Source organism: Mus musculus, chromosome 17 (genome assembly GCF_000001635.26).
Source record: "Mus musculus strain C57BL/6J chromosome 17, GRCm38.p6 C57BL/6J".
Classification (NCBI taxonomy): Eukaryota; Metazoa; Chordata; class Mammalia; order Rodentia; family Muridae; genus Mus; species Mus musculus.
In genome coordinates this window covers 17288566-17342937 of record NC_000083.6, presented here as the reverse complement: position 1 = coordinate 17342937, position 54372 = coordinate 17288566, and the positions used below count along the sequence as shown (strand labels likewise).

Here is a 54372-nt window from a genome sequence, read left to right as displayed (position 1 = left end):
CCTCAGTCAAAGAAAATGTTAAATCTGAAAACATTGTAGCACAATACATTCAGGAAAGCTGGGCCACTATGAAACCACCAAATATAAAAATAATAGGAAATGGAGAAGGAGAGAAAAAAGAAAAAGCCCAGGTCAAAGTCACAGATATTTTTTTAAATTAATTATTTTATTAATTTACATATCAAATGTTGTCCCCCTTCCCAGTTTCTGCTTTACGAAGCCTCCACCCCATCAGTCTCCTCTTTGTCTCTAAGTGGATGCACCTTCATCTATCCAGCCACTTCAGCATCACCCCTCTAGCATCCACCTTCTCTGGGGCATCAAGTCGCCAAAGGACCAAATGGCTCCCCTCCTACCGATGCCAGGTAAGGCAGTCCTCTGCTACATATGTAGTGGGAGCCATTAACCTGCCTATATATACTATACTCTTTGGTGGTTTAGTTGGGAGCTCAGAGGGGTCTGATTAGTTGACACTGTTCTTCCTACTGTATTGCAATCCCCTTCAGTTCCTTCAGTCATTCCCTTAACTCTTCCACTGTGGGCTCCAGACTCAGTCTAATGGTTGGTTGTGAATATCTGCATGTTTTAGTCAGGTGCTGACTCTCAGAGGACAGCAGAACCAAGCTTCTGTCTATAAGCACATTTTGGCGTCAGCAATAGTGTTGGGGTTTGGGATCTGCAGATAGGATGGATTTCATGGTGGGGTGGTTTCTGGATATTTTTGTTCCTGCATTTTCTTGAGACAGAAAAATTCTGGGCTAAATTTTTTGAGATGGTTGGGTGGCTCCATACCTCAACTGGAGGCCATGCCTATCTACTGGAGATGGCCTCTTTATGTTCTATCTTTCTATTATTGGGCATTTTGTTAATTGTTATCCCCACTGGGTCCTGGGAGCATCTCCCAACCCTGGTGTCCAGGACTTTCTAGTGGTTCTTCAAGTTCCCCCTGCCCCCTGCTACTTATTTCTACTTATTCTCCTGATCCTCTGGACTTCTCTTCTGTCTCTTTCCATACCTGATCCTGACCCCTTCCCGCACCACCCCCCTCATGTCCAGATATTGGTGACTCCAGCTTGATTCTTGGGACCTTTTGCTTGGAAAACTTTTTTTTTTTTTTTTTTTACTCTGAGGTAGTGTCTGTCTTTGTTGCTATGTTTCTTGTATGCAGCAAAATAATGGATCCTGTTTGGATATCCAGTCTGTTAGCCTGTGTCTTTTTTTTTTTTTTTTTTTTTAAATCGGGGAATGAGTCCATTGATGTTGAGAGATATTAAAGACCAATGATTGCTAGTTCTTGCTATTTTTGTTGTTGGAGGTGGTTATTATGTGCGTGTAGTTCTCTTCTTTTGGGTTTGTTGTAAGGTGGTGAATTTCTTGTATTTGCTGGGGTGTAGTTACCCTCCTTCTGTTGGTGTTTTGCTTCTACTATCCTCTGTAGGGCTGGATTAATAGAAAGATATTGTTTAACTTTGGATTTGTCATGGAATATCTTGATTTCTCCATCTATGGTGATTGAGAGTTTTGTTGGATAGTAACCTGAGCTGGCATCTGTGGTCTTAGGGTCTTTATGACATCTGGCCAAGATCTTCTGGCTTTTAGCATCTCTTGAGAAGTCTGGTATAATCTGATAGGTCTGCCATTATATGCTACCTGGCCTTTTCCCATTATAGCTTTTAATATTTTTTCTTTGTTCTGTGCAGTTAGTGTTTTATTTGTGACGAGAGGATTTTCTTTTCTGGTTTATTCTATTTGGTGTTCTATTTGTATTATTCTTAGGTTTGGTCTTTTTATTGTCTCCCAAATTTCCTGGTTGTTTTTGGTTAGAAACTTTCTACCCTTTGTACTTTCTTTGACTGATGTATTGACATCTTCTATGGTATCATCTATGCCTTAGATTTTCTTTCTTTTCTTTTCTTTTCTTTTCTTTTCTTTTCTTTTTTTCTTTTCTTTTCTTTCTCCCTTTCTTTCTCCCTTTCTTTCTTTCTTTCTTTCTTTCTTTCTTTCTTTCTTTCTTTCTTTCTTTCTCTCTTTCTTTCTCTCTCTCTCTCTCTCTTTCTCTCTCTCTCTCTCTCTTTCTTTCTTTCTTTCTTTCTTTCTTTTTTGTATTCTGTTGGTGATGCTTTTATCTGTAGTTCCAGATCTCTTCCCTAGGTTTTTCATCTCTAAGGTTTTTTCCACTTGTGATTTCTCTATTGTCTCTATTTCCATTTTTGGGTCTTGGACCATTTTGTTCAATTCTTTCACCTGTTTGATTGTATTTTCCTGTATTTCTTTAAAGGATTTATGTGATTTCTCTCTAAGGGGTTCTACTTGTTTGCCTGTGTTTTTCAGTAGTTCTTTAAGGGAGTTGTTTATATCTTCCTTAAAAGTCTCTATCATCTTCATGACATGGGATCTGTGATGGTTTGTATATCCTTGGACCAGGGAGTGGCACCATCTGGAGGTGTGGCCTTGTTGGAATAGATGTGACCTGGTTGGAATGGGTGTGTCACTGTGGTGTGGGCATAAGATCCTCACCCTAGTTGCCTGGAAGTCAGTCTTCCAGTGGCAGCCTTTGGATGAAGACTTCGGACTCTCAGCTCTGCCTGCGCCATGCCTGACTGGATCCTGCCATGCTCCCACCTTGATGGTAATGGACTGAACCTCTGAATCTGTAAGTCAGCCCCAACTAAATGTTTTTTTTTTTTTGTTTTTTTTTTTTTTTTTTGCATAGTGTGCTCCTAGCCACCATATTTTTTCTTTTTTTTATTATTAGGTATTTTCCTCGTTTACATTTTCAATGCTATCCCAAAGGTCCCCCATACCCACCCCCCCAATCCCCTACCTGGTCATGGTGTCTGTTCACAGCAATAAAACCCTAAGACAGGATCTTAGGTCAGAATCTTGCTCTTTGGGTGAGTTATGGGTATCTAAGGCTTGATTTGGTAGGAGAACTGGGTTCTGATGGTGCCAAATTATATTGGCTTCTGTTGCTTATGCTCTTGTTCTTGCCTTTCAACATCTAGTTACATCTGGTGTTAACTGGCCTGGGTGTCTCAGATTGGAGCACAACTGGAGGTAGGGAGAACTTTGTGACCTGGTTTAGAGCAGGCCTTCTGGGAGGCAGGCAGTTCTGTCTATGGTTAGGGCAGGCCTCCTGTGTCCCTGGCTGGAGCGTGCCCACTGTGTCCCTGTGACCCTTGTTATGGCAGATCTCCTGGGAGACAGGCTGGATTTGGAGTCCGGGGGCAGGCACATCAGTCTGTGTTGCTGGTTATGGCAGACCTCCTGGGAGACAAGTAGGCTGTGGGTCTGGGGGAGAGAGGCAGAGAGGCAGGCTTGCCAATAAGCCAAGGGTTCAGGCGAAGGTGCAGAATGGAAGGTGGCTGATTTCACATTTTAATGATCAAGTAACATTGTAAAAATGTACCACATTTTCTTTATTCATTTATCTGTTGAGGGACATCTAGGTTTTTTCAAATTTTTGGCTATTATAAATAGAGCAGCAATGAACATGCTGAACAGTTATCTCTGTGGTAGAATGAAGCATCCTTTGGGGGTATGCTCGATAATGGTATAGCTAGATATTGAGGTAGATCAAGTCTCATCTTCCTGAGCAACTGCCATACTGGTTTCCATAGTGATTGTACAAGGGTACAATCCTACTAGCAATGGATAAATTTTCCCATTACTCCACAGTCTCGTAAACATGAACTGTCGCTTGTTGATCTTGGTCATTCTGACTAGTGTAAGGTGCAATCTCAAAGAAGATTTGATTAGCATTTCTGTGATGACTAAGGATGTTGAACATTTTTAATGTTAATTTTATCTCAAGAATTTGTGTTTCCTCTTTCAAGAAATATCTCTTTAGACTCGTATTCTATTTTAAAAATTGTGTCAATGTGTTTTCTTTCTTTTTTAAAATTAAATTAATTTTTTTTTACATATTTACTTTATATTCTGCTCAATGCCCTTCTCCGGGTTACCCCTTCCAATAGTCCTACCCTCCTCCTTCTCTCTCCTTCTTCTCCTCCTCTTCCTCTTCCTCCCCATATCCTCTGAGTGGGTAGGAGCCACCCTGGGTATTCCCCCTACCCTGGCACTTCAAGTCTGTGCAAGGATAGGCACTTCTTCTATGACTGAGGCCAGACAAGGCAGCCCAGCTAGTAGAACATATCCTAAGTATAGGCAACAGCTTTTGAGATAGCTCCCCTTCAGTTGCTCAGGATCCACATGAAGGTCAAGCTTCATATCTGCTACATATGAGCAGGGAGGCCTGGGTCTAGCCCATGTATATTTTTTGGTTGGTGATTCAGACTCTGAGAGTCCCAAGGGTCCAGGTTAGTTGACTCTCTTGGTTTTCCTGTGGCATTCCCATCCCCTTCAGGATCCACAATCCTTCCTCCTATTCTTTCATAAGAATCCCCAAGCTCTGTCCATTGTTTGGCTGTAGGTGTCTATATCTGTGTCAGTTTCTGTGTAGAGCCTCTCAGAGGACAACATGCTCCTGTCTGCAAGCATAACAGAGTATGATTAATAGTGTTAGGGACTGGTGCTTGCCCATGGCATGGGTCTCAGTTTGGGCTGGTTATTGTTGCCTATTCCCTCAGTCTTGAGTTCTTTGTAAGTTTTGGATATTCACCTTCTGTCAGATATAAGGTTGGTAAAGGAACTTTCACAATCCTTGGGCTGCTGGTTTGTCCTATTGATAGTGTCCCTTGCCTTAACCAAAGCTTTGTGGTTTTATGAGGTCCTACTTATCAATTGTTGATCTCAGAGACTGGGCCATTGGTGTTCTGTTCAGGAAATCATTCCTTGTACCAATGTAGTCAAGGATATTTCCCACCTTTGCTTCTGTGAGGTTTAGGATATCCAGTTTTATGTTGAGATCTTTGATTCATTTGGACTTGAGTTTTGTTTAGGGTGATAAGTATGGATCTATTTTCATTCTTTCTACATGCAGACATACAATTAGCCCAGCATCACTTGTTGAAGATACTTTAATTTTTCCATTGTATGGTTTTGGCTTCATTATCAATTATCATTATTCATAGGTATGTGTGTTTATTTCTGGGTTTTTTGATTCAATTCCATTGATCAGCTTGTCAGTTTCTGTACCAATACCATGAATTTTTTTTTTTAATCACTATTGTTCTGTAGTACATCTTGAAGTCAGGCAAGATGATTCTTCCCGAAGTTCTTTTATTGTTCAGGATTGCTTTGGCTAAGAAGCATATAAAACCCCAACTAGACTGGACCAAAAAAAAAAAAAATCCTCCTAGCACATAATAATCAAAACAAAAAATCTACATAACAAAGAAAGAATTTAAAAGTGGTAAGAGAAAAAGTTCAAATAACATTCCTATCAGAATCACACTCGACTTCTCAAAAGAGACTCTAAAAGCTATAAGGGCCTGAACAGATATCCCGAAACCTCTAAACAAAACCACAGCTGCCAACCTAGACTATTCCATCCAGCAAACTCTCAACCACCATAGAAGGAGAAATAAGATATTTCAAGACAAATCCAAATTCAAACAATATCTATCTACAAATCCAGGCCTACACAAAATACTAGAAGGAAAACTCTACCCAAGGAGGATAACTATATCCAAGAGAACACAAGAAATAAGTAAATCCACACCAGCAAAAACAAGTAAACCACACACACACACACACACAAACACACACACACACACACACTCATACTCACACATACACATTAACAACACCAACATCATAATATCAGGAAACAACAATCATTGTTCCTTAATATCTCTCAACATCAATGGACTCTATTCCTCAACAAAAAGACACACGGTAACAGAATGGATGTGTCAGCAGGATCCATCATTCTGCTACATACAAGAAACACACCTCAGCCATAAAGATAGACATTACCTTAAATTAAAGGGCTGGAAAATTTTTCTAAGCAAATGTGTTTTCTTGATATCTAGCTTTTTAATTCTCTCTATATATTTTGGATATCAGCACTCTATCACACATGTAGTTACTAAAAACTTTCCCATTCTGTAGGCTGCTACTTTGTCTGAATGACGGCATCCTTTGCCATACAGAGGCTTTTCAGTTTCATGAGGTTTCATTTATTTCTTGTTGATTTTAGTATCTGTGTTAAGGATGCCCTGTTCAGAAAGTCTTTTCCTGTGACAATGAGTTCAAGACTATTCTAGTAGTGGAGAAATTCTTAACATGAATTGCAAATTCGAGTCCTGAGGTTTAAAATAGTCTTGTTCAGGACCTAGCACACCAATTGGTTATTAAATACCAAATGGTAAGCTATGAAAACCTACTAACCAGTAACATTAGACAGACTGAGAAGGTTGTACTTACATAAACAGGGATATGTATGTGTATTTAATACTAATTAATGAAAAAAAGGAGGCATGAACTTTGAAAAGAGCAAGGAATGATTTATGGGAAGGTTTGGAGGGTAGTAAAGGGGGAAATGATGTAATTATGTTATAATCTCAACAGCAAATAATCCGGATTTTAAAAATTCACAGTTAAGTCAGTATCTGCCCCAAGATGTAGGCAGCTTCCATTTTCTGCCTCCCTGAGTCAAAGCAGCCATCTTTATTTTTTTCCACAGCAGGGGACCTCAGAGCCTGGGAGAGGTTTTTTGTTTCAAGGTTCCTGAGCTTGAGTCCACATGACTTGTCTGAGTGTCACCTTTCTCTCACCTAGAAAATAAAACTTGGATGAATTTGAGAATTGCTCTTTTCATGTCTTTGAAGAATTGTGTTGGGATTTTGATGAGGATTGCATTGAATCTATACATTGCCTTTGGTAGGATGGCCATTTTTACTACATTAATTCTGCCAATGCATGAGCATGGGAGATCTCTCCATTTTCTGAGATCTTCTATTTCTTTCTTGAAAGATTTGAAGTCATTGTTATTACAGGTCTTTCACTTGTTTGGTTAGAGTTACACCAAGATATTTTATATTATTTGTGGCTATTGTGAAGGGAGTTGTTTCCCTATTTTTTTCTCAGACTATTTATCATTTGTATAAAGGAAGGCAACTGATTTGAGTTAATTTTATATCCAGCCACTTTGCTGAAGTTGTGTATTAGCTGGAGAAGTTCTCTGGTAGATTTTTTGGGGGCACTTATGTATACTATCATATCATCTGCAAGTAGTGATACCTTTATTTCTTCTTTACCAATTTGTATCCCCTTGATCTTTTTTAGTTGTCATATTGTTCTAGCTAATACTTCGAGTACTATATTGAGTAGATATGGGGAGAGTGGGCATTCCTGCCTTGTCCCTGATTTCAGTGAAGAATCAGTATACTCTTGGGAATATACCTAAAGATGCTGCACCATGCCATAGGGGCACATATTCCACTATGTTCATAGCGGCCTTATCTGTGATAGCCAGAATCATCTAGGTGAAACACCCTAGATGTCTCATGACAGAAGAATGGATACAGAAAATGTGGTTCATTTATACAATGGAATACTACTAAGCTATTAAGAACGAGGACATCCTGAGTTATGTAGGCAAATGGAAGTAGAAAATATCATCCTGAGTGAGGTAATTCAGACCCAAAAGAACATGCATGGTATGTACTCGTTAATAAATGGACATCAGCCGAAAACAACAAAAAAGTACAGAATACCCAAGATACAGTCCACTGAACTCAAAAAGGTTAACAAGCTGAAGTGACCAAGTGAGAACTCCACAGTCCCACTTGGGAGAGAGAAGAAAGAAATCACAAGTGGGGAGGGAGAGAGAGACCTGGGAGGGAAAGTGGATGGAGGTGGAGAAGTGAGAGGGGAGGGGAAACTGATCTGGTATTGGGTGAGGGAAAAGGACTGAAGCCTAGAGGATCAGCAGAAAGAATGGAAAGAGGCAACTTCAGGAGGTAAGAGGGTGGAGGTGGAGCTCCAGAATGCACCAGAGACCTAGGAGGTGTGATACTCTCAGGACTCAAAGGTATGGACCTTAGATGAAATGCCCAAGAGTAGGGAGAGGGACATGATAGAGCCCACCTCAAGCAGGAAGACAGAGCATCAAATGAGGGAAGGGGGGCATCCCATAATCACAACTCTGACCCACAATTGTTACTGTCTGAAAGAATTACAGGGATGGAAATGGAGAGAAGCCTGAAGAAAAGAAGGTCCAGCAACAGGCCCAAAGAGGGATCCAGTTCAAGGGGAGGTGCCAAGGCCTGACACTATTATATGAGGCCATGGAGCACACATCAAAGGGACCTAGCAAGACTGCACTCTGGAAGACCCAACAAGCAGCTGAAAGAGTCAGAGGCAGATATTTGCACCCAACTAATGGGCAAAAGCAGCTGACTCCTGTTGTTGAATTAGGGAAAGACTGAAAGAAGCTGAGGAGGAGGGAGACCCTGTAAGAGGACCAGCAGTCTCAATTAATCTGGACTGCTGACATTTCTCAAACACTGGATCACCATACAGGCAGCATACACCAGCTGATATGAGGCCAACAACACACATACAGCAGAGAACTTCCGGGTCTGTGTTCATTCAGAGATGAAGAACCTAACCCCTCAAGATACTGGAGGCCCCAGGGAGTTTAGAGGTCACATGGTGTGGGGAGGTGGGGACATCCAGGTGGAGACGGGGTTGGTGTAGGGAGGTGGGGAGGAGGTATGGGATATGGAGTAGTAGGAGGGTGAACAACATGGGGGGGGAATAAAACATGGAGTGTAAAATAAATACATAAATAAAAAATAAATTTAAAAGAAAAAAGAAAAGGAAACTCAGGGGCTGGAGAGATGGCTCAACAAAAGGAGCACTGACTGCTCTTCCAGAGGTCCTGAGTTCAAATCTCAGCAAGTACGTGGTGGCTCACAATCATAAGTAATGAGATATGATGCCCTCTTAGGGTGTGTCTGAAGACAACTACAGTGTAGTTTTATATCTATATCTATATATTTCTAGTGGATTTTTGCCTAACACATTGGTGTTGCTTTGCCACCCGTTTCAGAAAATATTAAAAAAGCTAGTGTGGTGCATTCTTGCAGTCTGATGTTAAGTAGGCTTCTTAAGGGAAAATAGACTCTTGTAAACTAAGTCTAAAGGACAGGGAAAGAAACAGGTGAGACCTTTGAAGTCAGCAAAAAAACTATCATAAAATGGAAGAAATTTAGGAGGAGTCTAATAAAAAGATGCTGCCCAAGGGGAATACAAGAAGCTCTAGAATATTACTGACCAAATCTCCAGTAAACTTGGGACTAAGAACCACAGTTTCATGTGGTAGGAAGAGTTGCAATTTCAGGATCTTAAGCAAGACCTCCCCTAAAACCTTGGGAAAAGGTCATTCTTAGCTTTCCATAGCATATTCCTTGTTTTAGAAGATAAACTGTTTTTATTTTCCCTTTACCTCATGGCCTTAGGGAAGTTCCCAGGGCCTAGGCTCCAGATAGTTCTGTGCTCTGCTAAGCACTTTCCTGGATTTGAGAAATAACTTTATCATTGCCCATTCATAAGGGCCTTGGTGAAAGCTGTGATTGACCAGCCCAGACCACAATAGAATGGTGTTTTTCCATTTCAAACCATGTCACCTAGTGTCATCTTGTCCATGTTGTAGAACAGTGCTTTTTTCAAGAACAGAACTGAGCTTCTATGGCACAACAGATATTACTATTTACTATGATCATGTAATGCACCATTCAGCAGTTATTTAGATGCCTGTTCTTTGATAGAAGATGTTCACAGTGGCTGGCTGTAAATCAGAGTTGTCACATTTTATGATTTGGAGTTATATTTCTGTTCAATCTTGGAGAAAAAAACTAGTATATCCTAGGGTTGTAATTGCTAATAAGCCTGGTTGGAATAATATTTATTTGTGAATGTTATACAGGCAGTCTTCAGTCAAATAAATTCTATTTAGTGAGACTTATAATCTCCTGAGAACTGGTAAATACTTAATACATTTTAGTCATTTAAATCACAGCTTAACATTGTAGTGCTATACAACTCATGAGATGCCATTTAAGACCTCCAAAAATTTACCTTCCAATGGGTTTTACACCTAAATGTTTATTCTAAAGGCAGAACTTGTAGAAGATACTAAAGAAAGAAGGCCTCTTCAATGTATCCAGCCAAGGATAGTTCTGTACATGAGCTCCTGCTCCAGATGATTTCTTCAGGTGCAACCTCACAGCTAAGTAATTCAGCTAGGAACACTGGGTCTTGGGAATGCCTGATACCACAAGGGACATCAATGCTGTGTACATCTAGCTGCTGGTTCCCATCCAGGCCTTGAAAGGACCCACCATTTCAGTCCTCTCCAGCTCCACCTAATTGAGGGCATTGAGCTCCCCTGACACAACCCAGCAGTAGCACACAGAGCAAAGCATTTTGAAGTATTTTAGCCTGCTTAGCTACAGGGAAACTTCAGCAAACCAACAGGAAGAACCCTCCTTGTCTTCCGACTGGCAGGTCTGCCTGGAGGCCCTGAATGGCCAGTGAGTCTTGAATGACATGAGCACTTCCTTCAGGGTTAGAGTGTGCTGAAGTGACACAGTATAGTGGTTACTGGCCTAGGCTTTCAATCAAGAGCAGGACCTTTTCCAGATCTGTAGAGATTTGTATTTCAGTAGCACTTGTGCATGCCTTCCCCTTAGCCTACTTTCTACCCAGCTAACCTTTGGGAGGACCCACCACAATTGCTCACCCAGGATTATCTTCTTCCTTCCCTTTGTGGGCAGAGACCCTGTGCTCAGAAGATCACAACTTGCAAGAGTGCCTGTGCTTTCACCTTAGAATTCATTAGGCAATTTCCCCTTACTCCTCCTGTAATCAAGGTTGAAAAGGTTCACAGCATAGTACAAACTTGCAATAGGGCAAAAAATCTGTCCCACTCATGCAGGAGTTTCCAGAATATTGCCAACTAAGGGGAGATTTCAGGAAACAACATTTAATTTTGTAATTTCATGCTGGGTTAATGTAAACTGTGGCTCCTTTCCCCCTGGTAGGTATTAGACAATCCTGGGAGACAGATGATAATCACTGTGGAGGAAGCAATATTGCTAACCAGCAAATCTTCCAGTGGGAAGGTTAAGAAAAACAATCAAACATACATACATATAAAACAAAACAACTCCCCCAGCTCTGCTAGTAAGATGGATAGAACTGATAAAATTAATGAATGAATGAAGAAAGAGGAAGTATTGTAATGGCTTAGAATATGTGGTCTAATTAGTCCAAGAAATCAGTCTACCAATGGAAAGTTGAAGAAGACAGTATTATTTCAGTTCCTGTTGCTCACTGTCTCAGGTGATAGTTAGTAAAAAACATAATTACAAAGAAATAGGCTCTAATGATAGGGGGAAAGTGAACGTGATAGCCAGAGGTAGGGAAAGCAGACAAAGAGCTACCATCTCTCATAACCTTTATATATGTAGGCTATCACCAGAAGCTGTGGCCTAGATTAAAGTTAGATGTTATCACCTAAAAATACTAAAAGTGAAGAAGGGCTTTCATACTTGAAAAGCTATAATTAAACAACCCCCCCCCCACAATACTCAACTCTCTTTATTTAGTTAATTTGGTATGTGGTCAACTAGAGTATCAAGATTAGAAATCAAAACAGTCAGGATTATAGAGCTGAGGAAGATTTCATTTTTGTCCAGGCACCCCAAGTGTGCTTTGGAGTCACTTCTGAAGCAATAATTTTCTTAAGCAGAGGAAAACATTGAGGTTTTACATAGAGATTCTGGAAATGAACACACATAAGTTTGCTTGCTCATAGCATGCTTAGTTAAAAGGTGGTGTGAACAATGTTACTGTGTAAGAGTAGGGCTATTTAAGGGCATTTTAACCTCAAAGCCATAAGAAACATATGTAAATTATAAAAAAAATTGATGGATGGGCAGAAATGACTCTGGAATGTTCATCCTGGGCCATAAGGTATTAGCTGAAAAGTGAAGTAATGACAACTTGAAAGTAGATTGCTTGGGAGCCAATGCTACCTGTTCATGATGGATGATCTAACAGACACATGTATTATTGACAAAATTCTCATCTAAAGGGCAGAGAACAGATTCAGAAATATTCGAGGAAATGTTGCCTATCAGGTCTTTGAACACTGTTGTCAGAGAAGCAGTTTACCTCAGAATCAGGAGCTTTTTGCCTCTGAGCAGGCTGACTCAAAGGAAGGTCACAGGTATTTACATGCATGCAGGGCCAGAAATATTTCAATTTAAATAGATCTGACTGCTATTGAAATCACTGTGTACAAATCAAATTAAGGTTTTCCTTTAGTTTATATATAGGGAAGTTTGCCTGCATGTGTCTGTGTGAATTACCAAAGGTGTCTAAAGAAGGCAGGAGATTGTGGGAATCCAGCTACAGCAAATATTTAGATAACATGTGGTTCATGGGGATAGAACCTGTGTCCTTTGTAAGAAGGCTCATTGCTCTTAAATCACAAAGTATATCTATAGTCACTTTTTAAATAACATTGACTATTAAACATTTTCATTAAAATATATTAAGTCAGTTTTGCCTTATTCTTCTCTAAATGCCTTCCAAAAATATCCCAGCTCATTTGTTCACTGTTAAGTATGTGCGATTAAGTATGCTCAAGTATAGGAATAAAATTTTCTGAGTACATTCCCTTGTGTGTGTGTGTGTATAATGGCTTCAGGAATGGCCACGTTGCACTGAGTACTCAAATTGGGGAGATCATCTTCCATGAGGCTAATTCTTTCAATTGCTGGAAAGTTTCACTCTGTAATGAGCAACAAAATATCGGCAGCATATTTCCTTGTACCCACAGTTCACTAGGGAATCCAAGAATATTAAAAAACACATGGAACTCTTTTCAATGAAGGAGACAAATTACTCCATTCAATCCAAAAGGCTCAGAGTGTATGTTGATAATGACCTGGTGACTTTTTTGCTACTTTAAGACAGACCTTGCCTACCTTTGGCTATCAAGGCAGATCTTATCCAAGTTCTGCTGAACAATTCTGCCAGACTTTCTTCCCTAGACTTTTAACCACCGTTAGGTGAAATGTCAGATGTATTTTTATGCCTTTAATGAATAAAACCCATTATTTTGGTCACATGTACTTTGTAAAATGGTTTCTTTGTTGTCAAAACTTAGCCTATATTATGTACTTAGAATTGGACTGATTAGACTGATAGTTGTCTGGAAATCTTTCCACAAATTGTACTGTATTTTAAATATGCTGGTAATGGGCTGGAGAGATGGCTCAGTGGTTAACAGCACTGTCTGCTCTTCCAGAGGTCCTGAGTTCAATTTGAAGCAATCACTTGGTGGCTCACAACCATCTGTAATGAGATCTGATACCCTCTTCTGGTGTGCTTGAAGACTCAGTGTACTCACATACAAAAATAAATAAATCTTTTAAAAAATATATTCTGGTAATGATTTGGCTGGAATTAGACTCCCCTCGTCTATACCAGGTAGATAAATTCGACCTGCACCAGGTTTTCATTCTCCTCTCTTAACATGGTTCACTTCACTATCTGATACCTAAAGGGTCCCCCTGCATAGAAGCTGGATCCCCAAGTGACCTAGAATGCCTTCAATAGAAAACATTATTGGTTTAGAAAAATAATGGGATGCAAAATACCTCAGAACCTAAGAACATAGCATTCCTTTAAGAGCATCCAGGTTTTATTCCCAGTACATAAAGAAGCTCACTATTATCTGTAACTCAGGTTCCAGGGGTTTTAACATAATCTCTATACCCTACAGGCACGAATGGTGAACAAAATCATACATACAGGCAAAATATTCCTAGAAATGGAGGGAGGGAAGAAGGAAGGGAGAGAGAGGGGAGAGAGGGGAGAGAGGGGAGAGAGGGAAGAGAGAGAGAGAGAGAGAGAGAGAGAGAGAGAGAGAGAGAGAGAGAACACGAATTAGCACCATAAGCAATCTGGAACAATAAAATAACTATATGTGGTACAAATACACAAGTTGATCAGTGGAATGGAGTTGAAGACCCTGAGATAATTCCAATCACATATAGTTATCTGGTGTTTTCTAAGGCATCTACCTGGGCATGCAGAGAAAAAGAGCATCATCATCAACAAGTGGTGCCAGGACCAGCCTAGGGCCGACAAGGGGTTCTGAGTGAAGGAGTAACTGGGAGCAGCAAAAGGGACTTGAAGTCAAATTGTGAATTCAAGTTGACCAACTGGGTTCTGCTGGATATGGCTTTTCTAGTCTGCTTTCTCTATGTTCTGCTTTCTCCCTGAAGATCTGTCTATATTCTGCTTGCTTACTACTCTAAAAAATCTTTCTGTCTTTGTGTGTGTGTGTGTGTGTGTGTGTGTGTGAGAGAGAGAGAGAGAGAGAGAGAGAGAGAGAGAGAGAGAGAGAGAGTTCTCCAAGGATTTCTCTTTTTATCCAAAAACATTTTCTGGAAACCTCATCTGTTGCAGAACACTGGTCCAGTTTTTAATGCTAATAAAAATCCAATCTTTTACTCCAGGTTTCCTTTTGAGTATCTTATGAATCTGCCGCAGACCCTCTGGGTCCCTGGTCTTCGAGGAACAGGATTTCTTAGGCAGATGGGCAAAAGAGTCGGATGTAGTGACAGACAGCCAAACACACAAGAGAGGTGTTTAATCTGAATGTAATTTTCCAGTCGAGCCTCAGACTTTTATAATACAGAATAAATTGCAAATCATAACAGAATAAGGCACATTGAATTTTTCCAGGTGCAAAAGGAGTGACTTCAAAAGGAACCAGATAAATGTTTAACACTAGAGATTAGCACAGATGCAAGGGGAGTGACTACAAAGGGAATTTGTAGGGACCAGATAAATGTTTACATTAGAGATTAGCATTTTCTGCCAGTTTTACACTTAGAGTTAATAGTCCCAGGGTAGTTAACTCTTGACACGCCTCAAGAATAATGTAGTGTCACTGACCCCAAAATTCTCTAGGCCTCGTTAATTCTTATCTATATCTGGAGACTATCCATTTTCAGTATAGTATACTAATTTGCTCTTGGCATGGAATGTAGTCTGTAATAAGAATTTCTATCTCAGTGAGAATTTTAGTCTCTTTCAGACAGCTGAGTTAATGGCAAGTGCTTTATTGTTTTATGGTAGAGCTTAATTAGTTACTGAATAGGTTAAACTCTTTGCTGCTATCTGGAATCTAAGAACACTGGGAAAAGGCTTTAGCTATGTTAGAATACAATCTTAAAAGGCATTTACTATAAGGTAATGCTTAATAGAGTGCACGTGAATCTATACACTAGACTAATGTGGTGGAAATTTGAATATTATGGGTTAGGGAAAGAAATGCCATAACTCTGGGAGGAAAATTTCCATGGAACTCTTATCCTCGTGAAACAGCTTCCAGGCTTTTCGCCTGACAAACCGATCCAAACTGGAGAGTTGGCTTTCGCCAGACATCCAGGAGGAGAGTCCTAGAAATTCATTTCTCATGAGCAGATTTTTGGCATTTCTGCCTCACAAGCTGACTCCACCAGAGTGCCCTGACATGAATCAACATCCCTTAAGGTGTCAAAAGAACTCACAGATCTGTCTGCATTTGATAAGCTAATAGTGTAGATGCTGCCCTGAAAGTACCATTTCTTCCATGCCTGCTCCTGTGCCTGCTGTGTCCCAGGCTGACCTTGAACTGGGGAATCAGCCTGCCTTTGTTTCTTCCTGCCTTGAATCTTTCTGACAAGGTGGGTCAAAGTGTATCTGCCTTTATTCCTTTAGATTCTTGAAGGAGCCTCTCATTTAATTCATTTTTTCCATAGTTGAGAAATTATATATTTTCAAACTCATATATGTACAGCTCTTCCCCTCAGCATCAAATGCTGTTCTGAAATTCCGAGTGTTTACCATTTTGATGAGAAATAGACACACCCTCATCTTATGTACTCCTGCTGTTTCTAATTATCTAGTCAATAACAATAACAGGGAGGATATTCCTTAGAAGGAAAGAGTACTCCACTGATAGTGGATCCACAAAATATGTACATTATTACACAAACAAGCTGTAAGCACACAGCAGCCATCAACACTAGTAGAAGCTCACACCTGGGGCCTGTCCCAGGGGTAAATAAAACGTCACTCTGTCTCCATCAAGGACATTCCATGCACAGCTGCTCTAACCAGGGCCCTATCCTAGGTGCAAGACTCATGGGCCACACCCACCATGTGCACAGATAACTTCATAAAGTGGCGCTTATTAAACTGTAGCTCTACATGCAGAGCCTGCAAAAAACTAAAATCCAAGTGGAGTAAAGACTTAAAACCAGACGCATGAACCTGATGGTAGAGTAAGGGCAGAACATCCCCGGCAGCACTGTCACAGCAGACAGCCTTCTGAAAAACACTAAGATTGCAGGCATTAAGATTAGCAATTAATAAATTGGAACTCAAGGAGTAGTAATGTTTCTCTAAGGCAAAAGCCAAGTTAATGAGACAATGTAAGAGGCAATGTAAGGAATCGGGATAGTTTTTTTTTTTTTACCCTGATAGTCATAACTTACAAAAATATATAAAGACCTCAAGTAACTACATGTTCTAAAAATACAACAAACAAACAAACAAATAAACAAAGAACAGGTAAAAAAAAATTTGGGAACAGCTTTAAACAGAGAATTCAATTCCCAACAGATAATTTCAAACAGCTGAGAAACACTTGAAGAAATGTTCACCATCCTTAATCATTATGTGTATCCTCCCTCAGCCCTGAATCACGCTGATCCAGACTTTGACCTTGCTGCCACTGAGAAGGAAATTACCAAAGGTGGAGCCTTCCAACCTGGATGGCTGTCACCTGCCACTGCTCTCTCCAAGACACTGCTACCTGCTGAGAAGCCCCTGAGACATTCCAGAGGTTCATCCTATTCTGCACACCACCTACAGGCTGGCTCCAGACACCAAGAATGGACTGGCAGGGGATGGGCCTTCCCCTTTTATAAGTAAACTCTCTTAGTAAAATGGAGGGCCTTGAACAGAATCATGTCTTGGCTCCATTATTCTCTCACCACCTAAGTCTCTTTTAGCCCCAGCCTGCATCCCTGGTGTACCCGGTTCAAGTAGGCCACAGGCCTGCATACAACAATTATGGAAATGCAAATAAAAACTACTTTGTACTTCCATAGTACATGTCAGAATGGTTACACTCAATCACACTAGTGATTGTTTATATTTGTGAGAATATAGAGTAATTTTACTTCGACTATTCTGCTTGTAGGTATGCAAATTAATACAAATGTTATGGCAATCAATATCATGATGTCTTAGGAAAGTGGGAGTTTATATAACAGATCCATCTATATCAGTCTTGGGCAAAAACACAAAGGGAACTCCATCCACAAAATGAAAAGACACATGGTCAACTATGTACATAGCAGCTTTATTTGTACTAGCCAGAAGCTAAAGACAACTTAGATGTCTTAAAGCTGAAGAATGAATAAAGAAAATGTGCTATGATTATATAATGGAAGTATCACTAACCTGCTAAAATAAAACAACATAAAATGAATGCATGAAAAGAGGCTAATGAATGCAACTAGAAGAAATATCACACTAAATAAGATAACCCAAAATCTAGAATGATAGAAATGGTATATATTCACTGATAAATGGATACTAGGCTTTTGGTAAACTATAATCAAGCTATCCTCCAGAGATTCAGAGAGGTTATGTAAAGAGAAGAGATACATAGGGGATGCATGGATCTTGTTGGAAAGGGGAGCTAGAGTAGACAATCCAGGTAGACTGAGGTGAATGGGAAATGGATGGGGAGGGAACATTTGGAGGGTGGTATATAAGGAAAGAGTTTGATACAGGGAGAAAGAGCTGGAAGTAGAGGCCATTTGGAGGTCGGTATTGGAAATTAGCGCACTAGAAACTTTTAGGGAAATATGAGGGTGATCCTAGTGACCACTCCTACTAATGAAGGGCAACAGGCTGAACTTGCCAGCCTTTATAGCCAGTAAGGCTTCAGTATTGTGAACAGACCACATTTCCTTGATGAGGTAGCTAGCCAAGAGGCCACTAAACAATGCATGCTGATTTCAGGAAAAACATTTTGCTCTATGGATACTGACCAAATGATTCCATTGCTTTGGACAAATTCCACACAGCTCACTAAATGTGAAAATCAAGTGGATGGATGCAGCCTTGGAGCCTTCACCCCTATCTTCTAGTCTCTCTGTGGAGAGAAGCTGTTCCACAAGCCATAGAAAGAAAAACCCAAAAAGCAAGCAAGCTACAAAATCAACCTACAATCTCCTGCCTTGTGCTGAGCCTAGGTAGTAACAAATCTTGTTCAGTGCCAACAAATATTTGGTTTAAATTGAGGTGCTGCACTTGAGAGAGAACACTATCCTTACACTGCCTGGATTCTAGGAATCTCACAGAGATGTAAATACCAAAAATGGGGCTTCAATTTGTCTCAGTCAGGTCTGTTGCTTGCATGTTATGGCTATTATCTTTCGATCTGAATAATGCCTTACTCTGGAAACAGATGTTGCTCTGATTCTTTTCCTTGATCTTACTGCTCTTTTCTTCCTATTGTCTTGCTATGTACAGCCTCAAAATGAGAGCTTTCTACCTGTCTTTACTATTTTGTCTTGTTTTGTTTGAATCTCCTCTCTTTGAAAGCACCTTTTTCAAATAGACAAAACAGAAGGTGGGGTGGTATGTCAAGGGAAGGCGAATAGAAGAGGTGGGGGTTATGTAACTGGAACAAGCAAAGGGAGGAGAACTGTGGTCGTGCTATATTGTACCAAAGGAGCAGCTATTTTCACACAGTAATTCAGTGTTTCTTAAACGAAAATTCAAGGAAGAAGGGAAAGTAAAATGAACAAAGAAAAGCAAAATAGTGAAGACAAGGAAAGCATGATTTGACAGAGAGTTCTCATTCTTTTGTGAAGAGGATCAGCATCACACAGGACTTTATGACTAGATCACTTCTAGGCCCTGTGTAGGTCTCTGAAATCACAAGTTTTTAGTCTGCAATGTCACACACACACACACACACACACACACACACACACACACACACGATGTTCTCATTTTGTGGAGAGAAGGAAATCCATAGGTCACAGAAAGACAATTTAACTGCTCATTTAATTATAAAAATATCTATCCTTCCCTCTAAGAAAAAACTAATATTTGAATAAGGGTTCCAAAAATAAAAATACATGTGTAAGGTTACCCAGCATTGATGCATTACTTATATATCAAACATTAAATGCTATGTAAAAGACGTTCAGTGTTTAAAAACATTCTCCAAATCAAAAATGAATGGGTTACCATCTAAGACTGGCTATGTACTCAGAAGAAAAGAAAGAGGTGAGTCACTTGTCTAAAGCTATTGCATTGTTGTTCATCTATCATTTATAGTCATTATTTAAGTTCAAACAAAAATAATTCTATCTACTTATTTTTAAAAAATTTTTTAAAGATTTATTTATTATATGTAAGTGCAGTGTAGCTGTCTTCAGACACTCCAAAAGACGGCGCCAGATCTCGTTCCAGATAGTTGTGAGCCACAATGTGGTTGCTGGGAATTGAACTCAGGACCTTTAGAAGAGCAGTCAGTGCTCTTAACTGCTGAGACATCTCTCCAGCCCCTTCTGTCTACTTCTTAATGTCATTTCCAGTTTTTCATTCACTCCGACTTATTCTCAGAAAAGTTTTCATTACACTCAAATAAAACAAATTTCTGGGTTTTTATACTATAGTATAAAAGCTATTTGCTTCTCATCTATCTGAAAACTGTGACTGTAAAAAGCTTAATACCTACATTTTCTTCCTCACATACAAAATAAAAGAATATTATAAGAAACCTATGACTGTAAATGCTTCAGCTAGATTCTGTGCTTCCTGCCCTTCATTTTCTATTTCAACCTGTAATGCAGACAAGTCGGATGAAGACTCACTTTCATCTGAGAGTGCAATGAGAGTGCCATTAGAGATATCAGATGAGAGAGTCAGCTTGACAGTGCTTAAGCTGTTATTGTGTTATGAAGTTTCATGACCAATAGGGCATAGAATGTAGGGAGCCTTTTTAAGTGTATATTTCTTGAAATATGAACTTGATAAAATTTAAATATGTTTATGTGCATAGAAATCAAACAAACACAAACGAAACAACTCCCGGAAAAATAACTCAAAGTGACCTTGAAAATTGTTACACTTCTTTATATTACTTTATATTACTTATCTCTTGTCCCAGTACAGAGGTCCCAGTGTACACAAATCACTGCGATAGCAGAAATTGTAAAAGGTTTCTAATAAAACATTGTGGACGTTAGATCCCTATCATCTTTTTTCTAACAGTTTCTAAACTCTTACTAAAATTTATCATACAAAACTGATTTTGGCCTGGTAGTGGTAGTGCATGCCCTTAATCACAGCACTTAGGAGGCAGGGGCAGGAGGATTTCTGAGTTTGAGACCACCTGGTGTATGGTGTACAGAGGGAGTTCCAGAACAGCCAGGGCTATACAGAGAATCCCAGTCATGACAAACAACCAAAAGATTGTGGAACGCAATATTAAAGAACTTCTAGAAAACACACATTCAATTTTTAAATCTTTCTTTCCAGGGTGTTTTGTTCCCAATGCTAAGAAGGGGCGAACTGTCCACAATTTGGTCTTCGTTCTTCTTGAGTTTCATGTGTTGTGCAAATTATATCTTGGGTATTCTAAGTATCTGGGCTAATATCACTTATCAGTGAGTACATATCATGTGAGTTCTTTTGTGATTGGGTTACTTCACTCAGGATGATACGCTCCAGATCCATCCATCTGCCTAGGAATTCATAAATTCATTGTTTTTAATAGCTGAGTAGTAGTCCATTGTGTCCATGTACCACATTTTCTGTATTCATTCCTCTCTTGAGGGACATCTCAGTTCTTTCCAGCTTCTGGCTATTATAAATAAGGCTGGTATGAACATAGTGGAGCATGGGTTATTACCCGTTGGAGCTGAGATGAAAGGATGGACCATCTATAGACTTCTGCGCCCGGGGAACAATCCCACAATCAGCCTCCAAATGCAGACACCATTGCATATGCCAGCAAGATTTTGCTGAAAGGACCCTGATATAGCTGTCCCTTGTGAGGCTATGCCGGTGCCTGGCAAACACAGAAGTGGATGCTCACAGTCAGCTATTGGATGGAACACAGGGCCCCCAATAGAGGAGCTAAAGAGAGTACCCAATGAGCTAAAGGGGTCTGCAACCTTATAGTTGGAAAAACAATATGACCTTACCAGTACCCCCAGAGCTCGTGTCTCTAGCTGCCTATGTAGCAGAAGATGGCCTAGTCAGCCATCAATGGGAAGGGTGGCCCCTTGATCTTGCAAACTTTATATGCCCCAGCACAGGGGAACACCAGGGCCAAGAAGGGGAAGTGGGTGGGTACGGGAGCGGGGGTGGGGGGAGGATATGGGGGACTTTCAGGATAGCATTTGAAATGTAAATGAAGAAAATACCTAATAAAAAATTGAAAAAAAATCTTTCTTCCCAATGCATGGCAAAAGTTACACCTGTTATGTATACTGGGCAGTGATATTATAAACAACACAGCTTTTTATGATCAGAGCTGTAGAGTCTCTTGTTCTCCAGGGGAACTCCACATTAAATGACCCTCAATGGCTAAGGCCACGTTTGTACATCTACCAAAAGAACCACAGTGATGGTCAAGCTAAGTCCTATCAGAAGGAACTCGGAGAGTTTAGCCATCCTGTGTTTCCTGGTGCCTCTCCCGCACACACGGCACAGCTTATCTAACACCTCCCTCCAAGTGGATCTGATAAGAATCCTGGAAAAAACCTGTGAGCTACATGCCCTGGTGCTCCTAATTTCTATCTTTCCAGAACCTTCTCTTCCTGTGACCATCCAGCTTGGAAACAGCACAATATCCCCTCAACTACTGGAGGATTAGAACCCAAATGAGTCAGACAGAACAGGCCTCCACAGATCTGCCCTTCCACATTATGGGCAGATACAGCCCTTTTCTTGTAAAGTTTTAGTTTCATAGAACATCCAAGTATTCATCATCCAATGAGCAGGAGTCCTCTGCATTCACAAAATTGAGCAAGTGTCCTAGTGCAAAGATGTAGTATCTGTTGGATTTGTGCCTAAGAATGGATTAGTTGGGTCTTGAGGCAGATAGACTCACAGACTTCTGAGAAAGCAATAAATAGTACCTCATATATAAAATTTATCTGCCCCCCATTTTAAAAGTACTTGTGTCTAAGATGTTGCTTTTTAATATTTTTAAAATATTTACCTCTAAAATGCCTGTAGTTTCAACAAATATGTCTTCCGAGTATGCTGAAAATTATGTTCACATTGGTAAGTTTATTACATATGGTGAAAATCTGTCAAAAATTAGGCTAAAACTTATAACCCAATATTTATACTTAAATGTAGGAAAACTCTGCTTATTAAGGTTACAGTCCACCAATGTCTAACTAGCCTTTTCTGTCAACACATAATGGAAAATGGCCTTCATTTTCAGAGCTTCTACTTTTCTGACCTTGTCTGGGGAATTTAAAGCCCTTGCACAGAACTCACCCTGAGGAATGTCACAGTGACTTAACTGGAATATAGGATGAACTAACTTCATCTTGATTAAGAAACCCATACTCCTAGATTCTCAGATTCCTGAAAGGCTTGCCCCTGCCAATGAGGCATTTTGGTATTCTCAGCATTCAGCTTTACCCATTCTGGAAGTTCCTATGCCCAGTCCTGCAAATTATATAAGCCTCCAATCACCAAAAAGTTGTTCAGACTCCCTGCCGCTGATACTGCATTGATCATTCATTGTCCATTTGCACTGGGCTTGTGAACCTCAAGTTTGCTGTGTGCTCCCATTGACCCGATGAACCAATATCGCCTTATGATCCTTGAGGGCATGGAGACATACACTGAAAATTCTATACCTAGATTATTTTAGTTTGCTACAACTTATTATATACTTAATTCATACCTTATTGAAAAGGTTGTGAGTGTGCGTGTAAATATGTACAGTTACATTTTTTTCATTTTTTTTTTTACCTTGTTCTCATCTCCCAGTTTATATCTGGACCACAGTACACATCCCTCCACTTCTCTATAGCCCTCCCAAACTAACATCACACCCATATATTCTACCATTTCCCCTGAAAAAAGAGCAGCATACTTGGGGATATCAAATGAACAAGGCATACGATATTTTAATAAAAATAGGCACAAACCCTCATATCAAACCTCGCAAAGCAAATAATTAAGACAAGAACATCTCGAGAGTAGGCAAAAGAATCAGACACACCCACCCACTATATTCCCACAAACTATGTTGCATCCCTTAGAAGGTGACTGCTAACAAATGGCTTTATTAGATTGATTACATTTACAGGGTTCTCACAAGAATTTGTTTTTAAAATTCCTTTTCAGACCACCATAACAAAGCCTTTACTGCATTCACTGTATTATCAGGGTTTCTCTTCTGTATGTATTCTTTTATGTGTTTGAAGCTGACTGTGTCGTGCAAAGGTTTTACCACACTAGTTACATTCATAGGGTTTCTCTCCAGTATGTGATCTTTTATGATTTCATGGAGTACTGTGACATGAGAATGCTTTGCCAACATTGTTTACATACACAGGGTTTTTCTCCAGTATGGGTTCTTTTATGGATTTGAAGATAGCTGTGACATACAAAGGCTTTGCCACATTGGTTACATTCATAGGGTGTCTCTCCAGTATGTATCCTTTGATGACACTGAAGATGTGTAAAGGCTTTGCCACATTGGTTACATTCATAGGGTTTCTCTCCAGTATGTGTTCTTTTATTGATTTGAAGAGTACTGTGACCTGTAAAGGCTTTGCCACATTAGTTACATTCATAGGGTTTCTCTTCATTATGTGTTATTTCATGACACTGAAGATGAACAAATTGTGTAAAGGCTTTGCCATACTGGTTACATTCATAGGGTTTCTCTCCAGTATGTTTTTTTTTATGGATTTGAAGAGTTCTGCAACATGCAAAGGCTTTGTCACATTGGTTACATTCATAGGGTTTCTCTCCAATATGTCTCCATTCATGGCTTTTAAGATATCTGTGAGATGTAAAGGCTTTACCACATTGTTTACATTCATAGGGTTTCTCTCCAGTATGTATCCTTTGATGACACTGAAGATGAAAGGCGTGTGTAAAGGCTTTGCCACAGTGGTTACATTCATAGGGTTTCTGTCTAGTATGTGTTGTTTTATGTCTTTGAAGATTTTTAAGACATGCAAAGGCTTTGCCACATTGATTACATTCATAGGGTTTCTCTCCAGTATGTGTTCTTTTATGGATTTGAAGGTATCTATGATATACAAAGGCTTTGCCACATTGGTTACATTCATAGGGTTTCTCTTCAATATGTGTTTTTTTATGGATTTGAAGATATCTGCGACATGCAAAGGCTTTGCCACATTGGTTACATTCATAGGGTTTCTCTCCAGTATGTGTTTCTTCTTTATGGACTTTAAGAGTTTTGTGATATGCAAAGGCTTTGCCACATTGGTTACATTCATAGGGTTTCTCTCCAGTATGTGTTATTTTATGCTTTTGAAGAGTACTGTGAAATGCAAAGGCTTTGCCACATTGATTACATTCATAGGGTTTCTCTCCAGTATGTGTTATTTTATGCTTTCGAAGTGTATTGTGCCATGCAAACGCTTTGCCACATTGTTTACATTTATAGGGTTTCTCTCCAGTATGTGTTCTTTTATGGTCTTGAAGATTGCTGTGACGTGCAAAGGCTTTCCCACATTGATTACATTCATACGGTTTTTCTCCAGTATATGTTCCTTTATGGATTTGTAAATGGCTGTGAAATGAAAAGGTTTTACGACACTGGTTACCATCATAGACTTTTTCTTCAGTGTGTGGTCTTCTATGTATCTGATGATCAGTAGAAGACATGAAAGATCCAGTGCTCTTATATAACTGATGATGATGGTTTCTTGCAAAGGCTCCATCATATTGAATACATTCAAAGGGTTTCTCTCTAGTATTACTTGGTCCATCCCTTTGAAGATGCCTGTGATATAAATAGAGTTTAACACATTAGATATTTTCAGAGTGTTTCTCTACAGTAAGATTTTATTTAAGACTGTGTATGCAATTGGTACATGTATAAGTTTTACCCCATTTATTATAACAATGAATCATTTATCTGTATGGATTAGGTTAACAATCTATTCTAACTGTAAAGAGGAATCAGATATAATAAGGTTCTGTCATGGTGTTTTTATCCATGGTGTTTTGATTCATTACGGTTATTATTTACATCTTTAAAAGTACCTGTGATGGAAAGAGCATTTATCACATGGCCCAAAGTTACAATCTTTTTTTTTTATGAGGTTTTTCATATATTTGACATAATATGCAAGCATTCACAGCTTTACCACAATGACTGGATTCATGAATTTTCCTGGCGCACGGCTTTAATCCCAGCACTCGGGAGGCAGAGGCAGGCGGATTTCTGAGTTCGAGGCCAGCCTGGTCTACAAAGTGAGTTCCAGGACAGCCAGGACTATAGAGAAACCCTGTCTAAAAAGAATTTTCCTATAATATGAGCCATACAACATTTGGGAAGTTAAACAGGAGAAACAGAACATTTCTACATTACTAAAACTCATAGGGATTTTCTGCAGTCTGAGGTTTTTGATATATTCACAAAGAAGTTGTGAATTCAATTAATTGTATGCCTTCATAATTTTCAATAAATTAATTCTAAATTGGGAAAATTAACCAATCTTCTAATTGTCCTGAGCGAGCTATACAGGTTTAGCTCTCCTTAGGCAGAGTATTGTATCATTTATGTTCAATGAAAAGATGATAGACAGACTAGAAAGACAGATACATAGACAGATAGACAGACAGAGATATATCTGTCACATATAATACAACTATGTAAGGAAGAATAACAAAATATATATACCTTGTATTCACTTAGTTTTAATTTTTGTTCCTCCTAGACATGTGGCACTTAGATTAAGTTTTCACAACAAACTTTTTCACTTCCATGAACTTCCACACTCAATAATATAAGCAACCTTGCCACAAGTATATGAGTAACATCAGTATACTATGGACTGTCTGCATATCAGATAGTTTTGGATATAAACTGATTCCATATTCAATTACTTTTTATACTAGCTGAGTGGCATGGGACTAAACAGACTGGCAGATCTACACCGTAGAATGAATGGGGCTGTGCTTGATAAGGTACTGTCTGTTAAGGCAGTGTTTCTGTGTTTTCTGTCTTAAAGGAAAGCCTTGCAAACACAATCAAATACCTGACACTGAGTTGTCCTTTTTGTGAGTATTTAATAATCAGTATCCATAAAACTGTGCTTGTTACACCCCTGATTTTAACTAAAACTTCAAGAATGAACTAAGATTTCTTCAAAGGCAAATTTGGATCAGCATGCACAAGAAAATTACCTTCTGGGTCTTCCAGAATTTTCACAATCTTCTTCAATATTGTCATCTTCCCAGTTATAGCCTAGAAGACAGTACAAGGAAATACATGATATATTTGTGGAATTCAGGCAAAATTTAAGAAACTATCTTCAGTGATCCTTACAAACAAGCCTAATTTATTCTCATCATTCTTCCTCCTTCTCAAATGAAATTGTAGATGTACATCAATAACAAGAAAAAGAAGCAACCACACATACAACCACACAACTAAAATACAGTTGCCCCCTCTTTCAAAAAGAGAAACAACATTCACAATCTTACCTATGGCAGTGAGGTTCTTATAGGTTTCGAGCATCACATCTTTGTAGAGACTCTTCTGGGAAGGATCCAGCAAAGCCCATTCTTCCCGAGTAAAGCTCACCAGTACATCATTGTACGTCACTGGGTTCTAAACATCCCATATATATGTACAAAAGTAGCATGAGAATGAAATATTAGACATGTACATTTCATTGACAATATTTTCAAATAATGTTGGTAGTTCGCCCACTTGTTTCCTGACACAGAAGTTTATAATGTACTCATGATCACCAAGTCATTTTTGAAGGAAACTGAATAATGAGTTCTCATCTGTCATTTCTTCACCCTTTGAGTTGGAGAAAGTCTTGGAAGACAAATGCCAATGAATACACATAAAGAGACAAGCAAAAAGATCAATAGTAGTAAGCACACAGAGATATTGTATGAAATATTCTCATTACAAAAGTAATGAACAAGATGCTTAGATTCGCAAACGCATTTAATTACAGCACTGAGGATACAGAGGCACAAATATGTCATTGTTCTTGATGCCAGCTTGGTATAGGCAATGAGTTCTAGGGTAGTCAGAGTTGTATACTATGACCCAGTATTCCTTACCAAAAAAAAAAAAAAAACCAACCAAGCAAACAACAACAACAACAACAACAACAACAACAAAAAACAAAGAATCAAACCACCTCTAGCCTAGAGACAAAGATCAGTGAAAAAAATGCAAGTATCATTGGATTTTTGCCTAAGAATAGGTCAGATTAATTTAGAAGATTTAAATAAAAGAAATCTGCTTAGTTATTGTTCCCTGAAAACTTGATAAATAAATATAATGGTCCAGTTTCAATTATTTAGGAGCTAGCTTTGTTCCTAAAGGCACTGATATTTGGCATACCAATGACTGACAAGAATTCCCTTAGAGTAGAAACTCTAAGGGGAGGCTCTGAGGACACAATGGGGTAACCTTAGTCAAAAGTGCAATAGAGGGAGTAAGGAACCTGAAGAGACCACCTCCTCCCCAGTGGAGGCCCTCACATTCAAAATTTTCCGTTCAAAATTGTTCCTTTCTAAAAAGAATGTGAGGACAAAAATGGAGCAGAGCACGAACAAATGGCTGAATATTTTCTGGCCGACTTGTGATCCATCCCCTGGGTGGTCACCAAACCCTAACATTATTACTGATGCTGTGTTGTAACTGCAGACATGAGCTTAGCATGGGTGTTCTCTGAGAGGCTCTACCAGTAACTGAATGAGAGATGGAGATATTCACAGCCAAGCATTGGATAGGTAGGATTAATATATTGAAAATATGCAAGTTACCAAGTGCAATCTACAGGTTCAGTGTAACCCCATTAACATTCTAACACAACTTTTTTTTACAAACATTGAAAAAGAGATTCTCAACTTCATAGGGGGAAAACAAAACAAAACAAAACAAGGAAAGTCAAAGCAATCCTAAACAGCAAAAGAACTTCAATAGGAATCACCATCCCTCAACTTAAGCTGCACTATTGCTTAAGCAATAGTGATGAAAACTGCATATTGGTACAAAAACAGATATGTAGACAAATGGAATCAACCCAAAGACCCACAAATAAACCAATTTGATTTTTTGATAAGGAAAGAAAAGCAAACAATGGGAAAAAAGAGGACATCTTCAAGAAATGGTACTGGTCTAACTAGATATCTGCATGTGGGAAAACGAAAATAGATTCATATTTATCACTCTGCACAGAATTCAAGTCTGAGCGGATCAAGGACCTCAAAACTGTATGCAATGAATCTCATAGAATAGAAAGTAGGAATGAAAAGGTCAGCTCAGGAATTTTGGGAAGGTCATGAAACACATGCGCCTCAGGAAGGGAGAGGCAAGTCCCTATTTTTCAGACCACAGGGAGGGAACAGACCTGTGAGTGGGGACACATTCCACAGGATGTACCATTGCCCACCTCAGACAAGGGAAGTCCTTTTCACCTCATTTCCTAAAGACTAATCAGTTTAAGGGTGCACTGTTCAGCCAATCATATTGTGCCTAGTCACTGATGCTCTATTCTGCCCCTGGAAACCATATACAAAACCCGCCAAATCTGTGCTGGGGGTCGTTGGCTCTTCTTTGGGTCTCTGATGACCCCAATGCACTGGAACAATAAAATCCTCTTGCTTTTTGCATCGATCCTGGCTCCACATAGTTCACTAAGTGGGTCCCTGGTAAGCTAAGGTTCCCCAGAGTCTTACAGGAAAAAGACTTGAACTATTTGAACAGGAGGCAATATTCTGAGCATAACACCAAAGGCTCATGCTCTAGTCTCAACAATAAATGGAACCTCATGAAATTGCAAAGCATCTGAAAAGCAAAGGGCACTGTCAATAGAACAAAAAGGCAGCAGACAGATTGGGAAAGATATTCACCAACTCTACATCCTACAGAGGGTTACTATACAAAATTCATAAAAAACATGAGAAGTTAAACACCAAGAACCCAACATACCCGATTAAAAAAAGGGGTACAGAGCTAAACAGAGAATCAACAACAGAGAAATCTTGAATGGCTGAGATGAAACTAAAAAACTGTTCAAAGTCCTCAGACATCAGGAAAATGAAAATCAAAACAACCTTTACACCCATCAAAATGACTGATATCAAAAACTCAAAGTATACCATAAGCTGGCAAGAATGTGGAAGAAGGGGAATAGTCCTCCATCTTAGGTGGGAGAGAAAACTTGTACAAGCAATTTGGAAATTCAGATTCAGAAAACTGGGAATATTTCTACCTCACGAGCCAGCTATATGCCCAACCCTTGACCATATACCCAAAAGAGGCTTCAACATTCCACAAAGACTGAAAAAGTGTAATATAAAAACAAAAAAGAAAAGTAGGCCTTTAGGCCCAGGCTTGAGAATGTGACCTTTGTGACTCAATGCTCCAAGGTATGCTAATCATAAAACAGATACTGACATTCCTCCACCCACCTGCTTCCTGGGTTCAGGCAGTATTTGTTCAAAAAGGTCCACCCTGACCATTCATGGAACCCGCTATGCAAATGTGCTATTGTTAGAGGCTCATAGAAACTGTCTTGAGAAATAACTGCACAATTAGCAGGTATTCCTTGTGACTTCCTTTTGACTCTTAACTGGTATTTTTGGTATTTTACAACAAAGCCCTTCCAACCCCCTTAAGTTGTGGTTTCTTCCTTTAAATACCCACTCTTCCAGCTACTTGGGGCCCACCATCCTCTACCCTTGCATGGTGTACAACTGTGGGTCCCAGAGCGCTCTTGGAATAAAAGTCCTCTTGCAGTTTGCATCAAGACCATTTCTCAAAAGTGATTTGGGGTGTCGCCTCTCCTGAGTCAGAACATGGAGGGGGGGTCCTCACAAGGTGGGTCTTTCGTAACTATGTTCATAACAGCTTTCTTCGTAATAGCCAGAAACTGGAAAAACCTAGGTGTTCTTGAAATAAAGTGTGGATGATATAAATGTGTTACACCTAGGCAACAGAATACTAATCACCTATTATAAGTAAAGACATCAATAATTTTACAGGCAAGTGGATGGATGTTGAAATTATTATCTTGACTGTGGTAACCCAATCGCAAAAGGACATGCATGGTATGTACTCACTTATCAGTGGATATTAGCCATAAAATGCAGGATACACAGGTTATACTCCACAGGCACAAAAGAGGTAGAGAACACATAATGCACAAGTGAGGACACTTAGATCTCACTTAGAATGCAGAATTAAATAGTTATGATTGGCAGATGGATCAAAGGAACTGGGTGGGAGAGGAGACAAAGGAGGAAATTGGGAGGGTTCAGGATCAGGTTTAGGGAAGGAGAGGACAGATAGCCAAATGGCCATTAGAATGTATGCAAGCAAAGGCGGTTGGGAGGTGGCAAGTGTCTGAAATTGACTTCTGCAATGGAAGATCAAGCCTTGCTTGGACCTAATGAGACTGAGTGACAGTTTCTGCACCTGGCAGATGGCCCTGGTGTCAGCTTCCTAGAGTGTTGTGGGGTGCTATGGGCAATAAGGTACATATTTCACAATCCTGCAAGGAATGTCCTCAGTGTTAAGGTTAAGGACTCCATGATAATTAGAAACAACTGGAGTCCAGTACTTAAGGGTGTGGCTATGTCTGCAAAATGGTAAATATTAGGACGTTAAGGACAGCATTTAAGGGAAAGAACCCTCTATACATGAGTTTGAATACATATTTTCTCAACTATGCAAAAGTAATGATTCAATATGAATTATGTGACAGTCTTCACGATTCTGAATCAACAAAAGCAATACACTATGAGTCAACTTGTAAGAAAGTTACATCTATTTGTTTGCTTGTTTGATTGATTGCTTAAGCTTGGGAAGACATGACAGGTTCCTGAGTTCAGGATCAAACTAGGACAGAGCAAGGTTACCCTCTGGCTTGCTGGAAATGATAAGTTCAGGGCAGGGTCACACCCAACTAGCCTATCATCTGTGTTTAACAAAGACAGAGAGAGCTTAAAGTCATTTTGCAATGCTAAGAAAAAATATACTTCTCAGTCTCCTAAGAATCAAAGGCTTGGAGTCATGGAATGCTGATTCATAAGATAAACAAAACTAAAACCTGGAGTAAATGACTAGGTTGATAGGTAAAATAAAAAAAAAAAACTGTACTTGTATTCAGTTGGAGATGAGCTTACCAGAGAAATGTTTAAACCGAAGAGAAAATTGCTAGGAGAATGTGCACACATGCATCCAGACAGACAGACAGACAGACAGACAGACAGACACACACACACACACACACACACAGAGAGAGAGAGAGGGAGAGAGAGAGAGAGAGAGAGAGAAAGAGAGAGAGAGAGAAAGTGAGAGGGGGAATAGGGAGAGGGAGAGGGAGAGAGAGAGGGAGAGGGAGAGGGAGAGGGAGAGGGAGAGGGAGAGGGAGAGGGAGAGGGAGAGGGAGAGGGAGAGGGAGAGGGAGAGGGAGAGGGAGAGGGAGAGGGAGAGAAGCAAGAAAGCAGGACATGGACATAGAGGTCTCTCAGAATAGCAATCGGGCAGAATATAGACAAGGAAATCTCCAGAAATCGACAGAGCAGCATAGAAACATTACAGAAGGAAAATCCATATCCAGAAAAATAAATGTCATCCACTTTGGATCCATGCTTTTTCTTTTCACCACTGCCAGACACCCCTTCTCTCAGATCATCTCTGAAGCCGAGCCTGGTCTATTGCCACATATGAACACATAACTGTAACATATACCATATACACCACTTGAGACCCCAGGCTTTCTCAGCCACAGGAATACCACCCTATCTCCTCCATTAGGGGCCGTGTGACCCATCCAATAGCTGACTGTGATCATCCACTTCTGTGTTTGCTAGGCCCCGGCATAGTATCACAAGAGAGAGCTATAACTGGGTCCTTTCAGCGAAATCTTGCTAGTGTATGCAATGGTGTCAGCATTTGGAAGCTGATTATGGGATGGATCCTTGCATATGGCAGTCACTAGATGGTCCATCCTTTCGTCACAGCTCCAAATTTTGTCTCTGTAACTCCTTCTATGGGTGTTTTGTTCCCATTTCTAAGAAAGGGTAAAGTGTCCACACTTTGGTCTTCGTTCTTCTTGAATTTCATGAGTTTGGCAAGTTGTATCTTTTATCTTGGGTATCCTAAGTTTCTGGGCTATTATCCACTTATCAGTGAGTACATATTGCGCGAGTTCCTTTGTGATTGGGTTACTTCACTCAGGATGATACCCTCCAGGTCCATCCACTTGCCTAGGAATTTCATAAATTCATTTTTTTAATAGCTGAGTAGTATTCCATTGTGTAAATGTACCACATTTTCTGTATCCATTCCTCTGTTGAGGGGCATCTGGGTTCTTTCCAGCTTCTGGCTATTATAAACAAGGCTGCTATGAACATAGTGGAGCATGTGTTCTTCTTACCAGTTGGGACATCTTCTGGATATATGCCCACGAGAGGTATTGCGGGATCCTCCGGTAGTACTATGTCCAATTTTCTGAGGAACCGCCAGACTGATTTCCAGAATGGTTGTACAAGCTTGCAATCCCACCAACAATGGAGGAGTGTTCCCCTTTCTCCACATCCTCGCCAACATCTGCTGTCACCTGAGTTTTTGATCTTAGCCATTCTGACTGGAGTGAAGTGGAATCTCAGTGTTGTTTTGATTTGCATTTCCCTGATGATTAAGGATGTTGAACATTTTTTCCGGTGTTTCTCTGCCATTCGGTATTCCTCAGGTGAGAATTCTTTGTTCAGCTCTGAGCCCCATTTTTGAATGGGGTTATTTGATTTTCTGGAGTCCACCTTTTTGAGTTCTTTATATATATTGGATATTAGTCCCCTATCCGATTTGGGATAGGTAAAGATCCTTTCCCAATCTGTTGGTGGCCTTTTTGTCTTATTGACGGTGTCTTTTGCCTTGCAGAAGCTTTGCAGTTTTATGAGGTCCCATTTATCGATTCTCGATCTTACAGCACAAGCCATTGCTGTTCTATTCAGGAATTTTTCCCCTGTACGCATATCTTCGAGGCTTTTCCCTACTTTCTCCTCTATAAGTTTCAGTGTATCTGGTTTTATGTGGAGTTCCTTAATCCACTTAGATTTGACCTTAGTACAAGGAGATAGAAATGGATCAATTGGCATTCTTCTACATGATAACCGCCAGTTGTGCCAGCATCATTTGTTGAAAATGCTGTCTTTTTTCCACTGGATAGTTTTAGCTCCCTTGTCAAAGATCAAGTGACCATAGGTGTGTGGGTTCATCTCTGGGTCTTCAATTCTGTTCCATTGGTCTACTTGTCTGTCACTATACCAGTACCATGCAGTTTTGATCACAATGGCTCTGTAGTACAGTTTTAGGTCCGGCATGGTGATTCCACCAGAGGTTCTTTTATTCTTGAGAAGAGTTTTTGCTATACTAGGTTTTTTGTTATTCCAGATGAATTTGCAAATTGCTCCTTCTAATTCGTTGAAGAATTGAGTTGGAATTTTGATGGGGATTGCATTGAATCTGTAGATAGCTTTTGGCAAGATAGCCATTTTTACAATGTTGATCCTGCCAATCCATGAGCATGGGAGATCTTTCCATCTTCTGAGATCTTCTTTAATTTCTTTCTTCAGAGACTTGAAGTTTTTATCATACAGATCTTTCACTTCCTTAGTTAGAGTCACGCCAAGATATTTTATATTATTTGTGACTATTGAGAAGGGTGTTGTTTCCCTAATTTCTCTCTCTAATTTCTTTCTCTTTCTATTTAGTTCTTATGAGCTATCCAAAACAGCATTATTTGCTTCACCTACAAGGTCTCCACCTCTTATTTGATGGTTTTCACAGGTAACTACCAAATCTCAGTGTCACAGAAAGCCAGAAGAAAGAGTTGGATACCATACTCTAAAGACAGATGCCAAAGGATTTTAATGGTAGGTATTCAATTTGGGGCATCAGTAAAAGTAGGGAGCATTCTCAAATGATCTGGAAATTTTACTTTTCACATTTTACTTTTTTTTTTTCGGGTTTTTTTGAGACAGGGTTTCTCTGTGCACTCCTGGCTGTCCTGGAACTCACTTTGTAGACCAGGCTGGCCTCGGACTCAGAAATCCGCCTGCCTCTGCCTCCCGAGTGCTGGGATTAAAGGCGTGTGTGCCACCACGCCCAGCTGTTCACATTTTACTTTTATATATGTGGAATTCTTGAAAGGGCATGAACTTGCATGCCTGTGTGCACACTCATACTCACACACACACACAAAATCATTTTCTATAAGTACAGAAAACACCCTTTAGAAACAGTGACATAAGACTGTGTGCTCCAGCACCCCCTTCCCTCCCATGCACACATCTCACAGCATGACTCCCAGAAGTTCTGACATTACCAGACTCACAGGTGAGTCTTCCACACCTGACCTGGGATCCCCCCATCCTGGGCCCCAGAAGACACAGTAAATCCCACCCTTCCAGAGATACACACTTCTAGTCTGAAACAGTGCCCTGGAACAGCACCAGTACCCTAACTCTGGCTAGACCCAGAGTCAGCTTGATTCCCAGGATGTCTGGCACAGCCAGGCTCACAGATCAAGTGCTCCAGAACCCCCCTTCCCACACCCAGAGACAGCCTGAACCAAGGAGGCCCAACATAACCAGGTTCTCAGGAGGGACAAGCACCAGTCAGAGACAACAACTTCACATAACAACAGAGATAACAGGATGGTGTGAGGCAAACACAAGAACATAAGTTACTGAAACCAATGGTACTCGGTAACATCACAACCCAATTCTCCCAACACAGTAAATGCTCGATACTGTAACCCATTTGAAAAGCAAGATTATGATCTAAATATCCCACCTCATGGAAATGATAGATGATCTTATGGAGGAAATAAATATGTCCCTTAAAGAAATACAGGAGATTTTTAGAATTGGGAACAAAACACCCATGGAAGGAGTTACAGAGACAAAGATTGGAGCTGAGAAGAAAGGATGGACCATCTGGAGACTGCCATACCCGGGGATCCATCCCATAATCAGCCTCCAATCGCTGACACCATTGCAAACACTAGCAAGATTTTGATGAAAGGACCCTAATATAGCTGTCTCTTGTTAGGCTATGCCGGGGCCTAGCAAACACAGAAGTGGAGGCTTACAGTCAGCTATTGGATGGATCACAAGGCCCCCAAAGGAGGAGCTAGAGAAAGAATCCAAGGAGCTAAAGGGATCTGCAACCCTATCGGTGGAACAACAATATGTACTAACCAGTACCCCCTGGTGATCGTGACTCTAGCTGAATATGATCAAAAGATGGCCTAGTCGGCCATCAGTGGATTCTGAGACCCCTAGGTCTTGCAAACTTTATATGCCTCAGTACAGGGGAACACCAGGGCCAACAAGTGGGAGTAAGTTGGTTAGGGGAGTTGGGGGGGGGAAGGTATGGGGGATTTTTGGGATAGCATTGGAAATGTAAATGAAGAAAATACCTAATATAATAATAATAACAATAACAAAGACAGATATAATGAAAAAAAATGTAATACAGGAGAATACAGCAAAATAGATACAAGCCCTTAAACAGGTAACACATAAATCCATTAAAAAAATGGAGAAAACCACAATCTGAAATATAATTTGGAAAGTAAGAACTTAAAATATCATAATTAGAATTCATCGTATAATAATATACATTAGTGACCCAAAAATTCCAGTACCAACTTTATATAGGTGACAAATACTCTCAGGAAAATGGCTTGATACAATGTTAACTAATAAATAAACGAATAAATATATATATAAATAAATAAATCAGTAGTCCTCTCCTATGCCTCCTATATACAAAGGACAAATAGAGAAAAATCAGAGAAACAAAACAGCTTCAAATAATGTAAAAAGGTTACAGTAACTTTAAAACAGAAATTGAAGTACATACATGATAAAAAGTTCAACTATGCCAGCCAGTGGTGGCGCACACCTTTAATCCCAGTCCTTGGGAGGCAGAGACAGGTGGATTTCTGAGATTGAGGCCAGCCTGGGGTACAGAGTGAGTTCCAGGACAGCCAGGACTGCACAGATAAACCCATCTCCAAAATAAATAAATAAATAAATACATACATACATACATATATACATACATACATAAAAATAAAAAATCTGTGCAATATATTGGCACACAAATAGACAGTTGATTATGGAATAGAGGTAGAGACACATAAGACATACACACACCTGGTGATTGCTAAGGAATCAAAAAACATACAAAAAAAAGCCGACAACAATAAACAAAGAAACAAACAAAACACCAAAAAAACCCATAGAACCTTCAACAAGTGGTGCGTGTTAAACTATAACATGCTCTACATGCAGAAGAATGCAAACAAGTCTATATTCTTTACCCTGAACAAAATAGAAGTCCAAGTGGATTAAACACTTAAAACACAGGCCCTGGTAGAAGAGAAAGCGGGCAATGGCCTTGAGTGCACGGTCACAGGAGACACATTACTGTTCTCATGGGAAGAACACGAATAGTTCAGGCAATAAGATCAGTAATTAGTAAATTGGACATCATGCAACTGTGATGTTTCTGGAAGGCAAAAATCCAGTCAATGGGACAAGAGACAGTCTACAAAATGGGAAAAGATTTTTGCTATATCCATATCTCATAGTGTTATATAATACGAAAATATGAGACATAATATACAAAAATATATACAGACCTCAAGAATCTAGATAGTCTAAAAATAAAAACAAACAAAAGCAGATAAAAATCAGGGTTCATATATAAACAGAGACTTCTCAACAGAGGAATCTTCAATGGCTTAGAAACAAGTATTCAACATTATAGAAATGGAAAGGAAACCTTCTATGTCATTAAACATGTCAGAATAGTTAAGAACAACAACAGAGTGACTGTTCACATTACAGAGAATATACCTCTGCAGCTTGTGAGAGACTGCAAGCTAAAACAGACACTGTGTAAATCAATATCATGGTTGTCAGAAAAAGGGGAATCCATCTACCTCAATACCCATATATACCACTCTCTTGGGCATTGTGGTGGTTTGCATATTCTTGGCTCAGATAGTGGCCTTAAAAGTAGGTGTGGCCTTGTTGGAGCAGGTGTGCCACTGTCTGGCTTGGGCTTTAAAATCCTCATGCTAGCTGCCTGGGAGACAATCTTCTCCTAGGAGCCTTCAGAGGAAGATGTAGGTACTCTCAGGTCCTCCTGCACCATGCCTGTAAGGATGCTGGTGCTCCTGCCTTGATGATGACAGAGAGAATCTCTGAATCTGTAAGCCAGCCTCAATTAAATGTTGTCCTTATAAGAGCTGCCTTGGCAGGCTGGAGAGATGGCTCAGCGGTTAAGAGCACTGACTGCTCTTCTGAAGGTCCTAGGTTCAAATCCCAGCAACCGCATGGTGGCTCACAACCATCCGTAACAAGATCTGACTCCCTCTTCTGGAGTGTCTGAAGACAGCTACAGTGTCCTTACATATAATAAATAAAAATCTAAAATAGAGCTGCCTTGGTCATTGTGTCTCTTCACAGCAATAAACACCTAAGACAGGCATACATGCAAAAGTTTCTCCATCTACAATAGACTTGATCAACTTTGTTGATAGATTTATTTGTACTAGCCAGATACTAAAAACAAAATTATATGGCCCACAGCTGAAGAATGCATAAAAAAAAAGGTACATTTACACCATGGACTATCACTCAGCTGCTACCTTCTACACACCCTGATAGGTTAGAGGAAGAGGAGAGATAGAAAGGGAAGCATGCACCTTTCTGGAAAGGGGAAAAAGAACAGACTCCATGGTAAGATTGGAGTGAATGTGAAAAGAAGTGGGAGGGATCATCTGGATGGGAATGTAGGAAGAGAGCAGGAGATGCAAGAAGAAAGAGCTGGAATTAGGGGGAATTTCCAGGTTAGTTATAGGAGGAACCCAGTGTACTGAAAACCTTCAGGAAACAATGAGGGCGATCCTATTGACCCAGACTAAAGGAGTTTCTGAACTGGCCATCTTTATAGCCAGCACTGTGATGAAAGGTTTTCATTTCCTTGAGGTGTTGGCCAAAGAGGCCTCTAAAGATCTCATGCTGACTTTAGGGGGGAAAATCAGTCACTGAAAACTCACCTCAGGGACTCATTCTTGAAGACAACTTTGACACAGCCAAATCAAACTGAAAATCAAGAGTGTAAAGGCTTGGGTCTTTCACCCCTATGTTCTAGTCTCTCTATGGAGAGAGGGTACTCCCCGGGCCACAAAAAGAAAATCCTGGACATAATAAAAGCTACAAAACCCTCCAACTGCAATCTCTCCAGCCTGAATATGATCTGAGCTAAGGTTGTGACAAATTTTTTGAGTGGTTAGCCAATATTTGAAGAGCTGGACATCAGAGGGAACCCATGGCTTACACTGTCTGGATTTCTAGGAATCCTCACATGGACTTATTAGGCAAAAATGGGGCTGGCATGTGTGTTAGCTAGGCCTTATTCCTCTATGTCGTGGCTATTAGCATGGGCATTTGAATAATTTCTCTCCCCGGGAGCAGGTGTATCTCGGCTTTTCCTTTTTTTTTTTTGGTTTTTCGAGACAGGGTTTCTCTTTATAGCTCTGGCTGTCCTGGAACTCACTTTGTAGACCAGGCTGGCCTCGAACTCAGAAATCCACCTGCCTCTGCCTCCTGAGTGCTGGGATTAAAGGCGTGTGCCACCACGCCCGGCCGTATCTCGGCTTTTCTTGCTTGGTCTTGATCCTCTTTTCTTCCCATTTGCTTGCCAAGTCCAGGCTCAAAAGGAGAGCTTTCATCATGGCTTTTCTATCTTGTTTTGAGAAAATAGAAGAAGGAGAGGGGATCCATGGAGGAGTGCGGGAAGCGGGTGCTGCTGCAGGCCCCGTGAAACCCACTTGTTTACTGCCTTGCTGGAGCATGAGCAGGAAGACTGCATTCGTGGGCTGACTGTCGGGCTGGACAGTTCCTCGTGATCCAGACCTGTCAGCCTATATGTGAATGACCTAAGCTCGAGCCTGGAGCGTGTGTGAATTCTGATTGGATGAGGTGGGGTGGAGCTAGAGGGAGATGAGTCGGTGCGAGTAATGAGTAGAGAGTTGTTGTTTAGTCCTTGCCTTAGGTAGAAGCCAGATGTAGAATAAGAGTTGTTTACCCTTGCCCTAGGTAGAAGCCAGAAGTAGAATAGGAGTAGTTTAGCCCTTGTCATGAGAAGAAGCTACTGCGGAAGAGGGCTATAAAAGAAAAAGCCCGAAGTAAAGTTGTTGTGTGAACCCGACCCGTGCCTGTGTCGTTCGTGTTGCCGCCCACCCAGGGATGCCAACGACAGAGGAGGAGGATAGAGGAGGGTGAGGGTGAGTGAATGGAGTGGAGGGAGGAAAACAGTGGCCTTGGTACACTGTATGAGAGAAGAATCTAGTTCCAGTTAAATGAGTCCAACATTTCCTAATGAAAACTCATGGAAGAAGGGAAACAACAATAAACAAAGAAAAGCATAAAATGGAGACAAGGGAAGCATTATTTTGACAGATACAGTTCTCATTCTGTTTGGGTACAAGATGAACATCATGCAGGAGTTCATGACAAGCACATTAATAGGACCTGACTTAATGTAGGAAATCAAAGTTTTCCCTCCTGAAAGTGAGAAATACATACATACACACAGACAACATATAAAACTCACTCATGTCAGTTTCTTGTGTTATTTTTCAATAGTTGGAATAGTGGAATTACAGAGGTAACTGCTCACTGAATTCTAAAAATATTCTTGCTTCCCTTTAAGAAAACCTAATGTTTGAATTAATATTCAAATAAAAAGTACATCTTTATGGCTGGGCAGTGGTGGTGTACGCCTTTAATCCTAGCACTTGGGAGGCAGAGGCAGGCAGATTTCTGACTTCCAGGCGAGCCTGTTCTACAGAGTGAGTTCCAGGACAGCTAGGGCTACACAAAAAAAACTGTATATCAAAAAACAAAAAAATAAAAACAAACAAAAAAAATCATCTTTAATGTTACAGACTATTGATGATACATTCACTATATAATACATTAAGTCTTTCTAGTCTGAGCCAGTCCCTGAGCAGACCTTGGCTGCTAGCTGTGCACCCAATCCCACAACACCTAGAGGAAGGTGCACTCCCAGGTGCTCTAACACACTCAGGATTATAGGATGATAGGATTACAGGATGGCAGAACTTGGTCACACCAGGATTTCAGGATCGAGAAGGCATCTTAACTCCCAGGAGCTCTTACACCCAGGATCTCAGGATCACAGACAGAGCTGGACTCTGAGTTCTGACACAACCACAATAACAGGAGAGACAGGCTCCAGTCAGACAGTGAGTGCAAGTAGCAATAGAGATAATCAGATGGGGAGAGGCAAGAACAAGAACATAAGCCACAGAAACTAAGGCTATCTGGCATCATCTGCACCCAGTTCTCCCAGCATAGCAAGTCCTGGATACCCCATCACACTGGAAAAGCAAGGTTTAGGTTTAAAATCACTTCTTGTGATGATGATAATAGAGGACATTTTTATTGGATATTTTCTTAGTTTACATCTCAAGTGTTACCCCCTTTCCCGTTTCTTTCCCCCTCCTAAAATCCCCTTATCCCATACCCCATCTCCCTGCTTCGCCCTTCACCATCAATTACCGTAGATGGAGAAACCAAGATATTCCGTGACAAAAACAAATTTACACCATATCTTGCCACAAAGCCAGCCTTACAAAGGATAACAGATGGAAAATATAAATCAAGGAGGCAAACTATACCTTAGAAAAAGCAACAAAGTAATCTTTCAACAAACTGAATAGAAAATAGCCACAGAAACATAAAAATAATATCAAAAGTAACAGGGAGCAGCAATCACTATTCCTTAATATCTCTTAACATCAATGGACTCAATTCCCTAATAAAAAGATATAGGATAACAGACTGGATGCATAAACAGGACCCAACATTTTGGTGCAAACAGGAAACTCACCTTAGTGTCAAAGACAGATACTTACCTCAGAAAAAAAAGTGCTGGAAAACAATTTTCCAAGCAAATGGTCCCAAGAAACAAGCTGGAGTAGCCATTCTAATATCGAATAAAAGCAACTTTCAATCAAAAGTTATCTAAAAAGGATAAGGAAGGACACTTCATACTGCTGAAAGGGAAAATCTACCAAGAGGAACTCTCTAGTCTGAATATCTACCCTCCAAATGCAAGGGCAACCACATTCATAAAAGAAACACTACTAAGCCTCTACACACACAACTAAGCCTTTACGCACCCGTTGCACGTCAACAATAATAGTGGGAGAAGTCAAAACTGCACTATTATCAGTGAACTGATCATGAAAACATAAAATAAACAGAGACACACTGAAACTAAGAGAAGTTATGGACCAAATGGATTTAATAGATAGCTATAGAAGATTTCATCTTAAAACAAAGGAAAATACCTTCTTCTCAGTACCTCATGGTATCATCACCAAAATTGACCATAGAATCAGTCACAAAACAGGCCTCAACAGATACAAGAAGAATGACATAATTCCATTCATCCTGTCAGATCACCAAAGACTAAGGGTGGTCTTCAATAGTAACAAAAAACAACAGAAAGCTGACATAAACATGAAAGCTGAAAAATGCCGTATTCAATGATAATTTGGTCAAGGAAGAAAAAAAGAAATTAAAAACTTTGTAGAATTTAATGAAAATGAAGGCACACCATACCAAAACTTACGTGACACAATGAAAGCAATGCTAAGAGGAAAACTCAGCTCTGAGTGCCTCCAAAAACAAACTGGAGAGAGCATACACTAGCATCTTAACAGTACACCTGAAAGCTCTAGAACAAAAAGAAGGAAATAAACCCAAGAGAAGTAGACAGCAGGAAATAATCGAACTCCGGGCTGGAATAAACCAAACAGAAAGAAAAGGAACTATGCAAATAATCAACAAAACTGGTTCAAAGAAGGTGGTTCTTTGAGAAAATGAACAAGATAGGTAAACCCTTAGCCACACCAAGTAGAGGGCACAGAGACAGTGTCCAAATTAACAAAATCAGAAATGAAAATGGAGATATAACAACAGAAACTAAAGAAATTCAAAAAATCATCAGATCCTACTACCAAAGCCATATATATTACACAAAGCTGGAAAATCTGGATGTAATAGACAAGTTTTTAGACAGATAATAAAAACCAAAGTTAAATCAGGATCAGATAAATCATGAAACAGCCCCTTAAGCCCCTAAAGAAATACATGCAGTCATTAAAAGTCTCCTAAACAAACAAACAAACAAACAAACAAACAAGAAACGCCCAGGACAGACGGTTTTAGTGCAGAATTCTATCAGACCTTCAACGAAGACGCACTACCAATACTCTTCAATCTAGTTCACAAAATAGAAACAGATGGAACACAACCAATTCATTCTATGAGGCCACAGTTACACTGAGTATTCTCCCTTGGAGATGGAGTGGTTTCTGTCTAATCAGGAACTTGTCACAGTTTTCGTTCACAGAGGACTTCATAAGAGATTTTTTTCCATTTGTACCATGTTTACTGGTGTTTAAACCAGATTTTAAAGACTGAGGGGGGGGGGGGAGATACTACTGATCTCTCCTCCAAATAGAGCAGCTTAATATTCTACAGCTCTCTTTGTGAATTCAGATGAGCAAAATGGTTTGTATGTCTCTGCAGTCACTCACACTTCTATGTAATTTCAGGACAACAACTGAAGCCCACATGCAAAACAATGGTAAAGAACAATTTAATGTCTGCTTTGTGCCAAGCACCATGCATTCTTGAAAAACCTCTGAAACTCAAAACTCCTTATGTGGCCTGGAATTTAATTTCCATAAACACAACCATGTGGCTGGTAATTCAATTAAATTAAAAAAAATTAAAATCAAATCAAATCAAATATTCAAAAGAAATTAAATGAAAAATGTTGCAACAATTGAAGGTAGATGTGGCCATAAATGTGAAAACAAGGAGTGGTTAACAGGAGGTGAAAGGAAAAGGAAATAAAAAGGAAAGGTACATGGCTGTTCCTAGACATGGTGGAACAGAAAGTTTATTGCTGATACATGGGAGAGTGGGGTTAGAGAAAGGAACATCTTAGAGAGTGACCAGAGTCAAGTGGAACCAAAGCCATGTGAAGAGAGGAAGGAGAGGAGAGGAAAACCAGACTAAGTGATGAGGTGGGTAAATGATAGATGAAAAAGATATTCTAACAAATTTGGGTGGATTACATAAGGAAGGGGAGCAGGGAGATGTATACCCCAATCCCTAGGATCCAGGGTGGGTTTTGTTAGGCATACACTGTAAAGGGTAACGGGGGGGAGGGGCGGATTTGGGGAGAAACTGACATTCTGGCCTGCTTTGATTTGTTATTAGGCACCTAAGCCATTTGTGCTGGGCCATAAGACTTAACAACAGTGAGAAAGGATAAACCTAAAGGATTTAATTATAATATCAAAATTTATTTTTAAAAGTTGAAATAGGCTTTATGATTGAAAAGTTATCCAAATATTAGACATATGTACTAAAACAAACCAGGTATTACTCATACATTTCTCTCCCAATACACACTGTAAAATTGGAATAGTAAAATTCCTACTAGGCACAGAAACAGAAATTTGTCAAGCACTTTCGTGTTGGTTGAATTTGTGTACGTACAGATATTTTAGTTTCTAAAAATTAATTCATTTCCTTCTCTAACGTACAGATATTTTAGTTTCTAAAAATTAATTCATTTCCTTCTCTAGATTCTTGATTGTCTTGTTCTGTGAACCACCTAAATTTTCAAGTTTGGACTTTTGTTGATCATCTAACATTGATAACATCAGTATTCACTGATAATAGAAGGTATTTTCAAAGAAAGCTCCCTCCATCATTCTTCCCACTCCCTTTGGTTGCTGTGAATACACCATTTTCAAAGTTGGTCAGTGAAATCAATTGTTACCAATGTCCCTCTTGATCTATAATTTCTACTAGAAAGTCGAGGAGGTAGGAGAAAATTCATTCATTCATTCATTCATTCATTCATTCATATCTCTCTGTCTTTTTCCCTCATTGACCAGTCAGGGCTCATCCTGGAAGAATTTATATGCTTCTCTTCAGGCATTGGACAGCAGAAGCAGGATTAGGTGTTCAAAGAAATTACATAGCAAAAGGCAAGCCTGGGCTATAGAAGAAATTCCTCTAAAGAGAAACAAATAATCCTCTAAAGAGAAACAAATAATCATAGCAGTTGAGAAAACGGATAAAATACTTAAATTCTCCAGAAACACTAAAGAGAAAAAAAAATTCTAGATGTTCAGAGAAGTTCTAAGAAAATGAAACTGTAAAAGTTTTATCAAGAATTGACTTTTAAAAAAGATAGATATTATTGAAAGTATGAATAGCTACAGTGTCTTTCAACAAGAGCAGGCCATTACCTCACAGGCAAATACAGCAAACCAGTAGCCAACATCAAATTAAATGGAGAAAAACTTAAAGCAATCCCACTACAATCAGGGAGTAGATAAGGCTGCCCACTTTCTCCATAACTACTCAGTATAGGACTTGAAGTCCTAGCCAGAGCAATTCCACAACAAAGAAGATCAAGGGGATACAAATTGGAAAAGAAAAAGTCAAAATATCATTACTTGCAGAGGATATGATAGTATCTATAAGTGACCCTAAAAATTCTACCAGAGAACTCCTAAACCTGATAAACAACTTCAGTGCAGTAGCTGGATATAAAATGAACTCAAATATATCAGAGGCCTTTCTCTACACAAACGATAAACAGAATGAGAAAGAAATAGGGAAACAACATCCTTCACAGTACTCACAAATAATATAAAATACCTTGGTGTGACTCTAACTAAGGAAGTGAAAGATCTGTATAAGAACTTCAAGTCTCTGAAGAAAGAAATCAAAGAAGATCTCAGAAGATGGAAAGGTCTCCCATTCTCATGGATTGGCAGGATTAGTACAGTAAAAATGACTATCTTGCTGAAAGCAATCTACAGATTCACTGCAATCCCCATCAAAATTGGAACTCAATTCTTCTCAGAGTTAGAAAGGGCAATTTGCAAATAATTCTGGAATAACAAAAATCCTAGGATAGCAAAAACTATCTCAACAATTAAAGAGCCTTTGGTGGAATCACCATCCCCGAACTCAAGCTGTACTACAGAGCAATTGTGATAAAACAAAAAAAAAAAAAACAAAAACAAAAACAAACAAACAAACAAAACCCCCATGCATGTTACTGGTACAGTGACAGTCAGTCAGATCAATGGAACAGAATTTAAGACCCAGAAATAAACTCACACATCTATGCTCACTTGATCTTTGACAAAGGAGCTCAAACCATCCAGTGGAAAGAGGACAACATCTTCAACAAACGGTGCTGGCTCAATTGGCAGATAGCATGTAGAATGCAAATTGATCCATTCTTATCTCCTTATACAAAGCTCAAGTCTAACTGGGTCAAGGAACTCCACATAAAACCAGAGACACTGAAACATATAGAGTAGAAAGTGGGAAAAGCCTCAAAGATATGGGCACAGGGGAAAAATTCCTGCACAGAACAGCAATGACTTATGCTGTAAGATCGAGAATCAACAAATGGGGCCTCACAAAATTGCAAAGCTTGTATAAGGGAAAAGACAGTAAGTCAATAATACAAAAAGGCTAGCAATAAATTGGGAAAGGATCTTTACCAATCCTAAATCTGATAGGTGGCTAACATCTAATATATATAAAGAACTCAAGAAGCTGGCTTCCAGAGAACTAAATAACCCTATTAAAAATGGGGTAAAGAGCTAAACAAAGAATTCTCAACAGAGGAATACTGAATATCTGAGAAGCACCTGAAAAAATGTTCAACATCCTTAATCATCAGGGAAATGCAAATCAAAACAACCCTGAGATTCCATCTCACAGCAGTCAGAATGGTTAAAATCAAACATTCAGGTGACAACAGATGCTGGCAAGGATGTGGAGAAAGGGACACTCCTCCATGGTTGGTGGGATTGCAAGCTTGTACAACCACTCTGGAAATCAGTTTAGCAGTTCCTCAGAAAATTGGACTACCTGAGGACCCAGCAATACCAGTCCTGAGCTTATACCCAAAAGATGCTCTAACATGTAATAAGGACACATGTTCCACTATGTTCATAGCAGCCTCATTTATAATAGCCAGAAGCTGGAAAGATCCCAGATGTTCCTCAATGGAGGAATGGATACAGAAAATGTGGTATATTTACACAATGAAGTACTATTAAAAACAATGAAGTCATGAAATTCTTAGATAAAAGGATGGATCTGGAGGATATCATCCTGAGTGAAGAAACCCAATTACAAAAGAACACAAATGATATGCACTTACTGATAAGGGGAGAATAGCCCATACACTCAGAGTACCCAACATACAATTTGCAAAACAATTGAAACTCAAGAAGAAGGAAGACCAAAGTGTGGATACTTGGGTCCTTCTTAGAAAGGGGGAACAAAATGCTCATGTGAGGAGTTACAGAGACAAAGTGTGGAGCAGACTGAACGAATGATCATCCAGAAACTGCCCCACTCGGGGATCTATTCCATATACAACCACCAAACCCAGACACTATTGCATATGCCAGAAAGATTTTGCTGACATGACCTTGACATAGCTCTTCTTGTGAGGCTATGCCAGTGCCTGGCAAATACAGAAGTGGATGCTCACAGTCATCTATTGGATGGAACACGGGGCCCCTAATGAAGGAGCTAGAGAAAGTACCCAAAGAGCTAAAGGGGTCTGAAACTCTATAGGAGGAACAACAAAATGAACTAACCAGTAACCCCCAGTGCTTTGTCTCTAGTTGCATATGTAGCAGAGGATGGCCTAGTCAGCCATCAATGGGAGGAGAGGCTCTTGGTCTTGTGAAGATCATGAGGCCAAGTACAGGGAAATGCCAGGGCCAGGAGGAGGGAATGTGTGGGTTGAGGAGCAGGGCAGGGGGAGGCTATAGAGGGCTTTGGGGATAGCATTTGAAATGTAAATGAAGAAAATATCTAAGAAATAAAAAAGAAAGTATGCCTAGATACAGTGTCTTTCAACAATAGCAGGCTATTACCTTTTAGGGAAATGGCATCAATAAGATAATGTATGATCCCGTCATTATATGCAACATTAGCTGCTGAAGTCTATAACTTGACACACATAGATAAAGCCAATTACCCTTGATTCAAATTTCTGAATGGCCTTATCTAGATCAATGAAGTTTGGTTCAACATAACCTCCCCAGGTGGTATACCCACCAATCTGGATTATTTTTATTCACATGCATGACTTAATTTACCTTGGTAATTGTAAATTACACCATCAGAAGCTTGTTCATAATGATGACCCCTGCAGATGATTCCCTTAAACTACAGTGTAGGAGCTAGCTATTGTCTACACTGTTTAGCCCTGAACTGTACACAGTAAACTGTTCCTCCTGTTGAAGTCTGAAGACAGAAGCCATGCTCCATATGCAAGTACTTCTACTTCTACTGCAAAGGGCAGTACATTACATGACTAAAATGAGCAATTTAAAACTCTCTTGTGGTACAGCCATTTAACTAATGAATTATGAAGTTTAGCAAGGTAGAGAAAGAGACTAGGACCCACGTGTCAACATACTTTGTCTCAGAAACAATTTTATAAAAAACTAAAGACGAAGCTGTTCTAAAATTAGTCCACACTTTTTCTGGTTATTAAAAAAAACCACGGAGAAATATTGAAAAAAAAATGTGCTTTCATTCACCAAACACATGAGATACATATTAAACATAGACAAATTTAACTCGAAATGAATGACAACCAAAATGCTAAATGCCAAGAGAAGAACTTGTAGAATACACGAAAGAAACTTAGCCTGTCTGACTTTGGCATCGTGCTAAGGGTGTTTCTATACACAGGACCCTGCTCGAAAGGTTTTGTGAATATTCAGCCCAGATAGTGAAGTTATGCAGGTGCCACCGTTGGGTCCAGAAGCGGCTAAAACCACGAGGCAACTCACAGGTGCCTGCATGTAGCTGCTGGTTCCGACCCAGCCTTCCGTAGGACCCAGCACACCCGATCCCGCTCCTCACCTCTGTGGGAAGTGACAATATCCTCATCATGTCGCACTTTCAGAACTTGCCTGACCTTCCTTCACTGTACCCAGCAGCACACAGGACAAATCACTTAAGCCTGCTTAATTACAGGGAACCAGCGAAAATGATTCCGGAAGAAACACCCTCCTCTTATGACTGGCAGATCCCACATGGAAACAGGAAAATGCATTCCGGAAGAACCACCCTCCGCTTTTGACTGGCAGATCTCACGGGGAACCAGCAAAATGCATCCGGAAAAACCACCCTCCTCTTATGACTGGCAGATCCTCCTTGATGCTGTGATTGGCCAGTAAATCTTGAGTGACAGGAGCAACTCTCTCAGGGTGAGAGGGTGCAAACGCAACTCGGAATAGTGGTTCAGTGGTTCAGTGCACAGGCTTCCAATATAGACGCACACCTATTCCAGATCAGCAGAGATATGTATTTTGGTAGCAATTGTCCCAGGTTTCCGATAGCCTATACGCCAGGCTATGCCGCCCCATCTCTCCAGCTCACCTCTGATTGGCTGCGTGCTCCTCCCCTTTGTGGGCTGTGACCTTGTTCTCAAGAGCCAGGACTCAAATTCTTGCCTGTGAGTCCACTGCCCTCAGAAGGTGCTTCCTCTTATTGCTAGTGGAATGAAGCATATTACTAAAGTTGCAGTGGACTGAAAAATCTGTCTCACAAGTGGAAGGGTGCCCAGTTTAACTGCTAATTAAAGAGTGACTTTAAGAAACAACGTTTTGTATTGTGGCTTCTTATTTGGTTCGGGTAAATTGCACAAACTTTCCAGCTGGAGCTCTATTGTTATTCTATAATCTACTATTCTATTTTCTATTCCTCAGTAGGAAAGTGCCAAAAAATAAAATAAAATCTTAAAATAAACCAAAAACACAGGTGTACTAGGAAAATGCTCTAGGGTCTCTCTATGTATGTGGAAAGTGGATTTATTAGTATGGCTCCCAAGCTGATAGCCAACTCTTCCAACTATAACTCTATACCAATGGGAAGTTGAGCAATCCAGTGGTTGTTCAGTCCATGTGGCTGAATGTCTCAGCTGATTTTCAGTATATATCATAATAGTATAGGAATAAAACGTAACTGTAATGACCCTAGAAAGTATTTAACGAATACATGAAATCATAAAAGTAGCCACAAAATCCATATGGGTGGTAAACCTTAAGCATTTAAAGAATGTGGGCGAGCCAGCCCTATAGTATGCCTGACTGAAGACTTAAGAAGATGTATGCCAGCCGGGCGTGGTTTCTCACGCCTTTAATCCCAGCACCCGGGAGGCAGAGGCAGGCAGATTTCTGAGGTCGAGGCCAGCCTGGTCTACATCCAGAGTGAATTCTAGGACAGCCAATGTTACATAGAGAAACCCTGTCTCGATAGAAACCACATAAAATAAAATAAAAATAAAGAAGAAGTAGGAGAAGGAGAACACAAAGATGAAGAAAAAGAAGGGAAATATAATACTTAAATAGTTGAAAAAAGAAGAATAGAAGCATAAGTCTTAAGATGTAGGAATAGATGAAAAGGAACAGAGAGGAACACCCCCTCCACCATCACCCCTACACAAAATACAGAAATAAAAATGAATAACTTGATCAGAATAGTTCATTGGTACTATGACTAATTCGAATGAATACAGGTCTGCCATTGCTCATGAGGAATGTTATGACTTCTGTAATAGCATCACCAATAATTGGAAGGCCAGTTAACAGTCAATGTGCATTCTGAGTAAACAAGAGTGGTGTGTAATGCAGCAGATGTGGAAGGAGTATTTACTTTTAGTGTAGTGTGTTATGAAATTAAAGTTTCCACTGTGAAAAATTTAAACTTTTTTTTTGCATAACTAGTAATAAATAAAAACAAATACTTGTATCCTTTCTTGGAATTTTGAGATAAATATAATCTACATTGATAGAGATTTTTAAGTACTTCAGGAATACCAAATAATCCTCAAAGTCTATATTTCCTGGTCAATTGTATAGAAACATTAGTAATAGTAACATTGCTTTCTGCAAAATGAATTAATTGGGAATAAGGTATCGTGAGTATGAGCAAGGATACTGCAAAACCACTGAACTCGACTGTTCCTGGATTGGAAAAATATATGTATTTTCATACTTTTCAGGCTGCCTCTTTTGGATAGAAAGATTGGCAAAACTTAAGGAAAGCCTTGCAGGGTTTGAAGAGGTAAATTTGCAGTGGCAATGAGTGTATAATTGGGGATAGTGTGGGAGGTAGGGTGTTATTCCTGTGCATCAAAGAGCCTAGAATCTCTTCTGGGAAACATGGAATATGTTAACAGTATGTGGATATGTGTTTATAGGTGCCAAAGACCAGGTTTGGCTTAGAGAGAGTTTCTGAGAGAGAAAGAAGTGGTGTCTGGATCAGAAAAATGGTGATTCCAAGCTGTTGACCTTTGTTCTGCTTGATACAGCTTTTCCAGTCTGCTTTCTGTTGTGTTTCCTCTCTGGAGATTTCTCTGTCTTTCTCTGTCTATATTCTGCTTGCTTGCCATTCTTAAAGATCTCTCTGTCCAAGTCCTGCTTTCCTGCTTGCTTGTCTCTCTCTCTCTCTCTCTCTCTCTCTTTCTCTCTCTCTCTCTAGCTCTCTCTCTCTCCTTCTCTCTCTCTCCCCCCTCTTTTACTGTGTGTGTCTCACACTCTGTCTCTCTCACTCTTTGTACAGGTGTGTGTGTGTGTGTGTGTGTGTGTGTGTGTGTGTGTGTGTGTGTGTGTTTTCATTTCCAAGCAGTTCTATTTGTCCTAAAATTTTTCTGGATGGATCATCTCAAGGAGAAGACAGGTGCAGTCTTTTATTTTACCTATCAATCCAGTAATTTACTCCAGGTTTTCTTTTTGATTAGCTCATGAATCAGCATCCCATGACCCCGGTGCTTTGATTCTTAGAAGATAGGAGGCATACATTTTTTCTTAAAATTCCAAAAAACTAAAGATCTGTCTGACTTTATTAAGCACGGATGATAGGCTAGTTGAGCAGGACTCTGCTCTGAAATTACTATTTTCACCACGCCTTAGGGTAACTTTGATCTGTCTTTGGCTGATCCTGAACTCAGGAATTTATTTGTCTTTGTCAGCTTAAACAGACAAACAAACAAGTAAACAAACAAGCAAAAACCTGGGTGAGATCTCCTTCAATTACCACTCCCTAAATCTCTTTACTTCCTTCCTTAGTAATTTTCTGACATGTTGGTTCACAGTGCAGCTGCTTTTGTTCCTTCAGATTCATGAAGATCCTCATATAATTCGAACAGAATCATTAGTTTTGCGTGTTTGAAAAATTATACATTTTCAAACTCATGTATTTAGAACTCTTTCCCTTAAGTGCTTCTCTGAGGTTCCAGTGTTTACCATTTTGCTGAGAGGTAGCCACACCCTTATCTCTGGGATTTCAGCTTGTAATTAATGTAGAGTCATTAATCTTAACAGGAAGGACTTTCCTCAGAGGAATGTGAAATAATTACATTACTATGCAAGTAAGCATGTTGGCCACAGCTGCCCTGAACTCTCTAGGAAGCTCACATCAGGGCCCTGTCCTAGGGGCAAGCAATATGTCACTCTGTCCCAGCAGGGCCAAGCCAGGCTTGGCACATAGAGAACTTGATGCTCCATTGCAGAAGGTAGATCGAGATGTTTGCCACCTCCCCAGCTCCTTCAGTTACAGATTTCCATACATTCTCATGGCCATCTGGCTATCTGTCCTCTCCCTCCCCACACCTGATCCTGAACCCTTCCATTGTCCTCCTGTTGTCTCTTCTCCCACCCATTTCCTTCCCTCCACCTGCCAACTGGGACTAGAGGTGGTCTCTTTTATTTCCATATTCCCACTATTTCAGCTAAGGTTACCCATATTGAGTCCTGAGAGCCTAGCCCATGCCAGGTCTCTAATTTTCTAATTATTCCCATTTCCCCATCCATCAGATGCATATTTCCTTTCATATTGCTAGCCCTCTGGGCTTCTCTCCTGTCTCTCCCATACCTGACCATGTCCCCTTTCCAGCTTCTTTTATCCTGTCCCACGGAACTCACTCCTTCTCCCTGCCATGTCAATTTTGTTCCCTCTTCTAAGTGGGATTGAAGCATCCCCACTTGGGACTTCCTTAACTTCTTGGATTCTGTGGCCAGTATTATGGGTATTTTGTAACTTTTGGCTACTATTGTCTTCTGTGACTACATACTTTGTATGTCTTTTGGTCTGGGGTACCTCACTCAGGCTAAAATTTTCTACTTTCACCCATTTGCCTGCAAAATTAATGATCTCTTTGTTTTGGAACCTGAAAAGCCCTTCTGTTGTGTAAATGTGTTCTTCAGATAAGGTACAATCTGTTTGCTTCTAGTTTCCACCTATGACTAATAAGGCTGCTATGAACATAGTGGAGTACATGTCCTTGTGGTATTGTGGAGAATCTTTTGGGTACATGTCCAGGAGCAGTATAGTAAGGTCTTCAGGTAGAACTAATTCCAATTATCTGATTAACTTGCAGGTTGTTTTCCAGAGTGTTTGTACCAGTTTGCAAACTCACCTGCTTTGGAGGAGTACACCCACCCCTGTTCCACATCCTCACCAGCATGTACTGTCCCTTGTGGTTTTTCTTATTTACTTTCTGATGGAAGTAAGATGAACTCTCAGTGTTGTTTTGATTTGAATTTCTGTCATTATTGACAATGGTGTCTATTTCTTTAAGTGCTTCTTAGCCATTTAGATTTCTTGGTTGAGAGTTCTCTATCACTGGATCACAGTTTTTATTTTTTTATTTTTAACTCTTCTTCTTGTTGGTTTTTTTAAATATTTATTTATTTATTTCATGCATGTGGGTACAATGTAGCTGTCTTTTAAAAAAAAATTTTTATTACGTAATTTCCTCAATTACATTTCCAATGCTATCCCAAAAGTCCCCCACACCCTTCCCCCCCAATCCCCTACCCACCTATTCCCATTTTTTGGCCCTGGCGTTCTCCTGTACTGGGGCATATAAAGTTTGCCTGTCAATGGGCCTCTCTTTCCAGTGATGGCCGACTAGGCCATCTTTTGATACATATGCAGCTAGAGTCAAAAGCTCCGGGGTACTGGTTAGTTCATAATGTTGCACATACAGGGTTGCAGATCTCTTTAGCTCCTTGGATACTTTCTCTAGCTCCTCCATTGGGGGCCCTGTGATCCGTCCAATAGTTGACTGTGAGCATCCACTTCTGTGTTTGCTAGGCCCTGGCCTAGTCTCACAAGAGACAGCTATATCACGGTCCTTGCATCAAACGCTTGCTAGTGTATGCAATGGTGTCATCATTTGGAGGCTAATTATGGGATGAATCCCTGGATATGACAGTCTCTAGATGGTCCATCCTTTTGTCTCAGCTCCTAATTTTGTCTCTGTAACTCCTTCCATGGGTGATTGTTTCCAATTCTAAGAAGGGGCTAAGTGTCCACACTTTGGTCTTCAATCTTCTTCAGTTTCATGTGTTTTGCAAATTGTATCTTATATCTCGCTATGCGAAGTTTCTGGGCTAACATCCACATATCAGTGAGTACGTATCATTTGAGTTCTTTTGTGATTGTGTTACCTCACTCAGGATGATGCCCTCCAGGTCCAACCATTTGCCTAGGAATTTCATAAATTCATTCTTTTTAATAGCTAAGTAGTACTCCATTGTGTAAATGTACCACATTTTTTGTATCCATTCCTTTGTTGAGGGGCATCTGGGTTCTTTCCAGCTTCTAGCTATTATAAATAAGGCTGCTATGAACATAGTGGAGCATGTGTCCTTCTTACTGGTTGGGACATCTTCTGGATATATGCCCAGGAGAGGTATTGCTAGATCCTCCGGTAGTGCTATGTCCAATTTTCTGAGGAACCGCCAGACTGATTTCCAGAGTGGTTGTACAAGCTTGCAATCCCACCAACAATGTAGGAGTGTTGCTCTTTCTCCACATCCTCACCAGCATCTGCTGTCACCTGAATTTTTGATCTTAGCCATTCTGACTGGTGTTAGA

General features: G+C 39.9%; 1 protein-coding gene across 1 annotated transcript; it reads right to left on the bottom strand.

The window, feature by feature from the left end:
• Window positions 1-23352: 23352 nt before the first annotated feature.
• Window positions 23353-48495, bottom strand: Gm6712 (predicted gene 6712). The gene is made up of 4 exons (NM_001324550.1): window positions 48349-48495; window positions 26734-26860; window positions 26434-26494; window positions 23353-25024 (listed from the first exon to the last, which is right to left on the bottom strand). The coding sequence occupies exons 1-4, from the start codon at window positions 48376-48378 to the stop codon at window positions 23827-23829; spliced, it is 1416 nt and encodes a 471-aa protein (NP_001311479.1). The 5' UTR covers window positions 48379-48495; the 3' UTR covers window positions 23353-23826.
• Between the last annotated feature and the right edge of the window lie 5877 nt (window positions 48496-54372).

Coding starts and splice junctions, on each gene's coding strand:
- Gm6712 (NM_001324550.1), bottom strand. CDS start 48,378: ATGATGAGGATATTGTCACTTCCCACAGAG. Junction 26,861..48,348: donor TATTGTCACTTCCCACAGAG/GTGAGGAGCGGG, acceptor TGGGATGTTTAG/AACCCAGTGACGTACAATGA. Junction 26,495..26,733: donor TAAGAACCTCACTGCCATAG/GTAAGATTGTGA, acceptor ACTGTCTTCTAG/GCTATAACTGGGAAGATGAC.